General features: G+C 45.5%; 1 protein-coding gene across 2 annotated transcripts; it reads left to right on the forward strand.

The window, feature by feature from the left end:
- Positions 1-7,189: 7,189 nt before the first annotated feature.
- PRPS1 (phosphoribosyl pyrophosphate synthetase 1) lies at positions 7,190-29,498 on the forward strand. 2 transcript variants are annotated; one of them, XM_055268063.2, is made up of 7 exons: positions 7,190-7,516; positions 17,756-17,939; positions 19,360-19,458; positions 20,838-20,962; positions 23,646-23,819; positions 26,075-26,234; positions 28,416-29,498. In XM_055268063.2, exons 1-7 carry the CDS (start codon positions 7,395-7,397, stop codon positions 28,506-28,508), a joined length of 957 nt encoding a protein of 318 aa, XP_055124038.1. In that variant the 5' UTR covers positions 7,190-7,394; the 3' UTR covers positions 28,509-29,498. The 2 variants fall into 2 exon arrangements, with proteins under 2 accessions (XP_055124038.1, XP_055124039.1); XM_055268064.2 differs by having other exon boundaries at positions 7,219-7,516; positions 17,756-17,946; positions 19,358-19,458.
- Positions 29,499-71,554: the final 42,056 nt, after the last annotated feature.

Consider the following 71,554-nt stretch of genomic DNA (forward strand, 5'->3'; position numbering starts at 1 on the left):
AAGCCATTCACGAGGGATCTACCCCAATGACCCAAACATCTCTCACCAGAACAATTTCCAACTGGGGATTATATTTTAACATGTGATTTTGAGGAAACACATATCCAAACCATATCAATACCTGAATTAAAAAATACTTTATGGTAGGCTGGGCATGGTGGCTCATGCCTGTAATCCTAGCATTTTGGGAAGCCAAGGTGGGCAGATCACTTAAGGTCATGAATTTGAGACCAGCCTGGTCAACATGGCGAAACCCTGTCTCTACTAAAAATACAAAAATGAGCCAATGGTGGTGCGTGCCTGTAATCCCAGCCACCCAAGTGGCTAAGGCATGACAATCGCTTGAACCCAGGAGGCGGAAGTTGTAGTGAGCCAAGATCATGCCACTGCACTCCAGCCTGGGTGACAGAGTGAGACTCTGTCTCAAAAAAAAAAAAAAGCCAAAACCAAAAACAAACAAACAAAAAAACTTTATTGCTAAAAAATGCTAATGATCATCTGAGCCTTTTTTGCTGGCGGAGGATCTTGCCTCAACATTGAGGGCTGCTGACTGATTAGGGTGGCAGTTGCTAAAGGGTAGGTTGGCTATAAAAATTTTCTAAAAATACAACAATTAAATTTGCCACATTGATTGACTTCCTTTCACAAAAGATTTATCTGTAGCATAAAATGCTGTTTGATAACATTTTAGCCACAGCAGAACTTCTTTCAAAGTTGGACGCAATCCTCTCAAACCCTGCCACTGTTTATGTAATGTTCTAAATCTTTTGTTGTCATTTCAACAATGCCTACAGCGTCTTCACCAGAAGTAGATTCCACTTCAAGAAACCACTTTGTTTGCTCATCCATAAGCAAAGGAAAAAAAAAGAGAGAGAGAGAGATGACTGCTCATGCATTCAAATTTTATCATGGGATTGCAGCAATTTAGTCACATCTTCAGTTTCCACTTCTAATTCTAGTTCTCTTGCTATTTCCACCACATCTGCAGTTACTTCCTCCACTAAAGTCTTGAACTCCTTAAAGTCATCTGGGAGAGCCGGAATCAACTTCCTCCAAACTCCTGTTAATATTTTGCCCTCCTCCCATGAATCATGAATCTTAATGGTATCTAAAATGGTGAATCTGGTGTCCCTATATGAACTGAAACTTTCTATGGGGTCAATCCAGCAGCAGCATGCACCCTGGAAAAAGGAGGAGGTGACAACAAGAAAAAACTCATAACATGGAAGGCTTATGAATATTTTTGTCCAGTTGCCATGTGGGGAAGCCCAAGCTAGTCATGTAGAGAGAGAGACAGAGAGGTCCCAGCCTCCCAGCCAACCCTGCTAAGACCCTAGATTTGTGAATGAAGCTATCCTGGATATTCCAGCCCCAGCCACCATCTGATTATAACCAACACCAGCTACATAATTTGTGGAGCCCAGTGCAAAATAGAAATGAAAGATCCATTGTTCAAAAGTTATTTAGAATTTTAAGATGGCAACAGCAGAGCATTAAACTAACTGCAAGGTCCCTCTGAGTGTGGGGCTCTCTGCAGCTACACAGGTTGCATGCCTGTGAAGCTGACCCTGACTGCAACCTTATAGGATATCCCAACTGGCACCACATGAAGCATAAGAACATTTCAGCTGAGCCCTGCCCAAATTCCTGACCACAGAATTGTGAATAAATAAAATAGTTGTTGTTTTCAATCACAAAAATAAAATGAAATAAAATGGTGAATCCTTTCCAGAAGATTTGCAATTTACTTAGCTCAGATCCGTCAGAGGAACCACTATCTATGGCAGCCTTACAAAATATATTTCTTAAAAAATAAGATTTGAAAGTCAAAATGACTCCTTGATTCATGAGCTTCAGAATGGTTGTTGTGTTGGCAGGCGTGAAAACAATTTTAATCTCCTTGTACATCTCCATCAGAGCTCTCAGGTGACCAGGTGCATTGACAATGAGCAGTAATATTTTGAAAGGAATCTCTCTTGTTTTTAGCTGTAGGTCTCAACAATGGGCTTAAAATATTCAGTAAACCATGCTATAAACAGATGTACTATCATCCAGGCTTTGTTGTTCCATTTATAGAGCACAGGCAGAGTAGAATTTAGCCTAATTATTTAGGGCCTTAGAATTTTCAGAATGATACATGAGCATTGGCTGATGCAGTCAATGGCTGCATTAGCCTCTAACAAGAGAGTCAATCTGTCCTTTGGAGCTTTGAAGCCAGGTATTGACCTCTCTAGTTGTGAAAGTCTTAGATGGCATTTTCTTCCAATAGAACGCTTTTACCATCTACATTGAGAATCTGTTGTTTAGTATAGCCATCTTTATCAATAATCTTAGCTAGATCTTCCGGGTAACTTGCTGCAGCTTCTACATCAGCACTTGCTGCTTCACCTTGCACGTTTATGTTATGGAGATGGCTTCCTTCCTTTCTTTCTTTCTTTCTTTCTTTCTTTCTTTCTTTCTTTCTTTCTTTCTTCTTTCTTTCTTTCTTTCGACACAGTCTCGTTCTATCACCCAGGCTGGAGTGCAGTGGTGCGATCTCAGCTCACTGCAAGCTCCGCCTCCCGGGTTCACGCCATTCTCCTGCCTCAGCCTCCCAAGTAGCTGGGACTACAGGTGCCCGCTACCACGCCCGGCGAATTTTTTTGTATTTTTTGTAGAGACGGGGTTTCACCGTGTTAGCCAGGATGGTCTCGATCTCCTGACCTTGTGATCCGCCCGCCTTGGCCTCCCAAAGTGCTGAGGTTACAGGCGAGATGGCTTCTTTTCTTAAACCTCATAAACCAACCTCTGCTAACTTCATACTTTTCTTCTGCAGCTTCTTCACATCTCTCAGCCTTCATAGAAATGAAGGGAGTTAGGGCCTTGCTCTGGATTAGGCTTTGGCTTAAGAGAATTTTGTAGCTGGGTTGATCTATTCAGACCACTCAAACTTTCTCCATATTGTCCATAGAGCTGTTTTGCTTTCTTATCATTCATGTGTTCACTGGAGTAGCACTATTCATTTCCTTCAAGAACTTTTCCTTTGCATTCACAACTTGGTTGACTGGCACAAGAGACCTAGCTTTCAGCCTATCTCAGCTTTTGACATGTCTTCCTCACTCAGCTTAATCATTTTTAGCTTTTGATTTAAAGTAAGAGATGTGCAACACTTCCTTTCACTTGAACTCTTAGAGGGCATAGCAGGGTTATTAATTGGCCTAATTTCAATAGTGTTGTCCCTCAGAGAATAAGGAGGCATGAGCAGAGAAAGGGAAATGGAGGAACGGCTGGTCAGTGGAACAGTCAGAACACAGAACACACGCAACATTTATCAATTAAGTTCCCTGTCTTATATAGGCATGGTTCATGGCACCCCAAAACGATCACAATAGTAGCATCAAAGACCACTGATCATAGAGCACCATAACAGATATAAAATAATAATAATAAAGCTTGAAATATTGCAAGAATTACCAAAATGTGACAAAGAATCACAAAATGAACACATGCTCTTGGAAAAATGGCATCAATAGACTTGCTCAATAGAGGGTTGCCATAAACCTTCAAGTTGTAAAAACGCAGTATCTGCAAAGCACAATAAAGCAAAGTGCGATAAAATGAGGAATATTTGTGTCTGGAGAGAGGATCTATAGTGGTCATAAAATTCTCAAAGGGGTCCATAATCTCTAAAAGGTTGAGATTCACAATGTCTTTATCATTCCTCTTCTTAAACCCTACAGCTACTGGCATAGTTAGTAACATTACTAACTTGCTCTCCCAATCTGGTTTGCCTGCCTCCAATCTCTTCCCTATTCTTCACCCTATACAGAAAAGTTTACCTAAAGCACAGTTATGATCGTGTCATGCTCTTACTCCAGAACAGTCAATGGCTTCCTATTGCCTGCGGAATGAAGTCCCAATATGGTACTTGATATTCCAGCAAAACTAAACCATTTTCTCTTCTTCAAAACCTCTCTCTGCTTCCTCATCTTTTCTTCCTGCCTGGGAGATCCACCTCCTCTCAATCATTGCCTGTCAAAACCCTACTCATCAATCAAGGCCTAGTTCGTGTTCTTCTACCTCCAAAAATATTTCCCAGGATACTCCATGCAGAGGTGATATCTTCTACCTCTGTACCTGCAGAGCATTTTGTTTGGGCCTTATGGGAGACTTCTAGTTGCATACCCAAAATTCATTCTCTCTTCTTTCTGGGAACAGGGCCACCTAACAAAACATTTCCTAGTCTTTCTTGCAGTTAGGTGCGAATTGTGACTGAGCTCTTGCCAAAGGGATGTGACAGAAAGTGGGATGGACAAATTTCATCTCACTTGCTTAAAAGAAAATCCCTTGCCTAGACCTCTTCTCTGAGCTAGAATGTGGATGTGTCCATGACCTAGCATGGAGCAGAATCATCCCACTGGCTTAGACCAGCCAGCCTGTTATGCAAGAGAGAAATAATTCGTCTTACTAAAGCCGCTATATTTTAGAGAGTCCTTGTTACAGCAGCCTCCACATTATCCAAGCACAGGCTTCTCTATGGTAGTATATTACATTGTCTGTGCTTTGTAATTATTTGTATAAATGTCTTATCAACTTTCTTTGGAAGTTAACTCCTAATCGGTCTTCCTGCTTCCTATCTTGCCTCCTACACTCTGTTCTCAGTAGCTGGGGTGATCTTTTTAAAAGGGAAGTTGATTATGTCACTCTTTGCTAAAAATTCTTACTCAGTTAAAGCAAAAATCACTAAAATAACCTATAAGGTTTTGCATGATCAGCACGCACTCTCCCCACAATCACTTTTTTGTTTTTTTTTTTTTTGGAGACAGGGTCTCTCTCTGTCACCCAGGCTGGAGGGCAGTGGCGCAATCTCGGCTTACTGCGATCTCTGCCTCCAAGGCTCAAGTGATCCTCTCACCTCAGCCTCCCCAGAAGCTGGGACTACAGGTGCTTGCCACCATTGCCAGCTAATTTTTGTATTTTTTGTAGAGATAAGGTTTTGCCATGTTGCCCAGGCTGGTCTGCAAATCCTGAGCTCGAGTGATCCGCCCGCCTCGTTCTCCCAAAGTACTGCGATTACAGACATGAGCCATCGCGCCCACCTGAGTCCCCCAGTCACTGTTTTGTTTTGTTTTGTTTTGTTTAGACAATATCTCACTCTGTCGCCCAGGCTGGAGTGCAGTGGTGTGATCTCCACTCACTGCTGCAACCTCTGCCTCCCAAGTTCAAGTGATTTCTCTTGCCTCAGTGGGACTACAGGTGCCCACCATCACACCCGGCTAATTTTTGTATTTTTTGTAGAGACGAGGTTTCGCCATGTTGCCCAGGCTAGTCTTGAACTCCTGAGCTCAAATGATCCACCCGCCTCAGCCTCCCTGAGTGCTGGGATTACAGGCGTGAGCCACCGTGCCCGGCCGGCCTCCAATCACTCTTATCTCATTGACCTCACTTTCCTCCTTTTCTCTTATAGATACATTCCACCTCCGCCACACAACACTTGCCCCGCATTGGTATTCCTCAAACAAGCGAGATACATCTGCCTTAGGGTATTTGCCCTTGCTGTTCTCTTTGCTTATCGAGATATCAACATGGCTCATTTTTTTGGTTTTTTTTTCCTCCTTCAGGTCTTTGCCCAAACGTTACCTTCCAAGACAGGTCTTCTCTGACCACCCTACTTAAAATTGTACTACACTCTGGCACATTATCCCACTTTCCTTGCCTGATTTTTTTTCCATAGCACTTATTGCCATTTGACATACTATCTATTTTGCTTATTTACATGTTTATTGTTTGAGAATGTAAACTCCATGAGAGCAAGGTATTTTTAATTGTTTACTAATGTATTCTTGTGTCAATACACAGGGCCTAGCACATAAAGAATGTTCACTAAATATTTATTGAATGAATGAATCCCTTGAGGCAAATACTTTGTAGTCCCCTCAATGCCTAGCACACTGCCTTGTATGCAATAGAACACTCAGTAAATATTTGATGAATGGCGTATGATGGAAGACTACTAATATTCTGCCTTGCAGTTTACTTCCTTCTCCAAGTATTCCTATATACATGGGCCTACATTAAATTTCTGAGCTTGTAAAAGTGCAATAAAAGGTCAGAAGGAGAAGTCCTCCATGGACACTGCTGAAAATGGCAGTAAGACAAAGACAGGATGCTGCTTTGAGTATTCTCTGCCTTTGCCACTTAGATAAATCCCTCTCCCACCTCCATCTCAGTTTTATCATATGTAAAACGACTATATGATCTCTGAGGTCCCTTCTATTTTTACATTTGGTAGTTATGAGCACTATGGTCACTTTTGATTCCAGAATTGTATGATTTTTATCTTCTCCTAACCCATGCTTGAAATATGCTTAATGGAAACGTGGTGCAAGAATAAAGGCTCACTTAGGTCCAATTAACAAGTATCACTATAAAAATAATAAAACATGGTGTAAAAGGCCACATTAGCAACATGTAGATGATGACATTGAGGCTTACATGTGGCAGACAGGACAAAAACCCAGGTTTTTTCAAATCCCTTCAGGGCTCTTTATCTGAAGTCCCATAGAACACTATACTTTCTTTCCTTTCCAAGGGCTATAAAAGTTAAATCTTTATTGTCCAGATAGTTTGGAAAACCCATCCTCCTTCACTTGTTTCAACATACTTGGTTGCAGCACTAGAAACAAAACAACTTTCTCTTGCAGTGCCTCTTGGATGATTCAGGTGGCATGCCTTCAGTCACTTCCCCCTTGGAAACTGTCTTGCAGGCAAAGGCGACACTGCAATTACAATGGGCAAGCAAACTCTTTGCATGCACATCTGTGATGTAAAAGTGTTTTAATTCAGCCCCATCCTTATAAAGAGATAAAAAATGTGTTCAGAAACATGCAAACTCGTGGCTGTCATCCTGATAAACAGATTTTCTTAACGGAAACTGTAAACCAGAGCCAGACTTACTTTCCTGCGCTGAGGGAGGGGAAATAAAAAAGCAGGCATGGTTGATTTCCCGCTAGCGGGAACGATCTGGCCCCAGACGTCACCAGCATCCCTCCACCCCTAGTCGAACGTCTCCTGTCCCCGACCGCCTAGCTACAGGGGGCCGGGCTATGGGTTAGTCTCGCCCCCGTTCATGCTCATCAGCCAATACCTGAGAGAATCGGAAGGAGGCAGAGCTACAGCGAGGACCAAACCCCGCCCTTCGCTCCCTCTTAGCTAATCGTTGCCAGCGGGGTGTGGACTTCGCCGCTGACCCCACCTCCGCCGGTCTGGGTAATTTAGAGCCGCGCGCCGGGCGGGAATGTAAGATGGCGGAGTAGCAACGCAAAGCGCTTAGTATTGAGTCTCTGGCCGACTTAGGTTCCGGTCTCTGCAGCAGCCGTGATCGCTTAACGGAGTGCTTAGGGTAGTTGGCCAGGATGCCGAATATCAAAATCTTCAGCGGCAGCTCCCACCAGGACTTATCTCAGAAAATTGCTGACCGCCTGGGCCTGGAGCTAGGCAAGGTGGTGACTAAGAAATTCAGCAACCAGGAGACCTGGTAAGGACCAAGTTGGGACCCCGACTAGACCTCACCTGCCCAGGCAGCGGAGGATAGGAGGGATGGGGTCGCCGCTTGAGCTCAGACTGGGGGATGGGGGGAGAGGGTGCAGCTCTATGACTAGCCTACCCCACGGGCTGTTTCCGTTATTTTACCTCTCGCGGGAGGGTCACGTTCATTCTTACCGTGCGGTGGGGTGGAGTCAAAAGATGGAGTGTGAGGCAAAGCTTCTGCATTTGAGGGCAAGGGCTGGGGGACCCAATAGATAGTGGCTGCATAGAGCGACGAGAGGGGACCGACGCTTAGCCAGGGCGGTAGGGACACGTGGCTTGGCTTTGCTGTTGAGCCACCCAGGCTGGACTGGGTTGCTTCAGCTCTTAGACTAGCTTGTATTTAGAGAGCCTACCTGCGTACTGAGCTCTCCTGGTCTTTCTTTTCCTAGAGTCCAATAAGCAGCTTTTTAATTCGAAATGGTGTTGGTCCATTCGGCTTGGTGTTGAGGGAAACCGACATTGTGTACTGCAGGCGCCAAAATTATTACGACTTCCCTTAGATCAGCAAGCGTTGGCTTTTCTCATCTTATGAATCATCTACCTGAGTAATTGGAGCCATAAATCTAGTTGATTTGTTAAAGTGATGCGTTGACTCTGCATCCTTGATAGCCAGCATCTCAGCTTGAGCCATCCAAAAAATCTTGGAAATCTCAATTCTGGAATGTTTGACCTTCCCCAGTGCAGCTAGTGGTACAGATAATACAAAAGCGTATTTTTCAGTAACCGAGTCCATCCTGGACTTGGCTCCTTCTTTAAGCTCTGTGTAGGGAATTTAGGAAACAATTTTATACCTGAATGTTAAAGATAATTGAAGACAGGTAATGTAGTGCAAGACCAGGATTGGACAGTGCATTGCAACTTGCATTTTTTCCATTGCCTTGCCGTAAAACTTGCTTCCTCGACTCCGACTTACACCCTCTACCGGCACCATGGGACTGTTTTAGAGATGACTTATTTCAGTGCCCCTTCCACCTAAGTGTGGGATCTTTAGTTTCTGATAGGTGTAATTTGTATTTTATTGTTAGCCTGTCGATTAAATCAGAGCCCTGCCCACAATCTTACAGATCTGTTAAGGGGAAAGTTTTCACCTAATAATCAGATAAGAATATTTCGAATATTTTTTCCTGAATGTTTTTGCTTACTTTTTTGTTTTCTTTGGACTGATTTCCAAGTTTAACTCGCCTTATCTCTTTTAGACCCAGCTGATAAAGTAATGTCATCGATAATGAACAGCTTCTAACCGAATTATTGTGCTACTGATTGTGATGCAAATGGTAGTGTAAACATTGCCATCTGTAACCAGGCAATACCTTAGTTAAAAGAGGCTTACAAACTGCTGTCTTTAGATTTTTCCAAACCATTATGGCTCATGGGCCTTAATAAAGAATACAAACAGGACTAGACTTTGTGATTGGCAATATGGTTAGGGGACAAGAATGTTTTTCATTTAGAGGTTTTCTTTGGCCCCTGTGGATATTTAATCCTTTTCCTTTGCGTCTAGGAAAAATGTGAAGGCATGAAAGCTTTATTTTCTCCTTGTGTTAATCCTTCTGCCCTCTGCATAATGCAGTACCCCAGAACCTGAGGCTATATTAGGAGAGGAGAGGGGGAGGACAACTTAGTTTTCTACTGATTGATTTCTATTAAGTCCAACATGGATAATTGCTGACTGGTTAGATTTTCTTGTTTCTGGCTTAATCATTAGCTTCTTGTTTCCTAGATATTCTGAAATCTTCATTGAACATAATCACATATTTTTTTTTTTGTGGAGTTCCCCCTATCTTTGTTTTTCCTACACTGAAGAAATGGTAACTGCCCCCATAACTGCTCCCCCAGGTGACTCTTGGTTGATGCTCTCTTGAGCAGAGTAGCTTTTGTTCTAACATAAGGATCATCCTTGGCTGTCTAGTTATTTAGGAAACACACACACACACACACACACACACACACACACACGCGCGTGCACGCGGAGGGGGTGGGTGTTAAAGTGCTGAAATCAGAGAACTTGAATCTGAATCCTTAACCTTTCTTTGCCCCAATAATCTAATCTGTAAAGTAGTACCTACCTGTACAGTTGTTAGGAGGATTAAATGAGATAGAAGTAAAGTTCTTAGGATCTTGTCCAAAACATAATAAGTACAACAGTAAATGTTGACAAGAAGGGGTGGTGATAATATTGCAGAAAATGTGGAAAATGTAGAACACGGAAGGGAGAAGATATGCCTCTTAATTCCACCACCTGACATAAATGTCACATTATCATTTCTGACCTCCCAGATATTTGTGTAAGATATACTTTTTCAAGAATGTTTAACACATTTATAGCTCTCTTCACTTAGCAATATATTTTGAACAGTTTCTCCCTTTAATATTTAGTATATATGATTTTCTTTTTTTATTATTAAATATTTCAATTTATTTTTTAGAGATGAGGTCTCACTATGTTGCCCAGGCTGGAGTCCAATAGCTACTCACAGGCACAATCATAGCACACTGCATCCTCAAACTCGCAGGCTCAAGTGATCTGCCTGCCTCTGCCTCTCAAATAGTTGAGAATACAGGCATGCACCACTGAGGTGGCCTAGTTTATGTGATTTTAAATAGCTATATAGTCTTACCTTATGGTTATGCCATAATTTTATATAACCAAATTCTTATTGGACTTTTCCAGTTTTTGATCTAATGCTTTTATATGAAAATCCATGAACATAAATCTTTGACCATTTCTGATTATTTCCTTAGAGTAAATCCCTAGAAAGGTAATTATTAGGTTAAAGGGTAGATACCATTTTTCAGGCTTTGGATACCTATTGCCAAATTATTCCCCAGAAAAGTTGAACCAATCTGTCTCATCAGCAATAATACAATATTAATAATATTTATGTATTTATTTTTTGAGGTGGAGTTTCACTCTTGTTGCCCAGGAGTGCAGTGGTTCGATCTCAGCTCACTGTAATCTCCGCCACCCAGGTTCAAGCAGTTCTCCTGCCTCAGCCTCCCGAGTAGCTGGGATTACAGGCATGTCCAACCACGCCCGACTAATATTTTGTATTTTTAGTAGAGACGGGGTTTCACCATGTTGGCCAGGCTGGTTTCAAACTGCTGACCTCAGGTGATCACCCCAACCTTGGCCTCCCAAAGTGCTGGGATTATAGATGTGAGCTACCGTGCCCAGCCATAATATTTAATGTATAGTGAATGCCTAAGATGTGCTAGTTTCCATGCTAAGCATTTAGTATACATTGTGTTTAATCCCCTCAAAACTGCTATGAAGAATAACTCTTACTATCCCTATTTTACGGAGAAGGGAACTACAGTAAGATGCAGAGTAACTTGCCCAGCTCTGGGTATTATTGTTCCTTTAAATTTTTGCTGACAAGATCTCTCACCTGGCTTTAAAAACTTTTAGATACTCTCAAATTTTGACTCTATTCTCTTCAATATTTGTAAATAACTTTGGTTTATTTGGTTATTCTGTACGAGCTGAGAGGAGGAAGACTTGAACTTTGGTTGCCTAGGGTTTTCCTGAGAACTGTATCTTCTGGTTGTGGTTAGTTAATCCCATGTATTTTGCACATGCCAATATCTCCATAATCTAAATTCTTCAGATTTTAAGAATACTCTCCACCTTTTAGATTCACTTTTGGTGTTTCCTGCATTCCATTTCAATTGGATACACTTATGCCTGACCTTAAAGGAAAGGGAAAAGAGACGCTAGTTTTCTCACTCATTGGATAGACATAGCCAGTCTTCTGGCCTCACCAAAACAGCTGAGAGAATGATTGGCCCAAAGCCATTTGGAGAACACTCCATTAACTAGAGGGAGAGAACAAGGAGTATTACTCTCTAAATTGCTGAACTAGGTTTTTCCACTTAATAGATTATGTTAGGAGCAAACAGGTTTTAGGCACAAGTGTTCTTCTCAATCACTGCCATAACTTAGAAGAAACCATAAGAATAAGGTTAAGATTTTTAGAGGACTTGTTGAACCAAGCTGTATAATGGGAGTGCAATTCACGGACTTTTTAAGACTTTGTCAAAGTCTGTATGTTGTAGTACTACTGTAGGGAAAGATTGGTCTTAATAAGTGAAATTAGAATTATACACATTAAAACAAGGCAGTATCACCTAGTTTACTTGCACCACCTTGTTTTATTTATGTATTTTCTTTCTAAGTTTCTCTGCTTTTATTTCATTTTTGTAAGATCTTTTCAAAAGCCCCACATTTTTTAAACAGTTAAATAACCTTTTCAAGTTATTAGATACATGCCTTATAACAAACACCCTTCTATGCTGAAAGTAGCTTTTAATTTTAAAAAGTTTGAGCCGGGCATGGTGGCTCACACCTGTAATCCCAGCACTTTGGGAGACCGAGGCTGGTGGATCACGAGGTCAGGAGATGGAGACCATCCTGGCTAACACGGTGAAACCCCGTCTGTACTAAAAATACAAAAAATTAGCTGGGCATGGTGGCAGGCACCTGTAGTCCCAGCTACTCGGGAGGCTGAGACAGGAGAATGGTGTGAACCCGGGAGGCGGAGCTTGCAGTGAGCCAAGATCAAGCCACTGCACTCCAGCCTGGGCGACAGAGCGAGACTCCGTCTCAAAAAAAAAAAGAAAGTTTGGCTTTGAGAAATAGCTGAGCTGTTGGTTGATTATTAAGTGATATAATAACAAAAATGGTACTCGCGACTGTATTGGGTGGTATGCTGATAAGTGATTTTTATTTATTTTTATTTTTTGTTTGATAAGTGATTTATAAAAAATTATTATTCAAGCCTTATGTGATGTTAGAATATGTATATTTTTAAAATAATCACCTCGGCTGGGTGTGGTGGCTCATGCCTGTAATTCCAGCACTTTGGGAGGCCGAGGCAGGCAGATCATCTGAGGTCAGGGGTTCGAGACCAGCCTGGCCAATGTGGCAAACCCCGTCTCTACTAAAAATACAAAAATTAGCTGGGCGTGGTGGCACACACCTGTAGTCCCAGCTACTTGGGTGGCTGAGGCAGGAGAACCGCTTGAACCCGGGAGGCAGAGGTTGCAGTGAGCAGAGATCACACGATTGCACTCCGGCCTGGGTGACAGAGTGAGATTCCGTCTCAAAAAAAAAAAAATAAATAAATAAATAAAATAATCACCTCTACTAAAGCTATATATTTATCAGATGCCCTTTGATGTTTTAATTAGCAGTGATAATTTAATTTTTAAATAATATCTCACCTGCTTTCAAGAAAGGATTTGAAGTATGTTTGATAGTCACAAGTACAAACCATTTGTTAAGGTAGGTATCAGAAGCCTTATAGAACCGTGGACTACAGTAATTGTGGCAACTATTTGGCATAAAACAATTTCTAAAGTTTAGTGTTACTTTTTATTTTATTTATTTATTTTTTGAGACAGAGTCTTGCTCTGTCTCCCAGGCTGGAGTGCAGTGGCGCAATCTCGGCTCACTGCAAGCTCTGCCTCTCGGGTTCACGCCATTCTCCTGCCTCAGCCTCCCAAGTAGCTGGGACTACAGGTGCCCGCCACCACGCCCAGCTAATGGCTAATTTTTTTTTTTTTTTTTTTTTTGTATTTTTAGTAGAGACGGGGTTTCACCATGTTAACCAGGATGGTCTTGATCTCCTGACCTCAGGTGATCTGCCCACCTCGGCCTCCTAAAGTGCTGGGATTACAGGCGTGAGCCACCGCCCCAGCCTAGTGTTACTTTTTTTTAATTGTATCCCTTGGCTTCCTGACAGCCAGAGGGATAAAGGCATATGCAATGGATTATGTGTTTTTATTTTCATAAAGTTATTTAGAAACTTCCAGGCAAAAATCCTAAGAATTTTATGGGTGAGACCTCTAAATAGTGATATCGAATAACATCATGCACAATATAGCAATTTTGTGGGTATTTTTTATATTGACTGATACTTGAGGCATTTGTAAAGGGAGATAAGCCGCTGTGGTCTAAGAATGTTGTTTTCTGGTCTTACTTGATAATGATAAAGCTTTAAAAACATAGCGGAATAGCTTGTCCCTTTTACTGTCTGATATCAATTGTCAAACTACATTTGTTCATTTGTTCTCCAACTTTTAAGCAAACATCCTGACTCTGGCAAGTGAATGTCTGGAGCACAGATGATATTCTGTGTTCTTGACTGAAACAAGAGCCATAGGCTTCTGATACATGATTGGAAATCAATATGCCTGCCTGACTTTCATTCTCCTCCAGGGAAATGGATATTTTGGTCAAGGAGCTGATATATGGAGGATGAATGTGAGCAGGATTAAAATTTTCTGAGTTTTTTTGTTTTTTTTTTTTTTGAGACAGGGTCTCACTCTGTCACCCAGGCTGGAGTACAGTGGCATGAACATGGCTCCTAACTCCTGGGCTGAAGCAATCCTCTCACCTCAGTCTCCCCAGTAGCTGCGATCACAGGCACTTGCCACCATGCCTGACTAATTTTTAAATTGTTTTGTAGAGAAGAGGTCTCTTTATGTTACCCAGGCTGGTCTCAAACTCTTGGGCTCAAGCGATCCTCCTGCCTCTGCCTCCCAACCACAGAGTTGTTTAACATAAAACCTAAAAGTGACTCTTTTAGCTTGAAATCTCTCAAAGGGTAGAGCTAGTAGTAAAGAAAGATCTGGGCCGGGCATGGTGGCTCACACCTGTAATCCCAGCACTTTGGGAGGTCAAGGCGGGCAGATCACGAGGTCAAGAGATCGAGACCATCCTGGCCAACATGGTGAAACCCTGTCTCTACTAAAAATACAAAAAATTAGCTGGGCATGGTGGCATGTGCCTGTAGTCCCAGCTACTCGGGAGGCTGGGGCAGGAGAATCACTTGAACCTGGGAGGTGGAGGTCGCAGTGAGCCAAGATCGTCCCACTGCACTCCAGCCTGGCGACAGAGCAAGACTCTGTCTCAAAAAAAAAAAAAAAAAAAAAAAACTGAAAACGTCCCAAAAGTCCCTTGAAATGACCACTGCCTGTTTGTTTTGTTTTGAGACGGAGTCCTGCTCTGTCACCCAGGCTGGAGTGCAGCGGCTTCATCTCCGCATACTGCAACCTCCGCCTCCCAGGTTCAAGCGATTCTCCTGCCTCAGCCCCCCAAGTAGCTGGGACTACAGATGCATGTCCCCATGCCTAATTTTTGTGTTTTTTGGTAGAGACGGGGTTTCGCCATGTTGCCAAGGTTGGTCTCGAAATGGGGAGCTCAGGCAGTCTGCCTGCCTTGGCCTCCCAAAGTGCTGGGATTACAGGCATGAGCCACTGCGTCCAGTCTTAAAAAAGGTTTATCCTAAACTAGTGCATTTTCTTTTTTGTTCTGGCTGCCAGGAATCTCAGCTTCCTTGATTTTAATTGGTTTCTAGTTTGATTTTTTTTTCACTTGCTTTTATTTTTCTTGCTTTACAATATAAACTAACCCCATTTGTCTTTTCTTGCTTTTGAGATGAGGGTCTTCCTGTGTTGTCCAGGCTAGACTTGAACTCCTGGGCTCAAGCAGACCTCCTGCTTCAGCCTCCTGAGTAGCTGGGATTACAGGCATGTGCCACCACTCCCAGCTCCCTTTCATCTTGGGTTAGAAAGGAATAAATAAGTAATTATCTCCTATGTCAGCTTCTTCTGGCAATAGAATTGCCTCTGCCAGTTTTCATATAAGTCCCTTTTGGAGTTCTCCTTGAAGTTTTGTTTGGGGAGAGAAGGGTGGGTAAAAGTGATCTTGACAGAAATAGGACAGTAGGTAGTTCCTGAAGCCACACAGAAGATAGTGCTTAGAGTGAGATAGAAGTATGGATCTTTTATTTAATGACTCTATTGCCTTTTGATTTGAACTGAAGTTTTCTCTTATTCAATAGGTATTGTCAGCCATTCTGATCTACTTGTGTATATACACACATATGCCTCTACTTCACCTAGAGGATTAATTGGGAATATAGTGTTGTTTGAGGTATCACTAAGGTGATTTTAAAAAATTTTTAAATTATTTTCTTTTTTTTTTTAAACCTGGTGAACAGGAAGAGGTGATTTTTTTTTTCTAGATGATAGGTTTTACTTGGTAGAGACCCAAGTATGGGCATTGAAACTTTTGTGGTAAAATATAGCCCTACTTCATACTTAGAGTAAATTCCTATGGAGTTACTTAGTAATTGGACCAGAGTACAGTTAACAGAATGAGGGCAAGGACCACATTTTATTCACCATTGTTTCCCTAGCACCTAGTACAGTGATGAGCATATGAACATTTAATATTTACTGGGTAAATTGCCAATATGGTAGAGGTGGTACTGTCTTCTGTTAAAGTGTCATTATAGAACAGTAGTGATTCACTCCTTATGATATTTCTACTTCTTTTGCTATTTATGGACTCTGTAACAGTAATAAGTGATGCATCAAATTTTATGTACATCACATGTACCTATATGAAATGAGATACAGGCCACCTGCTAAAATTATGGTCCGGTTATTTGTAAGTACTTTAGACTAACGTGCCAACCATTTCATGCATCTTTTTCATGTCTGTCACATGGTAATATTAGAAAATATTACCATAGAAAATGGTAATATTTGTATAGTGCACTGGAGTAAACTGAGGCAGTGAACTGCTTCTGGTATAGAGGCTCCTTCAGAGGATCTCCTGAAGCCTGGGTGATCAATATCCACATGTAGCTGTAACCATTCACAGCATACTAGTAGGGAAGCTGTTCTTCTTAGACCTTATTGTCTATAGAAGTATAGTAAAGTCATCCCTCAATATCCACAGGGGATTTGTCCCAAGACCAAATCTGCAGATATGAAATAGTGTTAATATAAATATATAAAAATATATATATATTTTTGATATGGAGTCTTGCTCTGTCACCCAGGCTAGAGTGCAGAGGCACGATCTCTGCTCACTGTAATCTCTGCCTCCCAGGTTCAAGCAATTTTCCTGCCTCAGCCTCCTGAGTAGCTGGGACTACAGGCACCTGCCACCACGCCCAGCTAATTTTTTTTTTTTTGAGACGGAGTCTCACTCTCTTGCCCAGGCTGGAGTGCAGTGGTGTGATCTCGGCTCACTGCAACCTCTGCCTCCTGGGTTCAAGTGATTCTCCTGCCTCAGCTGCCGGAGTAGCTGGGACTACAGGCATGTGCCACCATGCACGGCTAATTTTTATACTTTTAGTAGAGACGGGGTTTCACTATGTTGGCCAGGCTGGTCTTAAACTCCTGACCTCAGGTGATCCACCCATCTCGGCCTCCTAAAGTGCTGGGATTACAGGCATGAGCCACCACACCCTAATTTTTTTATTTTCAGTAGAAACGGGGTTTTACCATGTTGACCAGGCTGGTCTTAAACTCCTGACCTCAGGTGATCCGCCCACCTCAGCCTCCCAAAGTGCTGGGATTATAGGCATGAGCCATCACGTCCGGCCATATGAAATAATCTATGCACATGCTCCCTTATACTTTATTTTTATTTATTTATTTTTTGTAGAGATGGGGTCTCACTGTATTACCCAGGCTGGTTTCGAACTCCTGGGCTCAAATGATCCTCCTTCTACCCTGCCCCCCCTCCCCAAAGTGCTGAGCCACCATGCCAGGCCCTCCCATATATTTTATTTTATTTTATTTTATTTTATTTTATTTTATTTTATTTTATTTTATTTTTGACACAGAGTCTCACTCTGTCACCCAGGCTGGAGTGCAGTGGTGTGATCTCAGCTCACTGCAACCTCCGCCTCCTGAGTTCCAGCAATTCTCGTGCCTCAGCCTCCCGAGTAGCTGGGACTACAGGCGCCTGCCACCATGCCCTTCTAATTTTTGTATTTTTAGTAGAGATACATGGTTTCGCCATGTTGGCCAGGCTGGTCTCGAACTCCTGACTTCAAGTGATCCACCCACCTTGGCCTGCCAAAGTGCTGGGATTATAGGCGTGAGCCACTGCACCCAGCCCTGCCATATACTTTAAATCATCTCTAGATTACTTATAATACTTAATACAATATAAATACTATGTAAATAGTTGTTATACTGTATTTAGAAAATAATGACAAAGAAAAAAATCTGTACATGTTCAATACAGGTGCAATTTTTTCTCTAAATATTTTCAATCCACACTTGGTTGAATCCATAGATGTGGAACCTATGGGTATGGAGGGCTGACAGTACAGTGGTTTAAAATCTATTTCATGTTGTCTTTCTTTCCTCATTGTAGTGTGGAAATTGGTGAAAGTGTACGTGGAGAGGATGTCTACATCGTTCAGAGTGGTTGTGGCGAAATCAATGACAATTTAATGGAGCTTTTGATCATGATTAATGCCTGCAAGATTGCTTCAGCCAGCCGGGTTACTGCAGTCATCCCATGCTTCCCTTATGCCCGGCAGGATAAAAAAGATAAGGTAGGAGCAGAATCTTATTTTTTGAGCAGAGGAAGCAGGAGCACTTGCCCCAAATCACAAATAAATTCCAAAATTATCAAATATATATTTAGGGGGAATTTTAAAAATCCCCTTTTCTTAGGTATTACCCTATCTTCAAAACAATAGAAATATAATTGGTTTGTATAAAGCAACACATTTGTAGTCTGTATTTTATTACAGTGATACATATATAACTTTCAGTTAGCTCACTGGTATTTTTAATTGTATCAGTAAGACTAAGCACCAACTCCTCTGGAGTACTGGAGTATATTTTTAAAATTATGGTAGATCCTCTCAGAGTGTAAGACTGGGATCCTAGTTGTGACCTCTTCATAAAACTTGAAGTCTGTTATATGAATATTTGATCTGATAGATAGATAGATAGATAGATAGATAGATAGATAGATAAACTATATATATCTCTCACCTTATCATGGTATATTAGAGGATAAGGCATATACATAAAACTTTGCAAGTCTATTGTAATTAATGCCCAATTTTACACACAATGCCTCGAAGAAGGTCAGATATTTTTATTCCAACAGAGTATAAAGTAAACGGCATGGGCCAGGTGCGGTGGCCCACGCCTGTAATCCTAGCACTTTGGGAGGCCGAGGCGGGAGGATTGCCTGAGCTCAGGAGTTTTGAGACCAGCCTGGGCAACACTGTGAAACCCCGTCTCTACTAAAATACAAAAGAAATTAGCCGGGCGTGGTGCTACGCGCCTGTAGTCCCAGCTACTTGGGAGGCAGAGGCAGGAGAATTGCTAGAACCCGGGAGGCAGAGGTTGCAGTGAGCTGAGATCATGCCACTGTACTCCAGCTTGGGCGATAGAGCAAGACTCTGTCTCTACAAAAAAAAAAAAAAAAGGCATGGACTTTGCTATTTTACAGTGCAGCAAGTATGTTTTATTTGAGGAGTTCATAGTTGTTGGAAAGTTGACTTCCAGATGAGTAAGTAGTGATGTGATTTACAAAGGAAACTATAATATCTATTCTGTGATGTATCTTCAAACCTTGACATGTTAGGTGTTAAAGGTTTACATATGTATGTGTTGAAAGAGATTTTAATAAAATTATTTTTTAAAGTCTGCCTAGTTTGAATAATTGAGCATTGGAAACACTTGAATAGGATGAAAATGTGTACATTAAGAAAACAAAAGTTAGGAAGGTATTTTCTTTATTGATAAGTGTATCCTGATTTGGAATAGTGATGTTCCACTTGATATTTGTTCTGAATTATGATCCACTTAAAGTCAATGGCCATGTCTCCTTCTATGAATTTCTGGGTACCATAGTGCCTTTAACATAGTAGGTACACAATAAATAGTTTCTTGAGTAAATGAATTGTTTTTCAAATTGGCTTTTTGGTTTTCTTTTCTTTCCTCCCCTCTATTTAGAGCCGGGCGCCAATCTCAGCCAAGCTTGTTGCAAATATGCTATCTGTAGCAGGCGCAGATCATATTATCACCATGGACCTACATGCTTCTCAAATTCAGGTATCAGTGGAAGTTAAATACTGGTGTTTGAAAGGTGGGAGGAAAGGACTGATGATGCTGAAGACCGCAGAGAAGCCAAAAATTATGCCCAAGTACATCTGAAATAAACTAGATATCAACAACATTTTAAATGTGTTCACCTTAAGCATACTTCATGATCTTAGTCATTTCAGGTGGTTAGATAAGGAGGCAGTCTAGTTTTATGGGAAGAGCATAGGCCTTGGGATCAGAACTACTTTGAATAAAGGCTCTGGTATTTACTAGCTTTGTAAGCTTGGGAAGGTTACTTAATTTCTCTGAACATATACTTTTTCATTATTGTGAGTGTAAAACATTAAATTCATATTATAATGCCTGGCCCATGACAGATACTCATAGATAGGAGCTGTTATTATCATTCTTATTCCCCTTGAATATTCATGGAGTACAGTGGCACGATCTTGGCTCACTGCAACCTCTGCCTCAGTTCAAGCGGTTCTCCTGCCTCAGCCTCCCAAGTAGCTGGGATTACAGGCACCCAACACCAGGCCCAGCTAACTTTTTTGTACTTTTAGTAGAGATGGGGTTTCACCATGTTGGCCAGGCTGGTCTCGAACTCCTGACCTCAAGTGATCTGCCCGCCACAGCCTCCCAAAGTGCTGCGATTACAGGCATGAGCCACCATGCCTGGCCTCATGGTCTTAAATTTAGAGCCACAGATATTGGAGCTACTTTCCAGCATAAACCCAAAGTAAGGGGGGTGGAATACCACCTTTATTTTATATTTTTCAAGGAGATTTTTCAAATCATTATCATTTCAAGCTTGTGGGAATTCAGTGAAGTACATTGGACAGGGACTGTACTCCTTTTACGGAAAGGAATGACTTAATTGAGAAATACAACTAATTTGTATCAACTAGAATTAGAACACAGATCTCCTGATTTCTAATTATTCATTGTGACTATTTATCGTAAGTAGCTTCCATTAAGTTTATATACCATAGCACCTCTAACTGGTTTATCCATTAGCTTTTATTCCTTAACAAATCAGTCCAACATTTAGTGGCATAAAGCAGTATTTACTAACTCACTGAGTCTGCATGTTGACTGGGCAGTTCTTAATGGTTTTGTCTGAACTTAGCCATTCTTTACAAGGGCTCGTTTATGTTCCTATGTTCAGTTGTGGGTTGACTGAGGGCTGGCTTTGCTGATCTTGGCTGGGCTCTCTCACATAGCCCAGATTCAAGGAGGCTTTTATAATCTACCACACTGGGCCTGCCTTCCCATCAGTTTGAATGTTGCAGTAAGACATTCTCTGAGCAAGTTACTACTTTGTGTTTGGCACTTATAAATGGAAGAGAAGAAAAGGGAAGCAAAACTGATCCAGCTTCTTTCTACAGGGCTTTTTTGATATCCCAGTAGACAATTTGTATGCAGAGCCGGCTGTCCTAAAGTGGATAAGGGAGAATATCTCTGAGTGGAGGAACTGCACTATTGTCTCACCTGATGCTGGTGGAGCTAAGAGGTATGGTTGAAATTAGTATTGTTCCCAATGTACTGGGAAAATCTTTCAGATGGTTGCGTCACAAAGTGAAGTTTTTCTATCCAAGTGGCAGTTTTTAAGTATTTTTGAATGGATGTAAGTAGCTAGCACATGGGTTGAATATAGTTTTACCCTCTCCTCTTTTACTGTCTTCAGTTACTACTCGGAAGACAAGACAGAAAAGGGGTCCTAAATCATCATATTATGGATTTGACTATAACTTTCGAGTAACTAGGCGCTACAGAGCTAGCAATACAGCTATAAACCTTTTGGGAAGGGTAGAAAATGTGGTTTTCTAATGAATAGCAGCTGCTATTGAACCACATATTGGTGGACAAATTCGCTTTTACACTCCTCTTACAGTGCTGTTGGTTAGATCATTTTGATCCTTGGGATTAAAATATTAAGCAGGAAGGAAAGTAAAGTGTGACATTTTTATTTAAAGCCAAGATCTTAACATTTTAAACAAACTGATTGCCAGGGATTGCCAGTTAACAGTGCTTTGCAGCTCACATGGTGCAGAGTAAGAGCTCTTGATTTCCTTAGTGGATTACTCGTTAGTAATGCATTCAAAAGTGTGACACATGTTCTTCTTATTGTGGAAATAGAATGAAGAGCTACAAAACATAGATGATTAGGAAGAGCTAATTCAGAACTTTCTAAAAGCCATTCAAATCTTCAATGACTGTTTCTCAACAACCTCTTTTATTTCAGTAACTTCAACAGAACTGATAAGCTGAGAACTTGAGTTCTGTTATCCAGCCAGATATATGGGTTGGTGAGTCCCATGTAATTGCTAGTTACCATCTGTAATGCTAGAGACAGCCTAAGAAACATCCCCCCAACTAGTAGTTGTCATATTTAATTTGTTGGTCATTATTTTCATATCTTTCTATGGGACTTAGAAAATAGTCACATTTGAAATAGGCAGGATTTTCTTTCCAAAGGTAGGTATAGGAAAACTGCCTTTAGTAGACAACTTATTGCTACCTGATTTTTTTTTTTCATTATCATTGTCTTATAGTGATGGAGTATTTTCCAGTTGAGTGTCTATCACTTCTGTCTTGGCAGGGTTTGGGGAGTAGGTAGAGATCCCTGTGTGATATTCATTTGTACAGTAGTTCTCTCCTCAAAAGGTGTAGAGAGTTACTTTTTCTAGCCCTTTTTATGCTTTGTTGGTCACTGAATTTGTTGGCCTTTGAGTATGGTTGGTTTGGGATACTTGAACTAATTGATCATGCATTTGCCTTGGATAAGTAATCATTCCAAGCAAATTGGTTACCATTGATGTTATGTGCTTATGCAGCAGTAATGGAGAGTACAGGGTATGGTTGGTTTAGATCAAGGTACAAATGTTACCTAGATTATGGTTCAAACCTTATTATGTGGTCACAGGTTCTCACTTATCCAGCAAAAACTCATGTGACCATAGTCACAAGAGAAACAGGACAAAATGCTATAGTTTGTTCAGTTCTACATTAAAAAACAGGACAAATCCCCAAGCACGGGCTGCTTCACACATGATGGAGATGGCACAGTGGAGCACGGACAGACATGCCACTGGGGCAGCTCACTGTCATTTACACTGAATAGATTTTTGTTTGAATTATGTGGTACTTTGTCAAAAGACAAATTTGTCTTCTATCCCACCTAGTCTGGTTTATTTTCTCTTCTAATAAGAAAAATAAGAATTCTCTTTGATTAGAAGATACTTTAGACCGAATGGTGAGATGCCCAGCTTGTCTGGGTAATTGGTATAACTTTCTGTCTAGCAATTATGAAAGAAACTCCCAAGCTTGGTGTCCAGGTACAGTTGACAGTGACAGTTGATGGATGTTTTGCCAACAGCACTGAGGGAAGTGATGAGGGCACAGGCATTGGAACAGGCTGGATGCTGCTCCTCTCCTGCCAGTCAGGTTATCTTCTCACCACATCCCCAGTTACGGGTCTTCCATGATGGGAACCGGGACAGTCTGTGTACTCCTGGCATTAGTTAATTCTTTCCTCATTCCTTCTGCTGCCAATCCATTAAATAAATGTGCGTGTCAGCGTTATACTGCTTCCCAGGACTGGTGAGGGTGTCTGTCCTCTACCCAGAATGAATACTCATCTAAGTTTGATCAGTACATTCATAAGCTTCTGTTGAGATATGGAGGCATTGATTTATAAAACCCAGTTTGTGATATTTGCCTTTGAGAAGTCAGTCAATGATAGTTGCTTTCTTTCTTCCAGCCCTGGGAACTATTGGTTTCAAGGAGTATTCTCCTCCCCAAAACAAGCCCATTCTTTAGTCCATTTCTTTTTTTCTTTTTTTTTGTTTTGAGACAGAGTCTCGCTGTGTCACCCAGGCTGGAGTGCAGTGGCGCGATCTCAGCTCACTGCAAGCTCCAGCTCCCGGGTTCACGCCATTCTCCTGCCTCAGCCTCCCGAGTAGCTGGGACTACAGGCACCCGCCACCATGCCCAGCTAATTTTTTGTATTTTTAGTAGAGATAGGGTTTCACTGTGTTAGCCAGGATGGTCTCTATCTCCTGACCTTGTGATCCGCTCACCTCGGCCTCCCAAAGTGCTGGGATTACAGGCGTGAGCCACCGCCCCTGGCCTCTTTAGTCCATTTCTTTTGTCTTAGAAGCCACACATACATATGAACACCCTCTGTTTTGCAGAGTGACCTCCATTGCAGACAGGCTGAATGTGGACTTTGCCTTGATTCACAAAGAACGGAAGAAGGCCAATGAAGTGGACCGCATGGTGCTTGTGGGAGATGTGAAGGATCGGGTGGCCATCCTTGTGGATGACATGGCTGACACTTGTGGCACAATCTGCCATGCAGCTGACAAGTAAGTGTGGATTGATGGGGCTGGTAGTTAGAAAGGAAAAGCTAGCAATTGCTGTCTGAATGTCTTCAGCCTGCTGATTCCTTTTGGAACCAAATTGAGGGGATAGGTAACTTTGTGAGATTTTTATCACCCAAGGCTTAAATTATAATACATAGAAATTGTTGAGTACTCTTATTTTTTTCAGATTTTCTTATTTTTTTAAATTTATATTGTACTAAGCTACATATAACACAATTTGCCATTTTAACTATTTTAAGTGTACAATTCAATGACATTAACTATATTCACAGTTAGACAACCATCGCCTGATTACCGAAGTTTTTTGATCACCCTGAGTATGCTACATGCGATTGTTTCTTGTTTTAACGAGTTAAAATAAAAATCCTGAGCAGACAGGCGTGTATGCTCATATTTTTATTTTACCTAAGCTGGAACCCTTGATCTTACTTCTCGACTGTCTGTTTTACTGGCTGCTACTTTTGTTCATTATTACTTCTTTTTTTCACTCTAATCTCATGATAGGTTAATATTTATATTACTTGTCATCTCTTGCCTGCAGTGTTCTAAATTGCCTCCCCACTCTGTTCTCCACTGCCAGTCACCGTTCTCTCACCTCCCCACTCCATCTCTCCATGCTTGCTAATCTTCCTGCAACTGAAGCCCGATCCCATCACTCTTTAAGATTTTAAGTGGCCCCTCATTACTAACAATCCAAGCCACTATGAGCAGCATTGTTTCTTAGAATGGTATTTTTACTTCTATTTTTATTTTGAGACATGGTCTCACTCTGTTACCCAGGCTGGAGTGCAGTAGTACAATTACGGCTCACTGCAGTCTTGAAATCTTGGGCTCAAGAAATCCTCCTGTCTCAGACTCCCGAGTAGCTGGGACTACAGGCAAGTGCCACCACACCTGGGTAATTATTTATTATTACTATTATTTTTTTTTGTAGAGACGGAGTCCCACTATGTTGCCCAGGCTGTCCTTGAACTCCTGGGCTCAAGCAATTCTCCCGCCTCAGCCTCCCAAAGTGCTGGGATTTCAGCTGTGAGCCACAGCACCCAGCCCTGAGAATGGTTTTTTTAAACTTTCTTGTGTCTGTGCCTTGCACAGTGCCTGGCACATAATAGGTGCTAAAAAAAAATTGGGGTGCTGAATGATTCTTGGTTTGGGATCCTGGAGTAAACATTCATAAAACCCATTTCATCCTTGTACAAGTAAGGGAATACTAGTCGCTATAGCAGATCAACTCCCTAACATGATAGTTTCCTTCTTGTCCATGGCACACTCCAATGCAAGTGTTCTTGTTGGACTCATTTTTTCTAAGCAATAGTTAGGAGCTCAGATTCTTTCAGTCTTTGATGCTGTATCTTTAACATGGAGTTTCCAAGATTACCTTGGAGACATTTCAATTTTGGCCAGCCAGAAAAGGAAAAGGACACAGAGGATCACCCCTGGATGATTTTTGTTAAGTCCAACCAAAAACTGATGTACGTTGTGTCTGCCCACATTTTAATAGCCAGAATTAAGCCACATGGCCACACTAAACTATGTGAGGGAGGCTGGGAAATGTAGTTCAGCTATATGCCCAGAAAGAAGAGGAAGTGGATTTTGTTAAGTGCAGCAGTCTGTGCCAGAGTCCTTTTACACTAATTCAGACCTATTCAGATAAGTTCTTAGTGCAGTTCTTTCTCGATATGGACTGAATTGTGTCCTCCCCAAATTCATATAATGTTAAGGCCTAACCCCAATGTGATGGTATTTGGAGTTACCTTGAGGGGCACGTATTTAGGATTAGATGAGGTCACTACGGCAGAGCCCTTACAATGGGATGAATGCCCTTACAGGAAGAGAATGCTGGAGAACTGGCCAGCATTTCCCCATGCGCACGCATGCGCGCACACATACACTCACACTCACACACAAAGAGGTCATCTGAGCACACAGCAAGGTGGTGGCCACCTACAAGAGAAGAGGCCTCAGCATGACACCTACTTTGTCTGCACCTTGATCTTGGACTTTAAGCCTCCAGAACTGTGAAAAGTTTGTTTCTGTTATTTAAGCCATCCATTCTATGGTATTTTCTTTTCCTGAAAAAACATTTTCCCCTAACCCACTGTGCATTATAATTTTTTTTATTTTTTTTCATATGGTATTTTGTTGTGGAAGCCTAAGCAGGCTAATATACTCCTCCCTGACTAAAATTCTGCAATGACAAGTAAGATGAATCCAAATCAACATTTTTTTCCCTCTAGACTTCTCTCAGCTGGAGCCACCAGAGTTTATGCCATCTTGACTCATGGAATCTTCTCCGGTCCTGCTATTTCTCGCATCAACAACGCATGCTTTGAGGCAGTAGTAGTCACCAATACCATACCTCAGGAGGACAAGATGAAGCATTGCTCCAAAATACAGGTGAGGATGAGATTTGTGCAAAACAAGACTTTTCTAAGTGTTTAGGAGGTGGTTACTTACGTTGAATTAGGTCTCTGGATTCTGAAGGTATCTTTCTTTGGTCTGAAGGATTTAGTCTTGTCATCAGAATTTGTGATCCAAAAGTTAAAAATCACCTGTTTCTTTTCCTTTTTTTTTTTTTTTTCTTTTCAAACTGACAAGCCTTGGGAAAATCACCTGTTTAAAAGTTTAAATTGCTAGACCTCAGAGTCTCTAGAAGATGGAGCCTAAGATTTAACATTTTAACAGGCTCTCCCAGTGATTCTGATGCAAATTAAAGTTTTCAAGTCCATACTTTACAGTATGTGTTTATCTAACTCTTAACTATCGGCCCCTGTAGATATAATGTGAAACCTTTAAACTGATTGTACACTTCTACCAAGTTTAGTGTTTCTCAGTGTGCTCTGGACCTAAGGTTCTTATTAAAATGTAGATTCCTTTGCTCCATCTAAGACCTATAAAACCAGAGGTCCTGGAACCAGTATTTTAAAGTAATTCCCCAAGTAATTGTTAGACACTAAAGTTTGAGTGCTCTTGCACTAAAAGAACAAGGCCTTGCTTAATTAAAAATGTTCACATTAATCTATGAGCTTTTTGAAATTAATATGTGTAATTGGAGGATTATCGTCATTCTTTTTTTTGAGATAGGATCTTGCTCTGTTGCCCAGGCCGGGGTGCGCAATCAAAGCTCACTGCAGCCTCAACTTTGCAGGCTCAGGCAATCATCCTGTCTCAGCCTCCCAAGTAGCTGGGATCACAGGCATGCACCACCATGCCCAGCTAATTTTTTTGATATTATGTGTAGAGACGGGGTCTCCCTATGTTGCCCAGGCTGGTCTCAAACTCCTAGCCTCAAGCTATCCTCCTGTGTCAGCCTCCCAAAGTGCTGAGATTACAGGTGATATCATTCTTAAGGATTTTTTTTCAAGTTAGTCTTTTTTTTTTTTCATTCATAAGGTTTTTTTGTTTGTTTGTTTTTTGTTTTTGAGATGGAGTTTCGCTCTTGTTGCCTGGGCTAGAGTGCAATGGTGCGATCTTGGCTCACCGCAACCTCTGCCTCCTGGGTTTAAGTGAGTCTCCTGCCTCAGCCTCCTGAGTAGCTGGGATTACAGGCATGCGCCACCATGCCTGACTGATTTTGTATTTTCAGTAGAGATGGGGTTTCTCCATGTTGCTCAGGCTGGTCTCGAACTCCTGACCTCAGGTGATCCGTCCACCTTGGTCTCCCAAAGTGCTGGGATTACAGGCGTGAGCCACCACGCCCAGCCTATTCGGAAGGATTTTTAAATGCGAACCCACCACCATTTTTTTTTAGACAGGGTCTCACTCTGTTGCCTAAGCTGGAGTGCAGTGGCCTGATCTTGACTCAACTGCAGCCTCAAACTCCCAGGCTCAAGCAATCCTCCTACCTTAGCCTCCCAAGTAGCTGGGACTACAGGCATACACCACCACCACGCTTGGCTAATTTTTGTTTTATTGTAGAGACAGAGTTTCACCATATTGCCCAGGCTGGTCTCAAACTCCTGGGCTCAAGTGATCCTCCCACCTTGACCTCTCATAGTGCTGGGATTACAGGTGTGAGCCACAGTGCCCAGCCATTTTGATGAACCAGAGTCAGTGTTTTTTCTCAATTAGCATTTTGACTCTTTCCTAAGTGGCTGTTTTGTTTTGTTGTTTTGAGACAGAGTCTCGCTCTGTCACCCAGGCCGGAGTGCACTGGCATGATCTTGGCTCACCGCAACCTCCACCTCCTGGGTTCAAGCAATTCTCATGCCTCAGCCTCCCGAGTAGCTGGGATTACAGGCATGCACCACACCATGCTTGGTTAATTTTTGTATTTTTAGTAGAGATGGGGTTTCATCATGTTGGCCAGGCTGGTGTCCAACTCCTGGCCTCAAGTGATCTGCCCGCCTTGGCCTCCCAAAGTGCCAGGATTAACAGGTGTGAGCCACCGTGCTCAGCCCTAAGTGGCTATCTTAAAAATGTTATGAAGAATAGCTGAGTGCAGCCTCATGACAGGGAAACAGCACAGTGTTGCAGTTTTAAGAGGAAGGGCACTTGCCTGGCTGCTCATCAGTGTCTGCAAATTGGCCAGTCATCTCTGACCATATGATAGTAACCTGATTTCCTTTGCCTTTCTAGGTGATTGACATCTCTATGATCCTTGCAGAAGCCATCAGGAGAACTCACAATGGAGAATCCGTTTCTTACCTATTCAGCCATGTCCCTTTATAATAGAGTAACTTCAGAGGCTTTTTGAGAATAAAATCCACCCCACCCTTGTTTCCCCTTGGTATTTGATGACAAATTCAGCAGAAGACCCGGCTTGCTCCAGTGTAGCTTTCTACATCCCACATCAGGTATATTAGAGCTTATCCGAACTGGGGAAAGACGGATTGAGATTAACTGCTGGGACTTCCTACCTGCATTATCTCATTCTGGCTTCCTTAATAATTCTGTGAGCCTTGCAGCTTTAACTGTAGCTCAGCTGCTGCAAGATTTCAGACTTTTGAGGATGTTGTATGAGGGTGTTTGACTGTGATTGGGGAAGCTCAGACTACTTTGCATGTGAATGCTTCAGGGTTTTCTTTGTTGAGAACAACTAGCAACAAAGGCAACCCATGTGTGACCAGTTCTCCCCAAGGTCTATGCTAAATTATAGCAAGAGCCCTGGGCAACCCCAAACCTAGTCCTGGTAGCTGAGCACCCTGTAAGGCAGGAGCAGGCAGCTCGGCTTGAGCAGACATTGTGTGGGGGGTGGGGGGTGGTTGAGGGGGGAGGCAGCACAGTGCAGCAAATGTTTCTTGGGAGGAAGAAGCCTGATCCATCACCATCTGCTTGACTATGTAGCTTGGATTCTCCTTTGTACCTATCCCTTTCAATTTGGCTTTACCTTCATCTATCTTGATCCTTTCCTGGCCAAATATCCTCTTGGGCCCAAATGAACATTGTACCATAGTCTTCTGGAAAGCAAACATGCTTCCTGCTATGTAATTGCTAACATTCACATTAGATGATGTGCTGTAGCTTTTTCTTCCTTAGCCTACTGCCACTGAGGCAGTAGGTTTTAGGTGGTATCGTAGTGCCTTTTGATTAATTTAAGTATTTAATTTTCATCTTCCTTCTTTGGATCTATTTGGCCTCTCGAACTGAGATTCCTGTTAAAAAAGATTGATGTTATTGTCTCTTGTAGAGGAAACTAATAAAGTGTGTGTACCTGTGTGATTTGGGGTCTGTATCATAATCTGTACTGATCTCTCTGCTAAAGGTTTGGTTTAGATAGATGTCTTGCTGTCCAATGATAGCTCTTACTTGTTTCCAAACTACGTTAGCTTCATTGTTAAACCAAGAGAAGACATTGGCAGCAGTTTTATTCACTGTAAGACTAAGATGTCTGGAGTTTACTGAGAATGTGATAGAGTGTAATTCTGTGCAGTATACCTAAATTATAGCATGTATAATGTCTGGTGGATCTCTGGTTCTTATTCCTGAAGATCCAAATTAGGTATTTCCTTATGGGAGGAGAGTTTCTGTGATTTATTCATTTTGAACTAATTTTGCCAAATGTGATCATTTCCCTCCATTCATCAGTAATTGACATATGTTTGCACTTTCTTTTTTTTTTTTTTTTTTTTGAGATGGAGTTTCACTCTTGTTGCCCAGGCTGGAGTGCAATGGCGCAATCTTGGCTCACTGCAACCTCTGCCTCCCAGGATCAAGCAATTCTCCTGCTCAGCCTCCTGAATAGCTAGAATTTACAGGCATGTGCCACCATGCCCAGCTAATTTTATATTTTTAGTAGAGATGGGGTTTCACCATGTTGGTCAGGCTGGTCTTGAACTCCTGACCTCAGGTGATCTGCCCGCCTCAGCCTCCCAAAGTGCTGGGATTACAGGCGTGAGCCAGCGTGCCTGGCTGGGCATTTACTTTCATCCGTTCTAAATAAGAACTATTTTGAGAAGGTAAATGTGCAAAATTTAAGGATGAATTATTATGCATTCCAAAATTTTAAGTTTCCTTCTTTCTTTCCTTTCTCTTTTTTCTTTCCCTTTATCTCTCTTTCTTCCTTTTTCTTTCCTTCCTTCTCTTTCTCTCTCTCTCTCTCTCTCTCTCTCTTTCTGTCTGTCTGTCTTTCATCTTTCTCTTGCTATGTCACCCAGGCTGGAGTGCAGTGGCTCGATCTTGGCTCACTGCAACCTCCACCTCCTGGGTTCAAGTGATTCTCCTGCCTCAGCCTCGAGAGGGATTACAGGTTATCCGGAATTACAGGTGTGCACCATCACGCCTAGCTAATTTTTGTATTTTTAGTAGAGACAGGGTTTTGCCATGTTGCTCAGGCTGGTCTCAAACTCCTGGCCTCAAGTGATCCGCCCACCTTGGCCTCGCAAGGTGCTCGGATTACAGGCATGAGCCACCATGGTGGCCTTAAGTGAGTTTCTTGGCCCATCATCAAATAAGGGTGCTCTTTTACTTTGGGAAGCTACATGGCTACAGAGCTTCATGAAGAGTGCTTCCTTATTTGTGAAGCCCAGGTCTACTTTTTTTATTTTGTTTTTGCTTTTGTTGGATATCAGGATATCTATTTTACAGCTAGCTCTTTGATAAAAGTGATTCAAGAGGGACTAAAGTATACTGTGAAATGTGTGCCTCTAACCCTCTAGACCTCTTTAATCTCAGATCTTTGCTCTGGGAGAAGCTGATGTGAAGCACCAATGCCTTCACTTGCTCATCATGCTGTTTCCTAAAGTATTGGATCAGTGGGTCAGGTCTCATTGTTACAGAATATTTTGACATTAAGATCTCTCTTGTGGGCCCCTTTGGGTAATTCATTTCCTAGGATGAGGTTTTGAGATTATTCAAAAAAGGCCCAGTCCCCAACTTTGATCCCTTTCAAAGCAGTTCTGTTTTTTGTTTTTGTTTTTTGAGAATCGCTCTGTTGCTCAGGCTGGAGTGCAGTGGCGTGATCTCGGCTCACTGCAACCTCCACCTCCCGGGTTCATGTGATTTTCCTGCCTCCGCCTCCCAAGTAGCTGGCTAATTTTTGTATTTTTAGTAGAGATGGGGTTTTACCATGTTGTCCAGGCTGGTCTCGATCTCCTGACCTCGTGATCCACCCGCCTCAGCCTCCCAAAGTGCTGGGATTACACGCGTGAGCCACCGCGCCCGGCTAGCAGTTCTTGACTGTGGGGAATAGTAGCAGGAGCAGACCTGCCAGGGCATGAGGAGGAGGCAGCACTAAAGCTAAGTGGAGTTGCAGCGAGCACAGTTGACAAGAAACTCTAGTTGTAATAGCTACATGATTGCCCTTGAACACCTGTCTGAAGAATGGAGGTACAGACTAAAGCAAGGGTAGGAGGCTGGCTCTGTTTCCTGACCTAATGTAATGGCTGCTTTTCACACATAGAATGTTTACTCATCATCTCTATGAGTGGTGGTCCCCAGGGCAGTAATGCAAAGCTTCCTCTCCTCAGCCTCACTTCAAGTTTTTTGTAAGGGAGGTGCCTCCAATAACCAGATTCCCTTCTAGAGGTCTCTTTGTTCTCCCCCACAACTGAGAACTAGTAAGAATGAGATGGCAGGAGGGCATGGCAATAGGAAAATGATGCTTTTCTGGGATTTCAGGCTTTTTATGATTTTAATGCCTTCAGGTTGTTAAGGGCTACATGCGATTAATATACAAGTTAACACTTTTAGCAGAAAACACTTGGTATCCAAATCTGGAAAGAAGACCAGGACTAGCAGCCCCAACTTAGATGAAAAAAATCTTTTATAGAGGCCCAACTTAGGGAGTTGCTGAGCTTTTTCTCTGGTCCTGAGAATGCAGGGAGGTGAGGGGGTATGACATAGAATGGATGCTGCTGTTTGAAACAAGTGGCTTCTGTCTTGGCAGGGGTGGTTTAAAAAGCAAGAGTGCTACAGCCAGAGATTCTCCCTCTGCTTTGCCTCCACTGTGTTTGGAGGCTTGTTTTTCTCTTGCAGATTTTTTTTTTTTTACCACTCTGAGACTCCTTGTTTAAGAATAATGCAAATTGTGCTCCAAATTATGGCAGATAAAGCTTGATACTGTGTAAAATCTTGGCTCGAGCATTTCTTTTTATGTTTATAACATTTACTTGACTCTTTACAACTCTTCAACTGCTATTTGTTGCTATAAAGTTTTAAAGTGTGGGTTTAAGACAGAGTCTCACTTTAGCCCAGCCTGGAGTGCAGTGGTGCAACCTCGGCTCGCTGCAACCTCCGCCTCCCAGGTTCAAGCCATTCTTGTGCCTCAGCCTCCTGAGAAGCTGGGATTACAGGTGCCCGCCACCACACCTGGCTAATTTTTCTATTTTTAGTAGAGATGGGGATTCACCATGTTGGTCAGGCTCGTCTTGAACTCCTGACCTCAAGTGATCCACCTGCCTCAGCCTCCCAAAGTGCTGGGATTACAGGCGTGAGCCACCGTGCCCGTCCTATAAAGTTATTTTTTAAAATAAGTGTTCAGTTCTAGGAGCCAGGAAATAAATAGTGCGTGAGTACGGTGGCTCACACCTGTAATCCCAGCACTTTGGGAGGCTGAGGCAGGAATGAGCCTGTGACTCAGAAACCTGCCCCTGTGGGTGTGGCTCCTCCTTCCCTAGTCCTCACTGCTCATGCGCTACTGTATGCCCACTCCTTGGTCTACTGTCCCCCCACCCCGTGCCCTAAGGAAAACCAGAGACTCTCCACTGACAGTCAGACTTCTCTCCCCGTCGTCCTTCCCCTTTCCTGAGCTTTTCTTCCCCAATATATTCATTCCTCCAATAGCTCAGCTGCCAACTATAAAAAATAAGGGGAAGCTCATTTTGAAGCAGAACTAGCTGAAACTGTACAGGGTGACAATAGGCCTTATTCCCTCAGCCCCACTGTGTTTTTTGTTGTTGTTTTCTGACTGGCTCAAGATTTTATCTTCTTAGCCAAGTCCCCACCCCTCCCCGCTCTGGCGTTTCCACTAACTGCTGAGGCTGGGTTGTTGGTGCTTCACCCATAGAGTTGACATGAGCTCACTCATGGTGTGGCTCTGATTCAGGGTTTGAAGATAAAACAGGCCAGCCAGGTCTGACCAATCCATTCCTCCTGGGCAATATGCTGAGCAGAGATCTTCCCGCTTGTAAGCAGCCTGGAGCCACACAGCCCAATTTTAGTCATCGCCCTCAAAATTCTTGGGGTAGAGCCTCTAATGATAACAATGGGCGGGGACTTTGTGGTGTGGGAGGGGCTGCAGTGAGGCAGAGAAGAAGCACGGTGACGGGAGGGCTTCCCTGGCTAAAACCTCATCCCGGCTTTTCCTAGGACTGGCTGCACAGCTGCCTCCTGGCTGAGGACACCCCCTCCACGTACACACTCGCTTCCTTTCCTGCCGCCGCCACCTGGTTCACAGGGCCTGCCACTGCTGCCCATCTGCCACTAGGGGGCGCCTAGCAGAGAGGATGGAGGGAAGGGGCACCCAGGGCAACAGGACTGGGGGCTCCAGCAGTGGGAGGAGCGGCAGCCGAAGCACCTGTCGGTCTTCCTGGCCCACTCTTCCCCTGTATGTCCTCTACAACCAGGAGACAACACCGTGCCCAGTCCACACTCATTCAGCAGACAGGAATGTGTGCACGCCCTAAGGGCATAGCTCAGTGCATTTTCACACACCAAGCACTGTGCTAGACGCTAGGAATGCAGAAGCGGCCTAACATGGTCCTTGACCCTGAGATGCACTTGATGTAGAGGAAGAAACAGATAGGGAAATGGGTAATTACAATGTGGTGTGATAAGTACTATGATGAGGGAAGAACAAAATGCTATGGGAGTGCGGGGGTTGCGGGGGGGCACCTAAGCCAGCCTTGGGAGTCAGGAAAGACTTCCTGGAGAAAAATACTTTGACTTTTGAAGTAGTTGACTAGAAGTTGGCCAAAGAGCGAGTGAAGAGAAGGGTGTTTCAGGCAGGCAGAATAGCACGTTTACCTGGATACCCCAAAGGAAGTGGCGTGTGTGTGTGTGTGTGTGTGTGTATTTTCGGGTAGGATGAAGAGCTGTGATGAGGGGTGAGCTGGTGAGACTAGATCATAAGGGACTGTATAAGGAGAGTGTACATATGTCTGTTGTCCCTGCATACTTATTACCAGCAACCCCCTTCACTCTCAAAAGGGTCCTGATTTCGGTGGTAAATTATACAGGAACCCTACTTGTAAGACACACTAAGGAGTTTGAATTTTATCCTAGGAGTGAAGAGGAGCCATTGAGCATTTTAAACAGGGCATCAACAGGATGAGATTTCGATTTTAAAATAGACTGGCAGTAATGTGAAGAATGGGTTGGGAAGGGGCAAATGTAGAGGAAGGAGTTTGGTTAGGAAGCTGTGCATTGCCCAAGTGGGAGAGGAAGGTGGCTGAGGTGAGAAAAGTGCTGGTGGGACAGAAGAACAATTTACAATATATTTTGGTGGAAAATTCAACAGAAGTTGGTGATGTTTCAATGTAGGGATTGGAGGAGAGGGAGGAGTCAAGGACAACTTCCATTTTTCTGGCCTGAGTGACTGGTGGATGCTGGTACTGAGCAGCACAGGAGATGAGGCTGAAGTTTAGGAACTGCTAAGTTTAAGGTGCCTGAGGGACCTCACCAGGAGGACTGAACAGGCAGCCATGGTAGCTAGCAGAGGTTTTGATCATCAATACATTTTTGCCCAAATGCCATCTTCAGATAGTCAAGAAGCTGAAGCAATGGGGCTGTAAATTAGGCCAGCCTTAAATATCCTGGGTGTTTGTCTTAAGAGGACAAGGACACTGTGGGAGAGGTTATGGAATGGAAGGAAAGCTAGGGAACAATGGGTTATGAGATATCTAAAGGAGAAAAATAGAAGCCAACAAAGAAGGCTCTAGTGCCTGTAATCCCAGCTACTTGGGAGGCTAAGATGGAAGGATTGCTTGAGCCCAGGAGTTCAAATCCAGCCTGGGCAACACAATGAGACCCAGTCTCCTTCTTTAAAAAAAGACTCTAGAGTCTAAAGGAAAAAAAATGAGTCTTTTAACAATTATAGATATTTTACAACAGCATCACAGAAAATTTGGGAGATGTGTGTAAGAAGCCTCACCCATAACCTGGTGACCTTCTTACTGCTAGGTGGTGGTCAAATCAACATTCCTCTAGATCTTCTGACACCACCCCAGCAAGGAAGGGGAGGCTCACCTTATTACAGCCTAGTAGGGGTGGAAGTCCAGCCTCTCCACGTGGTCTCCACTGACACCACTGGAGGCAGGATATTGTTCCCACTCAGCGGGGAAGAAAGTCCCAGCTTCCTACTTGGACTTCTCTGACACCTACCCTAGCAGGGGCTGCAGGTGGGTGTCTCATTACATGAAGTCCCTGCTCTCCACTCAGGCTTTGCTGGTGTGGGGTGGGGCGGGGGGGGGGGGGCACAATTTTCCTTGTGGTGTGTAGCTACAATGGAGTGATCAGCATTTAAAACTTTCTGTCTTTCTAGGCTGCCCTTTTTCTGGTCCTTTGCTGAGACAGAGAAGACTTTGTTTTGGTCTAAACCCATTGGCATTTCCATGTTGTCAGCTTCTTCAGCTCCAAGTCAGGGATATAGGAGGCAAAAAGCACACCCAAAAAAAGAAAGTGAAAACCCAAGGAACTCACCACAAGGAACTACTCTATCTTCCTAGAATGCTACATGCCTTTAAAAAAGCAGAAAGTGCACAATGCTTACATTTATAGCTAAGCTGCGTGTGGTGACTCATGCCTATAATCCTAGCATTTTGGGAGGCTGAGGTGGGAGGATCGCTTGAGCCCAGGAGTTCAAGACCAGCTTGGACAACATAGTGAGACCCCATCTCTACAAAAAATTTTAAAAAATTAGCCAGGTGTGGTGGCATGTGCCTATGGTCCCAGCTACTTAGGAGGCTGAGCTGGGAGGATTGCTTGAGCCCAGGAGGTTGAGGCTGCAGTAAGCTGAGATCATGATACTGCACTACAGCCTTGGTGACAGAGCAAGACCCTATCTCAAAAGAAAAAAAAATTATAGCTCAATGAATTTTCAGACACTGAACATACCTGTCATCCAGATAAAAAACCAGAAGTCCCCTCTTGTCCCCTTCCAGCCACTACTTTACTACACACAAGAGTAATCATTGCCTGGAGGCATTTACCTGGCCTGCTTAGCAGTGGGCACTGACAGCTTGAGACCCACTCTGGCTCAAAGTTCTTGCCAGACTGTGTGTGTGCATATAGGTTCTTGCACATCTAACTGTCTGACTTCCTCACCTAGGCACCTTAGGTTAGAAAGTTCTTCACAGACCTTGATTAAATTTGAATTACATTAATTCCCAGAAGTGCAATGTAGTGGTTAAGAGTATGGGATTTGGAGTTGAACCTGATTTCAAATCCCAGCCCTATAACTTCTTGGCTGTATGATCTATAGCAAGGTAATAACGGCACTGACCTCAGCATGATGTTGTGAGGTTTAGGAGAAACAACTCAGGCTGCGCATGGTGGCTCGGGCTTGTAATCCTAGCTCTTTGGGAGACCAAGGCAAGAGAATTGCTTGAGGCCAGGAGTTTGAGACCAGCTTGGGCAACATAGTAAGAGCCTGTCTCTACAAAATATATTTTTTTAATTATCCAGGCGAGGTGGTGCACACATTAGTCCCAGCTACTCAGGAGGCTAAGGTGGGAGGATCACTTGAGCCTAGGAGCTCAAGGCTGCAGTGAGCCATGATCATGCCACTGCACTTCAGCCTGGGCAACAGAGTGAGACCCTGAGGAAGGAAGGAAGGAAAGAAGGAAAGAAGGAAGGAAGGAAGGAAGGAAGGAAGGAAGGAAGGAAGGAAGGAAGGCAGGCAGGCAGGCAGGCAGGCAGGCAGGCAGGGAGGGAGGGAGGGAGGAGAAGGAAAGAGAAGGAAGGAGAGAAGAGAAGGAAAGAGGGAAAGAAGGAAAGGAAGGAAGGAGAAAGAAGGGAGGGAGGGAGGGAAAAAAGAAAGAGGAAGAAAGGGAGAAGAAGGAAGGAGAAAGAAAAGGAAGGAAGGAAGGGAGAAGAAGGAAGGAGAAAGAAAAGGAAGGAAGGAAGTAGGAACAAAGAAACGCAGAGAGAGAGAGATGAGAGGGAGGAATTACTCATGTGGTGAAGGATGAAGTGAACAGCAGTGCTTGGCATATAAGCCAGCCCTCAAACAAGGGTGTTACTATCCTTATTAAGGTTACTGTGAACACTAAATGATATAAATTATGTAAATTACCTGATAAGGTTCCTGGCACTCAGTAAGTGTTAGTTCCCTTCCTTCCTCCCTTCAGGGGAGGACTAGGGAGTAAGTACTTTGTGTAAGTTTGTTCTCCTGGGTTGAAGGGAGGGAAGGAAAAGCTCCAGGGAGGAGTGGCTGTACCGCGGGTGGTGTCCTTCTCAGTACTTCCTGGGAGTATACGGTGTGACAGCTCCCACCGCCTCTCTGCCTCCCTTTGTGCCCCTACTCAGGACTCCATCAGCGAAGGCCTGGATGGAGCAGAAAGCAATGATGATGGGAAAGCCAGCCCCTCTCTACGGGTTGAGGTTCACTTGGCCCCATAGTTTGAACACTATTCTACTTCCCTCTCAGTATGGTGGAGTAAGGGCCCTGGAGGGTTCTGGGCTAGCACAGGTGCACGTCCTAGCTCGGCCTCTGTGAGCCCTTTCTTCTCTTTGGCAAATGCCACTGACTGCTATGCCCAGGCCTGCCTCAGTGAAGTCCCGAGATGGCTCCCAGTACCCCAATTTGGGGGTTGCTGGGAGAGCTTGTCACCAAATGTCCAAATACAGTTTGAGATATCCTTCATTTTCAAACTATGTCACATTTCTGTGAGGATACAGTATCTTGAAATTAAACAGATCTAGGGCATTACAGTTCCCCAAAGTTTTGGGATCAGCTACTGTCATAATTGAACGTAATTTATGAACTCCTGATCCACCTTGTTCCTCTGCAGAGAAATTTGCTACAGCCTCTAGATTTATGGACTTGCCCTTCTCTCTGCAGACAGCAGAGGGCCTCATTAGCACAAACTCAATGTCACTGGCAAATATATGGGAAGGAAAGTTTGCCAAGGTTCTAGAAGCACAGCAAAACTTTGATTAACATAAATGGGCAAGAAAATTGGCCAGTTAGCTTAATTCCCTAAAAAAAACCCTGGATTTCCTGAGTTAATAGGGGTTGAGCAGAAGCTTCTTATTGTTCCACCCTTTGTGGTCGAAAATTCATCCAAAATTCCCAAATCCTCTTTGCTCCCTCAGCTGGTAATAGGGATCCTGGGTAGTTGCCAGATTTAGAAAATAAAAATACACGCCAGACGCGGTGGCTCACGCCTGTAATCCAAACACTTTGGGAGGCTGAGGTGGGCGGATCAATTGAGGTCAGGAGTTCGAGACCAGCCTGGCCAACATGATGAAACCTCGTCTCTATTAAAAATAGAAAAATTAGCCAGGCATGGTGGCACATGCCTGTAATCCCAGCTACTCAGGAGGCTGAGGCAAGAGAATCACTTGGACCTGGGGGACAGAAGTTGCAATGAGCCGAGATCGCACGACTGCACTCCAGCCTGGGTGACAGAGCATTACTCCATCTCAAAAAAACAAAAATTTAAAAAAGGGCCAAGAGCAGTGGCTGACGCCTGTAATCCCAGCACTTTGGGAGGCTGAGGCAGGCAGATCACTTAAGGTCAGGAGTTCGAGACCAGCTTGGCCAACCAACATAGTGAAACCCTGTCTCTACTAAAAATACAAAAATTAGCTGGGCATGGTCCTGGCGCGGTGGCTCACGCCTGTAATCCCAGCACTTTGGGAGGCCGAGGCAGGCAGATCACCTAACATCGGGAGTACGAGACCAGCCTGACCAACGTGAAGAAACCCCGTCTCTACTAAAAATACAAAAAAGAAATTAGCCGGGCATGGTGGTGCATCCCTGTAATCCCAGCTACTTGGGAGGCTGAGGCAGGAGAATCGCTTGAACCTGGGAGGCAGAGGTTGCGGTGAGCCGAGATCACGCCATTGCACTCCAGCCTGGGCAACAAGAGAAACTCTGTCTCAAAAAAAAAAAAAAAAAATTAGCTGGGCATAGTGGCAGACACCTATAGTCCCAGCTACTCAGGAGGCTGAGGCAGGAGAATCACTTGAACCTGGGAGGCGGAGGTTGCAGTGAGCTGAGATCATGCCACTGCACACCAGCCTGGGCGACAGAGTGAGACTCAGTCTCAAAAAAATAATAAAAAAATAAAAAAATAAAATTAAAATACAGGATGTCAGATAACAGGTCTGGACATTATATGTTGAACCTTAAGACTCCGAAAGATGGAGAGAAGGCAGATCCAGTAGAGACCTCAGGACCTGAGGCAGTGAGTTCCCTGGGTTTTCTTTTTGCCTCACATATCCCAGACTGGGTTCGAGAGAGACTGGCTACCCAGAAACTCCAGTGGGTACACACACAAAAAAAGCCCTAACAAAATCTGGCTCTCTCTAGGGAAAGGACCAGGCAAGAGGCAGCCTATCAAGACATAAAACTTTTAGACAATAACCAAACACCACAAAGCCAACTGGCCCCACCCCACCCATGTCAGCAAGGGCCAAGTGGGAAGCCAGGTTACAAGAAGGTATTTCCAATCCCCCACCAGGTTTCAGAAAAGGCCCAGTACAGAGCTGGGATTTTCACTGCCACCAGATGGTAACAAAGCTATGCAACACTGGGGACATACACCAAAACGTTCTTTGTTTTTCTGAGATTCAAATTCACCTGTGCATCCTGGTTTTGATCTGGCTGCCCTGATTGTGGGTGAATCTTGATTTTCTGACTGAGGTCTGGCCACCATAAGATTTGTCAGTCTGAACACCAGTAGCCCAGACAAGGAGATGGGGGAAAAGTAAGTTGAAGAGGCTGAGCTGAGTGGATAATTCATGGGTAGTCCCTCCCATTGACAACTGCTTTAATTCCCCATAGCTGCTTGTTTTCTTCCTATTTGCGCATTTCTTTTAAATGCCAATCACAGGAAGAAAACTAAGCAGTGTAACTCATGTGTGTGCTCCAGGGAAACTGAGCTGATTGTCTACAAGGCACCTTATTGTGTGGATTAAATAAGATCATGTCAATAAAAGCCCCTTAGCATCCAGGAGTTGCTCAATAAATGTTACTTTCCTTCTTTCCTGAAACATCGAGGATAACTTTCAGACATCCTCAGCCTGGCTGTGGCTCAGAGAGAAAATCCAGCTGACCTTCTGATCCCTGAATGCCATTATTATTTTAGTAACCAATGCTTTTATTGAAAAAATAAGCCATGGTTAACAAAAATCCAGGCAGTACAAAATTGTACACGATGAAAAGGAAGTCTCTCTCCTATCCCAGGGCAGTCCTCCACTTCCTCTCCCTAGAGGCAACCACTGTTACCAATGTATTCTTCCAGAGGAGTTCCATGCATATGCATACCTATATATAACCCTCTCATTTCCCACCAATGTGAACATACTAGACACACTGTTCTGTGTCTTCACATGCTATTTTTAGCTCCTAATTGCCTGGCTGCGGTGGGATACAGGCAGTTGATCCTGAGGGTCCTTATGAAAAACAGCCCTTTGAAACTTGTTGCTACCGCTATTGAAAGGATGTTGTCAAGGATGTTGTTCATTGTATCCCACAGTATCCTCTCTGAGGACCCCCGGGAGGAATTCCTGTCTGATCTTAGTACTGAAAACACTTGCCCTTCTGAGCAATTCGTTTGTTTTTATCTCCTGGACATTGTGAATTGTATATCAACAAGGTTTCCCCTTCCCTGTTGGCTGCTAGAAAGCTTTAGTTAGAGCCAACTTTTTGGCCCACCCTTTGTGGGAGCAGAGGTTTTTATGGTAAGTATCTGTAGCCTGATGCTTGGCCGTATTTTGTGTCCACCCTTGCCTGCTTTTCTATCTTTAATTTATGCTGCCTTGACATACCTTGTGTGCCCTGGCAAGCTACCTGAAATCACTTCTGAAAAAAGGCGAAGTTGGAGTAATTAAATAACTGCCTGGCTCAGCGGCTCACTATCTTCAGTCTCCACCCACCCTCTCTTAATCCCCATTGTATCCTCTCAGCAGCTTCCTGGTGGTCCCCGCTGGCCTGTCTAGCAACTACTCTCCCCTTCAACCTTTTGTCCTATCTGGCCCCTCATTGCTCTTGGGCCTTGCAGGGCCTCTACTGCTTGTCACTGCCGCCCCCCGCACCCCCACCCCCCGACCCACATCTTCACCTCCATATGCATCGTGTGTAGCGGTCAGATGCTTGCTTTGATCATTCTAGGACTGTAGGCCCTTGGCTACATATTAGGACCGTTCTCTGTCCTTCCAAGGTTCAGTAATGCATGCTGCTAGAGCAGAGCCATCATAAAGGAAGGCTACCTCTCTGGACCAAACTGGGCAAAACTCCAGGGGCTGGGCGTGATGGCTCACACCTGTAATCCCTACACTTTGGGAGGCCAAGGCGGGTGGATCAACTTGAGGCCGAGAGTTGGAAACCAGCCTGGCCAACATGGTGAAACCCCATCTCTACTGAAAATACAAAAATTAGCCGGGCATGGTGGCGCACACCTGTAATCCCAACTACTCAGGAGGCTGAGGCAGGAGAATTGCTTGAACCTGGAAGGCGGAGGTTGCAGTGAGCTGAGATCACGCCACTGCCTGGGTGAGAGTGAGACTCCGTCTCGAAAAAAAAAATAAAAAGCTCCCATGGAGGCTGATGAGATGATGTATTGCATAGAGGAGATGAATTCTTTTGAAGGGAGCTGCATCCCAGGGCAGCTAACCTTGTTTCCAAGGTGAAGAGCTTAAGACTCTGAAGGGCCAGGAAGGCAGAGTGGCCATGAAAAAATCATGAAGGCCCTATGGCACAATCTCAGCTCACTGCAACCTCCACCTACCAGATTCAACCAGTTCTCCTCCCTCAGTCTCCTGAGTAGCTGGGATTACAGGCATGCGCCACCATGCTGAGCTAATTTTTGTATTTTTAGTAGAGACCGGGTTTCACCATGTTGCCCAGGCTGGTCTTGTACTCCTGGCCTCAAGTGATCCACTGGCCCCGGCCTCCCAAAGTGCTGAAATTACAGGCATAAGCCATCATGCCTGGCCTTAAAAAAAAAAAAAAAAAAAAGACAACAACAAAAAACAAAGAAGGTTGTCTCTATGTTGTCCAAGCTGCAGTGCAGTGGCTGTTCACAGCTGTGGTCATAGCACACTATAGCCTTAACCTCCTGGGCTCTAGCAATTCTCCCACCTCAGCCTCCAGAATATCTGGGACTACAGGTGTGAGCCATGGTGCCCGGCCTGCATTTCCTTTTGATGCCTCTGCAGCATTGTCCATTTCTCACTGCAGTTAGATCAAGTGACTCGTAATAAATGTCATTTTACTGTTTTCCTGATAGTCCTATCTGAGCTGAATGTGCTCAGCAGTTAATAGTGGCCTTTTTACATGGAGTTGCTATTTTTGGTTTTAAATATGTTTGATCCAGAAACCCTTGAAACAAAGTATAGAAACAATAACAGCTGATTCTAATGATTCATACTTACTGGGTCTATATGTACCAGTCCTCTTCAAAGCACTTATTTATTTATTTTGAGACCATTACAGTGCTGGGATTACAGGGGTGAGCCACCATGCCCGGCCTGTTCAAAGCACTTTAGATTGATTATCTCATTCTTCACAACATCCCAATGAGGTTGGCACCATCATAATAAGCACTTTATGAAGTCACAACCCAGATTTAACAGATGTTCACTTTTTGTCATATTTACCCTAGATCCTTTTTTTTTTTTTTTTTTTTTTTTTTTTTTGAGACAGAGTCTCACTCTGTCGCCCAGGCTGGAGTGCAGTAGTGTGATCTCAGCTCACTGCAACCTCCATCTCCCAGGTTCAAGCAATTATCTGCCTCAGCCGCCGGGGTAGCTGGGATTACAGGCACCCGCCACCACGCATGGCTAGTTTTTTGTTTTTGTTTTTTTTTGTGTGTGTGTGTATTTTTAGAGACGAGGTTTCATCATCTTGGCCAGGCTGGTCTTGACCTAGATCCTTTTTTTAAAAAAGAAGAAAGAAAACATTGCAAACACGATTAGCATTCTCCCTATCCATTCCCCTTCTACCCTCCCCATTGGCAACCATTATCCTCAAGTTGGTAGTTGGTGAGGGTCCTTCCTATGGTATGTTTTCATATCTTTACTACATTGTATATATCCATAAATATAATATTGATTTCTGAGATTTTTTTGGCATCCGTTATTTCTATTTTTTTCTTTTTTTTTTTTTTTTTTTGAGACAAGGTCTCACTCTCACTCAGGCTGGAGTGCAGTGATGTGATCTCAGCTCACTGCAACCTCCACCTCCTGGGTTCAAGCGATTCTTGTGCCTCAGCCTCCAGGGTAGCTGGGACTACAGGAGTGCACCACCATGCCCAGCTAATTGTTGTATTTTTACTAAAGATAGTTTGGCTATGTTGACCAGGCTAGTCTCAAACCCCTGGCCTTAAATGATCCACCCGCTTTGGCCTCCCAAAGTGCTGGGATTACAGGCGTGAGCCACCACTCCTGGCCCAATTTCTGAAGTTTTAAAAATTTTATACAAATGGTGTTATAATGTACATTTTTTTTTAATACAGGGTCTGTCACCCAAGCTGGAGTACAATGATGTTGGCAGCTTCGACTTCCTGGGCTCAAGCGATCTGCCCCCTCAGCCTCCCAAGTATCTGAGACTACAGGTGCATGCCACCATGCCCAGCTAATTTTTGTATTTTTTGTAGAGACAGGGTTTCGCCATGTTGCCTAAGCTGGTGTCGAGCTCCTGAGCTCAAGCAATCTGCCCATCTTGGCCTCCCAAAGTGCTGGGATTACAGGTGTGCACCACTATACCCAGCCCTACATTTTCTTTTAAAACTTGAGTGATTAATTTTGTGTCTTGATGACCTCATTCACACAATTGGATTCCAGATCATAAAGTGTCAATAATTAGGCCCCATTCAGACTCATCTTCACCATAAAGCTCTTAATTCCCTCACAGCCTTGGGTCTCAAAAAGTCTTCCCACCTGCCTTTCATGGACTAGCTTTATGTCTTTAGGATAGAATAAAGCTAACTAGCTCCTATCAGGTCATTAGCCAGGAATTTCCTCAACTTTTAACCTGCTCCACCCAATTCTCTGTATTTTTCTTTCTTTTTTTTTTTTGCACTTCTCACTCTGTCACCCAAGCTGAAGTGCAGTAGTATGATCACGGCTCACTGTTCATTGACCTCCCAGGCCCAAGCAATCCTCTCACGTCAGCCTCCCAAGTAGCTGGGACTACAGGCATGCACCACCACGCTGGGCTAGATTTTTTATTTTTTATAGAGGTAGAGTTTCCCTATGTTTCCCAGGCTGGTCTGGAACTCTTTGCCTCAAGCGGTCCTCCAGCCTTGGCCTCAAAAGTGCTGGGATTACAGGAATGAGCCACTGCACTTGGCTGTGTATCTTTATTAACCACCATAACTGTCTTCCTTCCAACTCATCAGATCACAGAGCTTCAGTGATTACCTGTTCAATGATTGACTTGCCAATCTGTATCTACAAAGCCCCTGTTTTTCTCCCGTGCTTCAGGGCTGTATATCTATCTGCCTAACTGGACACTCTGTCTGGACGTCTTATAGGTATCTCAGATTCAACCTGCTTCAGACTGAACTTATTTCCACCCTCCTAAAACAAGACACAACTCTTAAAATAATTGTCTACACACACGGCTTCAATGTTTCACTTCCAATTTACTTTTTTTTTTTTTTTTTTTTTGCCTCAGCCTCTTGTGTAGCTGGACCCAGGCATGAGCCACCACACCTGGCTAATTTTTATTTTATTTTTTTTTTGTAGAGACTGGGGGGTCTTTCTATATTGCCCAGGTTGGTTTTGAACTCCTGGCCTCAAGTGATCCTCTCACCTTGGCCTCCCAAAGCACCGGGATTATAGACATAAGCCACCATACCTGGCCACTCTTCTTTTTTAATCTGTTCATTTTCAACCCATTCCAATCTAGCTTCCATCCCCATCATTTCACAAAAGCTGTTCTTGTCAAGCTCCCTGATTTCCTCCAGTTTATCAATCCCAATGGTCAATTGTCTGTCAACTTACTATGCTTCTTAGCACCATTTTTCCCACTGATCACTCAGTCCTTCTTGAAACTCTTTTCTCACTGGGCTTTTGGGACTCCTTCACACTTGCCTGGATTTCCTACCTCACTGGCTGCTGTTCCTCACTCTTCTTTGCCAAACCCTTCTAATCATTCGGCTCTCTAAACGTTGCAATGTCCCAGGACTTAGTCCCCAGATTCCTTCTTCTTCTCTACCTGCACTCAGTCCTCAGGCAGCCTCATTCAGTTTCATTGCTGATGAATCCCGATTCCCAGAACCACTCTACACCTCCTCTCTCAACTCCAGACGCATACAGCCAACCACTTACATGACATTTCCGCTTGGATGTCTCACTGATATCCCAAACAAATCTAGCCAAAACTGAACTCAAGTTTTGCCCAAATCAGACTTCCCCACCTTAGGAAATGACACTCAACAAGTGGCCTTAAGCAGTAAACCTAGAAGTCATCCTTGACATCTTCTCCTTACCTCCTGCACCCCAGTCCATCACCGCATCCTGCCAATTCTACTTCAACATAGGCTTATTCCCATACTTCTCACCACTTCCACAGCTTTCACCTCAGTCTAAGCCACCTCATTTTCTTTCCTGGACTTCTCATTGGTTTCTCTGCCTTCAATCATGCCCTCTTATAATTCATTCTCCATATACCAGTCAGATACATATTTAAGTCAAATATATCAACTCCCCTACTCCAAATTCTTTAACATATGCCCATTGTCCACAATAGAAATTTTTAAAACGTGTGTGGGTGGTGATTTTTTGAAACAATGGGACTTTTAAAAAAGTTAAAAAAAGGCTGGGTTCAGGCCGGGCGTGGTGGCTCACACCTGTAATCCCAGCACTTTGGGAGGCTGAGGTGGGCAGATCACGAGGTCAAGAGATCAAGACCATCCTGGCTAACACAGTGAAACCCTGTCTCTACTAAAAACACAAAAAAATTAGCTGGGTGTCGTGGCAGGCACCTGTATTCCCAGCTACTCGGGAGGCTGAGGCAAGAGAATGGCGTGAACCTGGGAGGTGGTGTTTGCAGTAAGCCGAGATCACGCCACTGCGCTCCAGCCTGGGCAACAGAGCGAGACTCCGTCTCAAAAAAAAAAAATAAATAAAAATAAAATAAATAAATAAAAAGGATGGGTTCAGTCGCTCATGCCTGTAATCCCAGCACTTTTGGAGGCTGAGGCAGGGGGGTCGCTTTGAGACCAGCGTGGGAAACATAGGGAGACTCCACCTGTAAAAAAATGTTTTTAAAAAGTAGCCGGGCATGGTGGTACATGCCTATAGTCCCAGCTACTCATGAGGCTGAGGTGGGAGGATTGCTTGGGTTTAGGAGGTCAAGGCTGCAGTGAGCCGTGATGGTGCCACTGCACTCCAGCTTGGGTGACAGAGCGAGATCTTGTCTCAAAGTTTAAAAAAAAAAAAAAAAAAACCTTTTGACATAGGTAAAAGTGGAGCTATTCTGTTAGGCTGGTGCAAAAGTAATTGTGGTTTTTTTGGAGTGGAGTGTTGATCCTATAGCCCCATCTGCCCACTGTCCTCCTCGCTCCTGCCTCCACTCTCACCACCAGCAGCTACTGGGGTAGTACCACAAAGCTGCCTCTGTGAAACTTTAGTGCTCTGGGAAGCTCAGCTGGAAAATCTGCAGGATAAAGTCCAAACTCTCACAAAACAAAGAAAACAATAAGAACAATAGAAAAAGACTTCCCCAGCCAGGCATGGTGGCTCATGCCTGTAACCCCAGCACTTAGGGAGGCCGAAGCAGGCAGATCACTTCAGGTCAGGAGTTCGAGACAAGCCTGGCCAACATGGCGAAACCCCATCTCTACTAAAAATACAAAAATTAGATGGGCGTGGTGGCACATGCCTGTAATCCCAGCTACTCAGGAGAATTGCTTGAACCTGGGAAATGGAGGTTGCAGTGAACTGAGATTGCGCCACTGCACTCCAGCCTGGGCTACAGAGACTCTGTCTCAAAAAAAAAAAAAAGAAAAAGAAAAAGAAAAAGACTTCCCCACGCTCTGGGTCCTGCCTCCCTGGCCTTCTTGCATCATGCTACCCCTGCCTTGCTCCTTATGTAAAGAAAAAACAGCGTATCCCATTCCTTTAAAAGCCAGGGTAAATTTCTGTCTACCCAGCCAAGGCATATTCTATTTATGTGGATCTTCAACCCATATCTGCCTCTCAGACAGTTTATAAGAAATAACGAAATCTATTCTTACTTTACAACCCCAAATAGACTCTTTAGCAGCAGTGACTCTCCAAAACCGCCGAGGCCTGGACCTCCTCACTGCTGAGAAAGGAGGACTCTGCACCTTCTTAGGGGAAGAGTGTTGTTTTTACACTAACCAGTCAGGGATAGTACGAGATGCCACCCGGCATTTACAGGAAAAGGCTCCTGAAATCAGACAACACCTTTCAAATTCTTATACCAACCTCTGGAGTTGGGCAACATGGCTTCTCCCCTTTCTAGGTCCCGTGGCAGCCATCTTGCTGTTACTCGCCTTTGGGCCCTGTATTTTTAACCTTCTTGTCAAATTTGTTTCCTCTAGAATCGAGGCCATCAAGCTACAGATGGTCTTACAAATGGAACCCCAAATGAGTTCAACTAACAACTTCTACCGAGGACCCCTGGACCGACCTGCTGGCACTTCCCCTGGCCTAGAGAGTTCCCCTCTGAAGGACACTACAACCGCAGGGCCCCTTCTTTGCCCCTATCCAGCAGGAAGTAGCTAGAGCGGTCATCGGCCAAATCCCCAACAGCAGTTGGGGTGTCCCGTTTAGACGGGGGATTGAGAGGTGATAGCATGCTGGCAGTCCTCACAGCCCTCACTCGCTCTCGGTGCCTCCTCTGCCTGGGCTCCCACTTTGGCGGCACTTGGGGAGGCCTTCAGCCCACCACTGCACTGTGGGGCCCCTTTCTGGGCTGGCCAAGGTGGGAGCCGGCTCCCTCAGCTTGCAGGGAGGTGTGGAGGGAGAGGCGCAAGCAGGAGCCGGGGCTGCGCGCAGCGCTTGCGAGCCGGCTGGAGTTCCAGGTGGGCGTAGGCTCGGCGGGCCCTGCACTCGGAGCACCCGGCCGGCCCTGCCGGCCCCAGGCAATAAGGGACTTAGCACCTGGGCCCGTGGCTGCAGAGGGTGTACTGGGTCCCCCAGCAGTGCCAGCCCACTGGCGCTGCGCTGGATTTCTGGCCGGGCCTTGGCTGCCTTCCTGCGGGGCAGGGCTCAGGACCTGCAGCCCACCATGCCTGAGCCTCCCACCCCTCCATGGGCTCCTGTGCCGCCCGAGCCTCCCCGACGAGCGCCGCCCCCTGCTCCACGGCGCCCAGTCCCATCGACCACCCAAGGGCTGAGGAATGCAAGCACACAGCAAGGGACTGGCAGGCAGCTCCACCTGCGGCCCTGGTGCGGGATCCACTGGGTGAAGCCAGCTGGGCTCCTGAGTCTGGTGGAGATGTGGGAAACCTTTATGTCTAGCTCACGGATTGTAAACATGCCAATCAGCACCCTGTGTCTAGCTCGAGTGCACCAATCGACACTCTGTATCTAGCTGCTCTGGTGGAGATGTGGGGAACCATTATGTCTAGCTCACGGATTGTAAACACACCAATCGGCACTCTGTATCTAGCTCAAGGTGCATGAACACACCAATCAGCACCCTGTCAAAATAGACCACTCGGCTCTACCAATCAGCAGGACGTGGGTGGGGCTAGATAAGAGAATAAAAGCAGGCTGCCTGAGCCAGCAGCGGCAACCCGCTCGGGTCCCCTTCCACACTGTGGAAGCTTTGTTTTTTTTGCTCTTTGCAATAAATCTTGCTACTGCTCACTCTTTGGGTCCAGACTGCTTTTAAGAGCTGTAACACTCACCGCAAGGGTCCGCGTCTTCATTCTTGAAGTCAGTGAGACCAAGAACCCACCAATTCCAGACACACTTATGCTTTCGCTACAGCCAATCCTTGGCATCTCCCTCAACACCCTAGAAGTTTTGACCCTCAGCACACAAGCTTCCTGTTCCCTGGGGGCGTGCCCTATCCTGTCTGCCAGGTGTTGGTCCGACAAACTACTCTTTCAAGAGTCAAGACAAAAGTCACCTCAGAACTGTCTCTGGGAAGTAGTATTCCCTGACTCCTCTTGGAAGAATTGGTGGCGTGGTGGGAGGCAGCTGCTCCTCCTCCTTCCTCCTTCCTCCTCCTCCCCCATCCCCCTTCCCCCTCCTCCTCCTCCTTTTATTTTTTGAGATGGCGTTTTGCTCTTGTCACCCAGGCTGGAGTGCAATGGCGCCATCTCTGCTCACTGCAACCTCTACCTCCCGGGTTCAAGCGATTCTCCTGCCTCAGCCTCCTGAGTAGCTGGGATTAAAGGTGCCAGCCACCACACCCAGCTAATTTTTGTATTTTAGTAGAGATGGGATTTCACCATGTCACCCAGGCTGGTCATGAACTCCTAACCTCAAGTGATCCACCCACCTTGGCCTCCCAAAGTGCTGGGATTACAGGTGTGAGCCGCTGCGCCTGGCCAGTGGGAGGCTTTTTCAAACTCAGAGTGCTCAGAGAATTGCATTATTTTGGCCTGGGTGCCTCGAGGACAGCTATCTTATTTTGTTTATCTCTGTATGCCACAGTGCTTGGTTTGTAACAGGTGCCCAGTCAACGTTTGGAGAATGGCCCAGTAGACTGAAGTGATAGACTTGACCCTATTAATAGACCCTGTTAATATGGTACTTTAACCAACAGGACAAACTAGATATGGCTATCTTTACTGATAAGAATGAAATACACTGAGCCTGGCTGCTTCTTTCCCACCCTGAAAAATATAAACAATGTATCCCTTCTGAACTTAGCAAGTTCCTGAAGGGAAAGACAGGCTTCTCAAAGCCAGCTGGTGTTGACAGCCTTCTTGAACCATATTTGGCCTGAGTGGGAGCACAACAGGACCTCCAGGTAATGAGCACACGATCGCTACAATGTGTGGAGCTGCAGAGTGAAGAAAACAAACATTATATTCTTTATATTGTTTACACTAACTTCATAAAAGCATTTCACACAGGTGGAGGGGCAATGACCCAAGAAGACTATCAACAGGGAGAAGGGGGGTAGTGGGGAGGGAAGTCTGCAAATTTATCAGCAATCCTCCCTGAAAAACATGCTGAGGTGGCTCCCACTATCTACCTCATGTTTTTTGTCAAAGAGGCAGCAAGGGAAAGAGGACTTAACAAATAACATCTGCCATTTATTTAGGCTATTAATTTTTTGAGACAAGGTCACTCTGTCACCCAGGCTGGAGTGCAGTGGTACAATCTCGGCTCACTGCAGCCTCCGCCTCCTGGGTTCAAGTGATTCTCCTGCCTCAGCCACCCAAGTAGCTGGGATTACAGGTGCGCAGCACCACGCCCGGCTAATTTTTGTATTTTTAGTAGAGACAGGGTTTCACCATGTTGGCCAGGCTGGTCTCGAACTCCTGACCTCAAGTGATCCACCTGCCTCGGCCTCCCAAAGTGCTGGGATTACAGGAATGAGCCACTGTGCCTGTGTCTGGCTATTTAGCCATTACTATGTACCAGGTACTGCACTGATGGCTTTGTGTATATCAGTTAATTCCTAATAACCACTTGAGATAAATATTATTATTATCCCCATTTTACAGATGGAGACACAGGCATGGCAAGGTCAAGTAGCTTGCCTGGTGTTAGACAAGGCAGCATTTAAACCCTTGCAGTCTGGCTCCAGAGCCCCTGCCCTTAACTGCTGTACCACACTGTCTCCCAGTTTTTTGTTTTTTTGAGATGGAGTCTTGCTTTGACACACAGGCTGGAGTGCAGTGGCACGATCTTGGCTCACTGCAGCCTCTGCCTCCCAGGTTCCAGTGATTCTCCTGCCTCAGCCTCCCAGGTAGCTGTGATTATAGGCACATGCCACCACGCCCAGCTAATTTTTGTATATTTAGTAGAGACGGAGTTTCACCATGTTGGCCAGGCTGGTCAGCTCGCCTCGGCCTCCCAAAGTGCTAGGATTACAGGTGTGAGCCACAGTGCCCAGCCCTGTCTCCCACTTTTAAAAGTCCATTGCGGCTGTGGTCCTGGCTCTTGGGGAGCTGACAAGAGGGCAACCAGAGACTGACATGGTCAAGGGGAGGGAATGTGACCGTAAGTACACTGGGTAGAAAAATAGAAACGGAAGCCCAGAGATGCTCACCAGTCACCAGTCAGTTGGTGCTGGGACTCATTGGTGATGGGGGCGGGGGGTAGGGTGGGGTGAAAGAAGGTGCTTTTCCAAGAGGTGCTGTTGTGTGCACAGAGACAAAGCAGAGCTGGGGCAGAAAGCTGGGAAGGCAACTTTCTTCTGAGGGGGGCCAGACCACTAGGCTGCCTCGGGAATGGGCAAACGGCCCCAACATCCACTCCTAGGTATACACCCCAAAGAATTGAAAGCAGAGACTCGGACAGATACTTGTACACCAATGTGTTTACAGCAGCATTCTTCACGATAGTCCAAAGGTAGAAACAACCCTTGTCTATCACTGGATGAATGGATAAACAAAATGTGGTATATCCATACAGTAGACGATTACTCAGCCTTAAAAGGAATGAAACTCCGGCACATGCTACAACATGAAGATTATGCTAACTGAATAAGCCAGACACAAAAGGACAAATATCGTATGATTCCGCTTATATTAGGGACCTAGAATAGTCAAATTCATAAGAGACAGAACATAGAATGGTGATTACTAGGGGCTAGAGGGAGGGGAGAATGGGTATATTCTCTATCCTCACTCTGGGGGCGGGTTTGTCGGGGGGATTATTGTTTAATGGGTACGGAGTTTTGCAACATGAAAAGAGTTCTGGAGGTGGAGAGTGGTAATTGTTGCAGAATAATGTAAATGTACTTATTGCCACTGAATTATGCACTTAAAAATGATTCAAATGGCAAAAATGTTTAGGCCAGGCGCGGTGGCTCATGCCTGTAATCTTAGCACTTTGGGAGGCTGAGGGGGGTGCGGATCATGAGGTCAGGAGATTGAGACCATCCTGGCTAACATGGTGAAACCCCGTCTCTACTAAAAATACAAAAAAAAAAAAAAAAAAATTAGCCGGGCGTGGTGGCGGGCGCCTGTATTCCCAGCTAGTTGGGAGGCTGAGGCAGGAGAATGGCATGAACCTGGGAGGGGGAGCTTGAAGTGAGCCGAAATCGTGCCACTGCACTCCAGCCTGGGCGACAGAGCGAGACTCTGTCTCAAAAAAAAAAAAAAAAAAAAAAAGCTAGGTGTGGTGGCATGCAGCTGTAGTCCCAGCTGCTTGGGAGGCTGAGGCAGGAGAATCACTTGAACTCGGAAGGTGGAGGTTGCAGTGAGCGGAGATTGTGCCACTGCATTGCAGCCTGGTGACTGAGCAAGACTCCATCTCAAAAAAAAAAAAAAAAAAAGATTCAAATGGTAAAAAATTTTAAAACACCACGAAAACAAAAACAAAACAGCCTGTGCAGCAGCCTGGTCCACTGAGCTTGTAGCTCAGACATTGGTGGTGGGTTTTGAGGTCTAAAAATAGGGCCTCCTATGGCAAAAATTGGTCACCTGGACACGAACAGCAGTGAGAGCTTATTGCCTGAAGAGGGTGCAAGAGAGCTCTGGGACGGTGAGTTTCCTCACCCACCCCATCTCCCTTTCCCCCCTCACTCAGTGTGTGCGTGCGTACGTGTGTGCGTGTGCGTGTGTGTGTGTGTGTGTGTGGTGTGCACTGCACCACCCACCCCACTCCAGAGCAGACAGACCGCCGGCCCAGCAGAAGCAACTGGGTGTGGCCTGACTCCCAGGGAGTCTTGGGGAATCCCTGCAACTGAGCAAAGGTCGCTCCTGCCTCTTCCAGATTCTTCAGGGAGCTGTCCTCTCCTCTGAGGTCCAAGTTAGCCAGCCTATTCTCCAGTGAAAAAAACTGATAGAAGGTGTCCAGTTTTCAGGATTGCCCTGGGAGAAATGGAGGCAGTCCAGCAGAGAGATCATCGATTCAAGTGTAGCGGACTTGGGTTCAAATTCTGATTCTCCCACTTAGTAGAGTATGACCTTGGCCACAGTGTTTAACTTCTCTGTGCCTCAGTTTCCTTGGCTGTAAAACAGTACAGGGACCCATCTCAAAATTGCTGAGGATTAAATGAGATGTGCAAAGCACTTCCAATAGTAAGTGTGAGATAAGCATCAGCTAGGATTACCTCATGAAGTGATTATTAAATGGTGAAAGGGTGGAAGCACCCAGTACCGTACAGGCCCTCAATCGGTGGTAGCTGATATAATGATGCTAATAATAACGATCAAGGTGCAGAGGCCCGAGAACCTAGCAGTCAGAGCAATGGCCAGAGGAATGTGGAGATGCCTAGTGCTGGCAGAGAAAGGAAAGCCCCGTTTCAGGGGCTCTAGGGAAGACAGTGGCAGCAAGTCCCTAGAGAGCACTGCTTGGCATCTCCTCCAGGTTGTTGCTCTGTGGCTCAGGCAGCCATTCAGGAAGGCATGGGAAGGGAAGGAAAGAATCAGCAGTAGACATCCAGTGACACTGTTGGCCTTCCACCCATGGGAAACCTTCAGAGGAAGGGGAAGGGGCGGGGCCACCTTGGAGTCTCCAGAGACCAGCTGTACAGTAACAGCCTTTTTTTTTTTTTTTTTTTTTTTTTCTCAATTCCTCCCCTCTTGGTGTCAAGCTTGTTTTTGTGGCTGGAGAGGAAAGGCATGGGCGGGGCTCAGCTGCACAGCACTTGGAACCACAAACCCGCCCCCAGAGTGAGGGTACAGAATGTACCCAGACTGCAAACCACACCCTTGTGGCTTGGGGAGGCCCCTGAGGTGGGCTGCGGAACTGTCACACTACATTGTTTGAGCCCTGCACCTAGCAACCGGCCTGGGACCCTGCAGTGCTCAGACAATGGGGTGTACTCAGGGGCCAGGACTGAGTTAAAGGACCTTCTGCCAAATGGTCCCCCAGGACTAAGGATCCCTCTGATCGGAAAAAGAGGTCCGTGGACCCCCTGACACCCCCCTGGGACCAGATTAAGTCTGGAGCTGGCCTAGGAGAGGTTCTAGCCAAAGGCTACTGGCCGGGGATACTCCCAGTCACATCCAGATCCTCCTCCACCCCCAACCAATTTAGGGGAGCAGATTCTGCTTCCCTTTACCTGTCCTCCCCACCCTACTCCCTCCCCCACTCAGGGAAGCCTATGTAGGGTTTCCAGAGCAGTGAAGGGAGGAAGCCAGATGGGACCTTTTGGGAGGGTGGAGACAGTTTTCCGAAGCCTGAAGTGACTTGAAAATGACAGAAGGTTGGGAGGGGGGCCAAACCCACAGCAGAGAGGGCAGGGACTTCCAGTTGGACGGGTTAGAGGAAGAAGGTCCTGTGAAACCCGGGTGAAATTCAGCAGGGATGAGTGCAAGGGGTTCATTAGTGACAAAACCTAACAACATAATTTGGCTCGACACAAATAAACAAGGAAAACACCAAGTGAAGGAGGGAGTTGACCACAAGCTGAGTAATATTCAGCGTCAAAATAGAGCACAGTTCACTTCTGTGGACCACATTTTCCAAACCAAAGATCAGGACACATATTTGACAAGGATGAATGTACTTATGGGGAAACAAGCCTGAGTGTTTGAAGCTGAGACTCTCCCCAGCAAACATGGGTCCTAAGCTTGTTGAGACCATGCTCTGTGACAGTCTACAGTCTTCATCAGACAGCCATGTCCATCATCTGGGGAAAAGGGAAAAGGCTCAGAATAGGAAGAAAGAGATGAAAGATGGGGCCTCGGGGCAGAGATTGGTGAAGCAGAGGCAGTGTAGTGAGGCAGAAAGAGTTCAGGCTTTGTCACTTAGTGGCTGTGCAACATCAGGAAAGTTACTTAACCTCTCTGAGTTCCAGTTTCTGCGTCTTTAAAACTTGGGTAATAATCTCTGCCATAAAGCTGGTTGTGAAGATTTAAGTGATTCGCAAAATATATAAAGCACTAAGCACATAGTAGGTCCTCAAGAAATGCTTGGCTGTCCATTTGGAGAAGGGAGAAATAAGATGAGAAGATTTTATAAGGAGGCTACTAAGCAGTAATTTTCCCACACTCATGGAAACTGGAACAAAAAGAAAGACTATCGCTGGAGTAGAAAGGATTTGGGTGGGTGTGGGTAAGAACCTGGTGACTGTCAGAAGTTGCAAACTGGTGGCTAACAGACTGAATCCAGCCCTCGGACAGGTTTTGTTTGGCCTGAACAGTGTTTTCCATAAATTTGAATTAGTTGCCAACCTTTTAAAAAGTGGAAGATGTCACATAAAAATCCACATATTGGCTTCTTTTGCAAAAAAGCAGAGAATCTAGCAACTCTGGACCCTCATGGCTGCATGGCAATGATTGTGGGAAGGGAGTAAGGGCCGTTTGTTTTAGAGGGCTTTTCATGCCAGTGCTTTGCAAACCGTAATGTGTGTAATTGCAACATCCAGACGGAGCAAATCCTTAGAGACAGAAAGTACAGCAGCGGTTGCTCATGGCTGTGGGGAGGGAAATGGGGACTGACTGCTAAAGGGTCCGGGGTTTCTTTTTGGAGTGATGAAAATGGAACCAGATAGAGGTGGTGGTTACACAACATTCTGAATATACTAACAACTGCTGAATTGTACACATTAAAAGGGTGAATTTTATGGCATGTGAATGATACTTTAATTGGGCTGTTATTTTTAAAGTGCAAATGCTGATTCAGTAGATCCCAGCTGGGGCTCAAGATTCTGCATTTCTGACAAGCTCCCAGTTGTGGTCCATGCTGCCGGGCTTGGGACGAGCTCTGAGCGGCGAGCTCTCGCACTGCTGGTTTTCAGTCAGCTGCACATTGGAACCACCTGGGGAGTTTAGACAAACACTCCTGCCTAGGTCTCACCCCCTGGGATTCTGATAACAATGGTGTAAGGTGAGACCCAGGTGTCCGGATTTTTAAAAGCTCCCCAGGTGATTATAATTTGCAGCCAATTTTGAGAACCACCCTCTTGTACCCTGGCCACTTTCCCCTTTCCTGCCTAGGCAGGCTCTCAGGCATTTGACCCCTGCTCTCCTCCAAACCCCAAAGCTTGGCTTCCAAGACTGTGCCAGGGCGGCCAGCCCTGCCTGCCTCTCCACCTCCTCCCTGCCCACTCCTCATTCCACTGTAGTTCTGGGATTCTGAGGCCAAACATTCATTGCCTCCCCCACTTTTTCCCGCCTCCCTAGTTAGTGGAGCTTGTTTTGTTTTCTTGGGCAGCTTTGAGTGAGGACATGTGTCAGAGGCGTTTGGAAAATCTAAAGAACTCACGTCCTTCCCTGGTGCCTCTTGTCCCCACTCCAGTCACCCGGAACTCACCAGGAGCCCCAGGCAGGGCGAAGCGTCCCGGTCCCGCCCTCGGCTGGCGGCCGCATGGAGGCCCACATGCCTTACGCTCCCCAAGCTGGGGCCGCGTGGGGAGACATGTGCTGCCGGTCACAGGGGAGGGTGGCCAGAGGCAAGTGATGCTGATCAGCATGGGCTTGGAAGCCGCCTAAGAACCAACCACAGCGACTTTTCCAGTGGGATGAGGAGGACGGGGAGGAGAAAAAAGTGGGCGGGGGCGGGGGAGGAGATCTTACACCAGGGCTTACTGGGTAATTTGTTATTGCGTGAGAGCGTCTTAGAGCAGCAGCCCTGATCAACGTCCAGACATAGCAAGTCATTCCAAGTGAAAAGAGGTTATAACCACAAAAAGACAGAACATTTCGTTCTGAGTGGGAGGGAGACAGCTGGGCAAGGCCAATGGAAAGGCCCCCCAGCCAGGCTTGCTTTTAAAGCACTGCTACCATTTCCCAGATGTTTTAAGCATAACATCGCCAATTTTTTCCCCCACTGACTACCTGTTTTCTCTGTGAAGGCGGCTTGAATGCAGCTGTGTGTGTCCTCTTTTTCTCAGGTGCTTGCTTTTTTCCTAGAGATTGGAAAGGAGTTAATGAGATTCTACCTAGAAGGTACAGAAGAAGCTGGGAAATAAAGCTGTCAAATCAAGGACTTGATTGCCAAGGCGATCCTAATTGATTTAGCACCACGGACGTTTTCACAATTGCTCTCCATAACTCATCTGAGGTGGAGGGGAAGTAAGTGCCTTTGGAGAGACCTGGTGGGCACTTTGGAGAGCAAAAAACGCTGCCTCCGGTGGTGGGTCAACCTCAGGAACCCCCTCTCTTTTCAAGAATAGCTTTCCCGGCTGGGCATGCTGGTTCACGCCTGTAATCCCTACACTTTGGGAGGCCGCGGCGGGTGGATCACTTGAGGTCAGGAGTTCGAGACCAGCCTGGCCAACATGCTTGAAACTCCGTCTCTACTAAAAATACAAAAAAATTAGTGGTGCATAGTGGTGCATGCCTGTAATCCCAGCTACTCAGAAGGCTGAGGCAGGAGAATCGCTTGAGCCCGGGAGGCAGAGATTGCAGTGAGCCAAGACCCTGCCACTGTACTCCAGCCTGAGCAACAGAGCCAGACTCCGTCTCAAAAAACAAAACAAAACAAACCAAAACAAAAAGAAAAGATTAGCTTCCCCCCTTGGGTTTTCAGTGTTTGGTGTGGATTGGGGCATGTGGGTGCCTGCAAGAGAGCAATCGAAGGTGGCAGTGCTGGGCTGGACTGAGGGGGCTGCCAGGAGGGCTATGTAGGAGGTGATCTTTTGAGCTTTTTAAGCTTCTTGTTCCTTCCTTCCGCCCAAGAGATCAGAAACTCAGCTGGGGTGGAGGCTGTGGCCCCGGGGAAGCCCAGCTTTGGACAGGATGGGAGCTGGACATTCTCAGAAAGCTCAGTCCCTCAGTGGCTGCTTCCCCGCATGGAAAAAGCATTGACAGGACAGACTCTCAGCATCTCTTCTGCCCAGCCTGGCCTAGCCAGCTTGCTCTCTGTCCCTGTCCTTTGTTCCCTGTCTCTGGCTCCTTCTCCTACGATGGCACAAGACAGAAAAGGCAAAGTGCTGAGGTATAGAGGGCAAGTGGCTCCGAATTAGGGTGAAAGTCCCAGGGAGAACTGCCATCTGTGGAGCAAGGACTGAGACTGTCTGAGAAGGATCCATGAGGAAGCTCTGTGGCCAGGCAATGGTGGCCTGAAGGGGATGGTCCTGAGCTGTGGCCTTGGGGAAAAAAGTCTGATGAGGGATGAGGGAACCAAGAGGAGACGATGGGCATAAAATTGAAGGGGGATAATCATAATAACTAATGCTTATTAAATCCTTACTATGTGCCAGATGCAAGGCTAAATGCTTACCTGAATAATCTCATTTAATCCTAGCATGTACCCTTATTATCACAATTTTGCACTTTGGTAGCGGACATTCTGGCTCAGAGAGGTTGAGTAATTTGTCCAAGGTCTGCAGCTAGTGAGGGGAGAGTGAAGCCTAGAACTCAGATGCATCTGAGTTTAGAGCCACTCCCCTTAACCACCATACTAGGCAGCCTCCCCACTAACTACATAATGGCCTCAGAGGTTACCAAGGAAGGTGCTGGCAACTCCATCCCAAGCCCCGAGGGACCACTGCTTCCCAGATCCTAGAGAAAGACAGCAAGGATCTTGGGCAAATTCTAACCCTACCTTTGCATCCTATGGGAAAGAGCCCTTTCCTGCTATCAGCCTCCTCCTGTCCCTGATGAAGCCAGGTGCAGATCCATGTGCAGCCATGAGGTCACAGGATGGGGGCGGGACTTGAGGTTAGCTCAAGCATCTGGGCCAGGGTGGAGCAAATCAACACACAGAAGCAGGCTCTGCCTTCCTGACTCTTGCATCCCCAAGGGGTACTAGGCTTGAGCTTAGGAGAGTGTTCTAGATAACTCCTGGCCAGCAGCAGGGCTGAGATGGGGCATCTTTTTCATCAGTTGTGCTGAAAGTCACCCCCAAAAAAGGCCAGCATTGTTTTGGCACCTGTTGTGTCCCCCTGTGTGAAGCTTTCTGAAAGAGTTTGCACAGGAGGCTGTTTGGAGTGTTCTTTGGGGTTGCCTGGCCCCTCCCCCGGCAGGCAGGACCTTCTATTCAGGGACAGTGATTCACCCAGCCCAGAATGCTCACATCTGCATGGGAGAACACTGTTTGCTCTGGACAGGCGCCGGGGCCCGAGAGGGAAAGGGGAGTGTGCAGGGCTGACTGGGGGAAAGCCTGGGAGAGGTTTCAGCTATGGCAGCTGCTCAGGCTCTTCTACCTAAGCCTCGCCTCCTTCCCTTGGGCAGCAGGAGGTAGTGAGGAAAATCACAGGATGCTCGATGCTCGCCTAGCCCCTACTTGGAGGCTGCTCCTTCTGCAAGAAACATCCCCATGCCTCACTCCCCCAGTGAGCACTTGTCATTAAGGTAGCACCCTCTGATTTGGGCTGAGTTGCTCCTGTATCCCACCTTCCTCTTTATGCCTGCTCCTCTGCCATGGCTCAGGGCTTAATCCTCTGTCCCTTGAATTGCTGTGACAGCCTCCGAAATTGCTCCACCCAGCAACCCATTCTCCTTGCTCTATCCAAACCGTCTTTCTAAAAGGCATATCTGATCCAGTCAGTCCTCAAGTTAAAACCCTTCAGGGCCTTCCTTTCCCCCAGGGCACAAAGTAAACACTGTAGCATGGCATTCAAGATTTTCACAGTTTGGCCCAAACTTGCTGTCAGAAAACGCAGGATAGATGCCAGAAAACGCAGGGATGCCCACTTAAATTTGCATTTTAGAAACACAACAATGTTTTAGTTCAAGTATGTCCATTGCATTGTGTCCTGTATTTTTATTCATTACATCTGGAAATCCTACTCTAGCTGCATATCCATTTCCACTGGTAGAGCTTTAGTTCAGGTCTTATCATCGCTTTTTTGGATGAAGTCACTCACTTCCAAGCTGATTTCCTGGCTCTCTGTCTTCCAAACCATCCTGCCCTGTGCCCCAAGATGTGGCTCAAGTCACTCTCTCACTGCCATCCAAGGATGCTCTGTACATTGCCCACTCCTGCCCAAATCCTCCTGTCCTTCCCCACCCTCAGATTCCTCCTCCATGAGACTTTCTCAAAGTGTCCCGACAACAGTCACTACCCTCTTTTCCCTGGACTCTTGACACACCCCACTGTTGCACCTAGCATTTGACTGCATAATGTTTTGCACTGCAATCCGTCTGTCTATGGAGTGTATCTTCTTGACTCAATTGCAAGCTCCAAGAGGGAAAGCACCATGCCTCACTCATCTTTTTTACTCTCCTCTCCTCCCACCATCGCACAGTGGGGACCTCAGTAAATGTAGATTGGCTGATGAATGGGCTATTTTCTCCCTCACAAGACTGTGAACTCCTCGAGGGCAGTTTCTGGACAGAGTCTTATGCTGTTCTGTTTGGCTTAACGAACATTTTTTGACCAGGATCTGTTCCAGGTGTGGGATTGCGGAGATGAAAAGCATAGTCACCGCCCTCAAGGAACTTACCATGTAGCTGGGAAACCAACGTGTGTGAATATTTACAATGCAGTGTGAGATGTACAATGAATAAAGCATAGACAAGGTGAAAAATGCCTGAAGAGGTGAAAGTGGTAAGCAGAATTTGGGAACGGGATGTTGAAGACATAGCAGAGGCAGTGCCTGCTTAGAGGGAAGGTAAGGACATTCCCGTCAGAGGAGCTGGAAGCATAAAGGCTTGGAAGCAGGAAAGAGTACATGGTGTGTTTTAGGGACAATGGATGTTCAAGAGCAGGGTCAGGTATGAAGGACCTTGAACAGCAGCGGGAAGTGTTCAGATGGAGAATGATGGGAAACTGTTCAAGGGTAACTGAGCAGACTTCTATATTGAGAGGCACTCAAAGACAAACACAGAAGACCCCATATCATATGCTTCTATTTATATGAAATACCCAGAAAGTGTAACTCCATGGATACAGAAAGTAAATTAGTAGTTGTCTGAGGCTAGGGTTGGGAACAAGGGAGTGACTTCTAATGGGCACGAGGGACCTTTCTGGGGTGATGGAAATGTTTTAGCATTGGAGTGTGGTGATGGTTACACAGCCCTGTGAATACACTCAAAGTAATTGAATTGTACACTTAAGAGGTATGAATTTTGTTTTGTTTTGAGACAGAGTCTCGCTCCGTCACTCAGGCTGGAGTTCAGTGGCGCGATCTCAGCTAACTGCAACCTCTGCCTCCCGGGTTCAAGCGATTCTCCTGCCTCAGCCTCCCGAGTAGCTGGGACTACAGGCGTGCACCACCATGCCCAGCTAATTTTTGTATTTTTAGTAGAGATGGGGTTTCACCATGTTGGCCAGGCTGGTCTCGAGCTACTGACCTCAGGTGATCCACCTGCCTCAGCCTCCCAAAGTGTAGGGATTACAGGCCCTACACCATGCCCGGCCAAGAGGTATGAATTTGAATTGGATGGTATGTAAACTATACCTCAGTAAATCTATTTAAAATTAAGAGTCTGCCAGGTGTTGTGGCTCACGCTTGTAATCCTAGCACTTTGGGAGGCCGAGGTGGGAGGATTGCTTGAGGCCAGGAGTTGGAGACCAGCCTGAACAACATAGCAAGACCCCATCTTAAAAAAATTAAAATAAAAATAAGAGACCATCAAATCAGTCTGGCTGCAGTATGGGGAATGGATTGGAGTGAGGCTAACCTCAGTGTGGGGAGAGCAGTGAAATGGCTTCTGCAATGGCCCAGGCAAGAGTTAGTGAGCTCTGGCACTAAGGTAGTGGCAGAGGGGCTGGAGAGGAGGGTTGAAAGTCAGAGGACATTTAGGAGGTTGAATCAATGAGAGTAGATAAACGGATTGAGGGGAGGGAATAAGTTAGACAGATGGAAGAGTCTAGGATGCCACTCTGGTTTCTGGCTTTGACAGGTGGGCAGATGGTGGTACCACCAAACCCCACAGGGCTCAGTACAGTGTCTAGCCCTCAGCACAAGTCTGTGGAATGAACACACGATTGAATGATTGAATGAAGTGTATTCATGTCCTCCCCTCCCTCTCTGTGGCTCCTTACCACCCATAGGGTAGACCTTTGAACCTCAGCATACTTGATTCCACCACTGCCCATTTAGAGGCATGGAGCAGCCTGGAGAGTCTGCTGTTCCTGGGTTCAGCCCCAGGATACCATTATCTTATTTCTTTCCTTCTGGTCCAGAAACTGCCTGGTCACCCAAGAGATTCTTGGCCTTGGAGGAGGGATGGGAGGGAACTTGGGAGTGGATAGCCACCAAGGTTCTGAGTACCCTTGTCATGAGCTCAGGACCCTCTCTTGTATCATTAACCTGCATCCTCACCCAGACTCTGCCACTCATCCACAAACCCACCTCATCCTACCCAGCTATGCCTCCTATCAATTAGTGATGCGACTGGAATCCTCATTCCTAGATTTCCCACTGTGGGCCTACGTTTCCTTTGAAGTTCCCGCTGGAATCAGCCACCTGCCAATCCACCAGGCCGGCAGTGGGCCTCTCAGCATTCTCTTTGGACCACCTGCCTCAGAACCACATGGGTAGGGAGATTTATTAAACACGCAGATGGCCACACTCCATGTCTGCTCCACTAAATCAGATTCTACGGGGCTGGGTAGAAGGAATGCATCAGTCCCGCATGTTTCAGAGGTTCCCTGGGTGGTCCTGATACCCAGTAATATGGGAGCTGCTGTGGTGGAGAGTGTGAGTGTGGATTAAGGGTGCATGTGCTCCTGCCACCCTGCACACAACCCCTGGGGGCCACTCAATGGACCCTTCCTTAGAATGCTCTCCCAACATGGGCATGCTCCCTCAATGCTCATCTTTCCACCAGGAAACACACTCCTGCTCTGCCACTAATCAGATCTTGCACAATCTTCTGCCCCTCCTCCTTCCCCCACTAAATTTCCACAGGACAATCAGTACTCAATTGCTTTTTCCTCTATCCTCCCAGGCACTTATCACAGTCTGACTCGTGTGAGAATTGGTTGTTTACATGTGAGCTCGTGAAGAGCCTGGGCCAAGTCTGGGAAGACTAATGCTTTTAGACTAGCAGCATCTAGGACAGGGCCAGGCATACAGTAGGTGCCTGATAGATACTTAGGGAATTGAATCACTCATGAGAGGAGCAAGAGGCCTGAATAACATAAATCAAAGTCTTGTGCATTTGGCTTTAGGAGTGACTGCATTCCGGGTCTTTTCCAAGAACAGATTTGCCTGACAGTGAGGTTAATAGGTCATCACCACTGCTTTATAAGCCCCAGAGAGGTGGGAACAGAGTGACCTGCCAAGGCCATAGCAAGGTCAAGAGCTGTGGGGCTGGCACTGTGGACAGGCCAAGCTGGCAGGGAGCTTCATGCATTCATTCTTTCAACAAATTTTTAGTGAGTTCCTCCTACGTGCTAGGCACTGCACAAGGTACCAAAGATAAAGCCGTGAATAAAACAGACAAGGTTCCTGCCCTTACAGTGTTTACAGTTTAGAAGGGGAGATGGATGTTATTAATTTCAGAAAGAATTATTGCGATGATAAGTGCTGTAAAGGAAAAGAACAATGTGCACTGAATGTGCATATAACAGGAGGACTCGATTTAGCCTGACACGAGGGCAGTGGAGCTGTTCAAGGAGGGTTTACCCAAGGAAGTGGCCATAAACTGAGATCATAAGCATGCCCAGGAGTTAAACACAAAAACCCTGGAGGAGAGCGTCCAGGCAGAGGGTGCAGCTATGGGAAGACCCAAGTCAGTTGCAAGTTTGGCATGTGTGAGGAACATGCAAGAGGCTGATGCGGCTAGAACAGAGGGACTGAGGGAGTGAGAGGCAGGAGGCGAGACTACACAACTAGCTGGGGTCCAGGTCACTAGGGCTTTTGTGGGCCATGGTAAGGAGCTTGCATTTTACTAAAAGTGGAATGGGAAGGTTTTAAGCTGGGGAGTGGTACAATTTAACTCTGTGTGTGTGTGTGCGTGCGTGTGTGTGTGTGTCTGTGTAGGTGTGTGTGAATAGAGAGGGGAGTCTCACCATCTTGCCCAGGTTGGTCTTAAACCCCTGGGCTCAACCGATCCTCCCACCTTGGCCTCCCAAAATGTTGGGATTACAGGCAGCGTGACCCACCACACCCGACCTCATTTGTGTTTTAAAGAGAGTCCCTTGGCTGCTGTGTTGCTGGTCATGGATTGAGGTGGGGACAAGAGTGGAAGCAGAAAGACAAGTTTGGAGGTTATGATGGTGACCTGGCAGTGGGTGGTGGCTGTGGAGGCCTCCTGTGAAAGTTGAGCCCACACATTTTACAAATGAAGAAATTGAGGCCCAGAGAAGGGGAGTGACTTTCCCAAGGTCACTCTGCTTCCTGGTCCTATTCTCCCATAAGAGGGAATTTAACAGAGAACCAAGCAGATAATTCTAAGTGAATTCTGGTAGGATGAATTTGTTGGTGCACCGTGGCAAATTTGGGGTTCTGGAAGCTGATGCAGATGCTTAGAGTGGGAAGTAAATGAAGAATTCTGGTATTTGGGGTACTCTGTTGTTCCAGTGCCTGGGGCTGCGGTGAGGCTGGCATCAGCCCCCAGTTACATATCCCCACCCTTTTTAGTCTGGCCATTGCTCAGACAAGAGCTAAGTGCTTGCAGGCCAGTTCCTTCCTGCCTCCATAGTATAAGGAAGTGTGAGCTGGGCAGGACTCCCAGTGCTGTCTTGGTCTCAGAGCAAGCAAGCAGAAACCTCATGCCGGGCCATGTGAGGTCAGGAGGGAGGGGTCCGAATACCTGAACTTGGTTGAGATTGGCTCCTCTTTGACACACCACTTCTGTGGACAGCCAATCACAAGAGCCACAGTATCCTTGCTCACTTCTTCCCGCCCCCTTCACTTGTCCTTGCAAAAGCCACAGAACTTCCCACCACAAAGTGAGCAGGGGAGGGAAGTTCCTTCCCTCCTCCACTCCATAACCGGTCCAAAAGGCCTTGGGGAGAGGCGCCTTGCTTACAGCCAAAGGATGAATGCCCTGCTTCCCAAAGATTGGAGAGAAGCATTTGCTCTTTGTAGGGGACCAGGGTGAGCACCAATTAGGGAGAAATGACACCAAATGGATTTTCAACCAAGGCTTTGCCGAAATAGCCTAGAGTGTAGATAATCGTGAAAATAAGCCTAGACAGGAAAATTCCTCCTCTCCCAAGGCCTTATCTTCTTCTTCTTTGTTTTTTTTTTTTTCTCTGTTGCCTGGGCTGGAGTACAGTGGCATGATCTCAGTTCACTGCAACCTCCTTCTCCTGGGTTCAAGTGATTCTTCTGCCTCAGCCTCCAGGTAGATGGGATTACAGGCATGCGCCACCACGCCTGGATAGTTTTTGTATTTTTAGTAGAGACAGGGTTTCACTATGTTGGCTAGGCTGGTCTCGAACTCCTGACCTCAGGTGATCCACCTGCCTTGGCCTCCCAAAGTGCTGGGATTACAGGCATGAGCCGCTGCGCCCGGCCGAGGCCTTACCTTCTAGGCAGCACTGGTGCCGTTACACTGCACCAGTCAAAGGGGCATTTGCCATCTCCCCAACCTGACCTGTAGCAGGCTGGGCCTCAGTTCACTACCTACCCATCTGCTTTGGACAAGAGAAATACCATAGTGGAGTGAAATGGGTCAGGAAACCGTTTCTAATCCTGGTTCTTTTGTTGGTGAGTTGGATAACCTCCCCTCTAGACCCATTTCTCCAACTAGAAACTGAGGGAGTTGGAGTAAACACTCTCCAAGGTCACTTCCAGTTGTGACATGCAAAGGGTAAAATAGCTGCTATGCATTAGATACCAGGCTAAGCATTTTACATTTCTTATTTAATTTCATTCCCACAACAGCTCCTGTGAGTCAGATACTATTATGCCCCTCACCTCACATATAGACGTCGCAGATGAGGAAATCACGGTTCAGGGAGATTGAGTGACTTACCCCAAAACACACAACTAGCAAAGGGCACAGCTAGGATGTGGATTCAGGTCTGTCTGATCCTGATTCCACACTCCACACTCATAACTGCTTCCCTAGGCAGTGACTTTACAGGTTCTATGCCATCCAAATTGCCCTTAAAGCCCTGATAAGCTGGGACTGCCAAGGAGCGAAAATGACCCTTCCTCCCTGTTTCACACTTTGAAGGTGGGACTGACATGTTGGTAGAAGCAGGTGGGCACTTGGATCCTATGAGCTGAATTGCCAAGAGCAATCGCCTGGCGATAATCTACTGCCATGCTGGGGTGCCCTGGGCATCCGGGGAGTAGCAGGAGGGCACTGCCAGCTGGGAACGTTGGCAAGAAGAATGCCTCACAATCCCCTAACTTATGTTCTGAAATGTCTGACAAATCCTGTACAGGTTCTCAGTGCTGTACTCTAATGAGATTAATGAGGGCAGGGGAGCCTAGTGAAAATTTAATAGACCAGTATAAAAAGTTGCACAGACTCTGTCTGCAGAAGTTCTTTTGAAGGTCCACACAAAGCCACAGAGCTGCTTGGAACTCTCCATCCAAGGAAATTATTAACCTTCCTCATTTCTGGAGGACGATGCAATCTGTTTATTAAATGCCTAAATTAAAGGGAAAGGACACAGTGCAGCTGGGGGTTTTCCACCATAATTCATCTGAGGCTCTCGGTCAGGGAAATTTGAGCCTGGGGCCCACTCAGCTTCCTGACCACTTCCTCCTCCCAGGCTTCCTCCAACCCTGTGTCTTTAATAAGTTCAGGTTGTTTAGAGTTCAGCTCTAGTTAACCCTTTGAAGTCTGAGTGGATAAATCACAGCTCAAGTCCAAGAACCACTTAATGTGCATCAAAGATTGACCAATGAAGCAATGGTTCCAGCATGGAAACTTCTATTGTAAGGATCAAATGAGATAATGTATGAGTGTGAAAGCACTGTGTGATCTCTGAAGCACAGTAAATTACTTTTATTATTATTTTTCTCAATAGGATGGCTTGCTTATCTACAAGATAGATACCTGTTCTCACTGGAGGCCTTCAAACAAATCAAATTGGTACTTGTTGAGCCTGGAAGTACTAGATTTTCCTTGTACTTCCTCCTGTGTTCTTCAAGCTACTTGACATCTGTTTATGTAGCTTCTGATGGGCCTGTAGCCTTGTGTACTTGGAGTCAGTATAATTTGCTTATTGTTTCTCCTCAACAAAGAATGTGAAAGGCGGATGATGCAGGAGCTTTTCCAGCAATATAAGGCTTGGTTTTGTTCATTGCTCCCCATACCCCAACCCTGGGATGTGAGTGCTCAAGGGGCAGGGTTGTGTTCTGAGTGCCTGAGGGGCCTTCGTGTGCACTGGGATGAATCAGTCACAGACAAAGACAGGTCAGCTAGGAAAGAGAGCTAGTTAATGTTCTGAAAACACCCTCTTTCAGAAACACCTGAAGTGACTCTCATATGTGGCTGGAAGGAAATAAAATTGATACAGCATCTCACAATATTATATATGCATTTATCTTTTGACTCACCAATCCCATTTTTAGGAATTTACCCTGAAGATACACCTCCAACAATATGGAAATGCATATGTGCAAGAATTTTCATTGCAGTGTCGTTTATGATTACAAAATATTACAAACTACCTAAATGTCCATACATAGAAAAGTGGTTGAATAGATTATGGCATAGCCACAGAGTGAAGTATTATCCAGCTATGAAAAATAATGCAGATGCTGTCTATGCACTGATATGGAGTGATTTCCAGGATATATTGTTAAGTAAAAGAAAAGCCACGTGCAAAAACAAAAAACAGACAAACAACAACAACAAAACAAACATGTCTGTAGTATGCTTCCTTTTGTGTAAGAAGGAAGGGGAAGTAAAAAAAAACATAGAGCGGCATCTGCTCATTTGTACAAAAAGAGACACAAGAGGAATAAACCAGAAACTGATGGAATTGGTTACCTACAGGAGTGGATAGGAATGGCTCATAATAGGTGCTTAATAAGCATTTCCTGATGGTGAATTACAGGACATAACAAAGGGAATGATTGACTTAGCCTGGGAGCATCAGGAAAACTTTCTATTGCTGTCTTGAAAGATGAGTGTGTGGTCATCAGGTTTGCTGACCATAATGGGGAGATTGTTTCAGGCAGATGGAACAGTTATGAGCAAAGATCCACACGGGGAGAAGTAGCCTGGTATGTAAAGTGGCTGGAGCATTGGGTGGGATGGGGACTATTGTGAGAGAAGGCTGGACAGAGCAGGCAGGAACCAGAAGGTGGACTTCCTTCTTGCAATGGTAAGGAGTTTGCATTTTCATCTCAGTAAGATGAGAACCCATTGGAATATTTTCAGCGGAATATTTTCAGCAGGAGAGTGATATGGGCCAGTTTATGCTCCATCAGTCCTTCTGCTGTAGAGTGGGGTGTGGACTGAAGGGGATGAGAGTGGAAGCAGGGAGACCAGTTAGGAAGCTATTGTAGCCAGGTAACAGAGGATGGTGGCTTGGACCAGGAAGGTAGTACAGGTTGAGCATCCTAAATCCAAAAATCTGAAATCTGAAATGCTCCCAAATATAAAACTTGTTGACATGGCGCTCAAAGGAAGTTCTCATTGGAGCATTTCAGATTTAAGATTTTTGGATTTGGGATGCTCAACCGGAAAATGTAATGCAAATATTCCCAAATCCAAAGTCTGAAGCATTTCTGGTCCCAAGCATTTCAGATAAGGGATACTCAACCTGTAGTAGAAGTGGAAGGAGGTGGCCATGTCCTGGGTATATTTTGAAGGTAGAGTCAGCAGGACAAATTGATGGTTTGGATGTGGGGGAGGGTAAAGGAGAAAAAGAAGTACTGGATAATTCCCAGATTTCTGGCTTAAGTGATGGGTGTCTCTGATGGAGCCACTTGGCAAGATGGGTAACAGGGAACAAGGAGCAAAATTCGTGGCGTAAGATGATGAGTTCAGTCTTGGATCTGTTGCGTGTGAGATGTCAGTGGGACACCCAGCAGTTGGACTTATGGATCTGGGGCTCAGGGGAGAAGGCCTGGATCAGGCCACAGATGTGGTAGCATATAGATGGAGGGGGGAAAGATGAGATTGGATGGGGCCAGAATGGGAGAGTGTGTGTACTGGAGTGAGAAGAGGTCTGAGGACAGAGTCCTGGGAACCACTGACATGTAAAAGGGGCAGAGGAGGATGACTTAGTAAAGGGGGCTACAAAAGAGTGGTAATAGCACAGTAGGAGGTCTAGGAGAGAAGAGAGTCGGAGAAGGCTGAGGAGAAGAGAGTTTCCAGGGAAGCATATTCAGTATGCTCAGGGCCCAGGGCTGAGAGGCCCTCTCATATAGGAGCAGAAAAATGTCCACTGGGTCTGGTGTTTACATTGGATCTTTGAGCAGGTCCAGGGGAGTGTCAGGGGCAGAAGCTAAACTGCAAGACTGAGGAATGAAGGGAAGGAGTGAGGTGGGATGGTAGCCAGGGGAGGAGTGGAGGGTGACGGGTTGGAGGAGAGTCCTTATTATAAGGATAAGAGACAAGTAAGCCTGTTTTAGCCACAGAGAAAGAGTCACTAGACAGGCTAGGCTGAAAACCCAGAAGACAAAGAATTAACTAGTGGAGCCAGACAGGGAGTGGAAGGTGGGGGCTTACAGCCCAAGAAGAGGGGCTAGAGTTGAGTAGGAGAAGGGATACCTCTGTTTGAAGGGTTATTTCTCATGAAATCATTTTCTATGTGAAGGAAGCAGCAAAGATTAAATTATCAATGCATGAATTGGGGCTTTTTTTTTTTTTCAAACTTGGATAGTGTGGCCTAATCATGTGTTGGTTCAGATAGAACCCTGAGCCTTGGTCATAGGCATCTGGAGAGGACAGTGCTGACAGGGACACTGCTTCCCTGCTGGAAAGTGCAAACAATGCTGCTTCAAATGTGCTTATACAGATTCAAACACATTTTAATGTATGCATGGGAGCCTACAGTATTAATCGGGGTTTAAAAGTCTCCCTTGAAACAAATTATGAGCCTTTAGAGTGAATAAATAGGACCTAATGAATGGGTGTGCTAATGGTTCTATCCTGCTCTGGACTTGGGCCAGGAGCAGGAGCACTAAAAACAGAACAGGGAGAAAGGCCTTGGGCTCTTTTCAAGTTTCTCCCCTCTGAGGCCTCCCCTAGCCCTGAAGATTCAGCAGAACTCATGGCAGAAGTGAGGCCTGGGCTTGGCAACAGCACTGATCTCTTATGAAGCAGAAGCCCACCAATCGCAGTGTTTGCCTTCTAGGGAGAAGAGCTTAGGGCTAAGATGTTATGTCCCTTTGCAGACAATAGAACCTGTAAGCTACTTCAGAAGAGCTCATGCTAGTCATTGTCTAACTGAAAAACAATGTTCTGACTCTTGCTACATGGCAGGGTGACATATACTGGACAGAGAAGCAAGACATCTGGTTTTGACCCAGGCTGTGCTACAAGCCTGCTCTGTGACTTGGCGTAGGTACCTTCCACTTGCTGGGGCTCAGCTGCTCCATCAACCAAATAAATGGAGTGGACAGATTGATCTTTTGGGGACCTGAGACCCCAACTTTCTTTTTTTTTTTTTTTGAGATGGAATCTCTCTCTGTTGCCCAGGCTGGAGTGCAGTGGCAGGATCTCGGCTCACTGCAAGCTCTGCCTCCCAGGTTCGTGCCATTCTCCTGCCTTAGCCTCCCAAGTAGCTGGGACTACAGGCGCTCGCCACCAGGCCCGGCTAATTTTTTTGTATTTTTAGTAGAGACGGGGTTTCACCATGTTAGCCAGGATGGTCTCGATCTCCTGACCTTGGGATCCACCAGCCTCGGCCTCCCAAAGTGCTGGGATTATAGGCATGAGCCACCATGCCTGTCCTCTATTTTTTTTTAAATACACTTTATTTATTTATTTAGTTTTGGGACAGGGCTTCACTTGTTCACCCAGGCTGGAGTGCAGTGGCGTGATTTTGGCTCACTGGAGCCTCCACTTCCCGGGCTCAAGCGATTCTCCAGCCTCAGCCTCCTGAGTAGCTGGGACTACAGGTGCGAGCCACCATCACCTGGCTATTTTTTTTTTATTTTTTCGTAGAGACAGATTTCACCATCTTGCTCAGGCTGGTCTCAAACTCCTGAGCTCAAAGCGATCCACCTGCCTCAGCCTCTCAAAGTGCTGGGATTACTGGCATGAGCCACCATGCCCGGCTTAAGCTTTATGTTTTAGGGAAGTTTCAGGTTCACAGCAAGGCTTAACAGCAAGTACAGAGAGTTCCCA

Source organism: Symphalangus syndactylus, chromosome X (genome assembly GCF_028878055.3).
Source record: "Symphalangus syndactylus isolate Jambi chromosome X, NHGRI_mSymSyn1-v2.1_pri, whole genome shotgun sequence".
Classification (NCBI taxonomy): domain Eukaryota; kingdom Metazoa; phylum Chordata; class Mammalia; order Primates; family Hylobatidae; genus Symphalangus; species Symphalangus syndactylus.

Excerpts from the sequence above, each read along its gene's own strand:
- PRPS1 (XM_055268064.2), top strand. The coding sequence starts at position 7,395 with ATGCCGAATATCAAAATCTTCAGCGGCAGCTCCCACCAGGACTTATCT. Across the intron at positions 23,820-26,074 it reads ATCTGCCATGCAGCTGACAA|ACTTCTCTCAGCTGGAGCCA; the intron begins GTAAGTGTGGAT and ends TTTTCCCTCTAG. Across the intron at positions 26,235-28,415 it reads AGCATTGCTCCAAAATACAG|GTGATTGACATCTCTATGAT; the intron begins GTGAGGATGAGA and ends TTGCCTTTCTAG.